Source organism: Cicer arietinum, chromosome 5 (genome assembly GCF_000331145.2).
Source record: "Cicer arietinum cultivar CDC Frontier isolate Library 1 chromosome 5, Cicar.CDCFrontier_v2.0, whole genome shotgun sequence".
NCBI classification, from domain to species: Eukaryota; Viridiplantae; Streptophyta; class Magnoliopsida; order Fabales; family Fabaceae; genus Cicer; species Cicer arietinum.
This window is the reverse complement of record NC_021164.2, coordinates 48,367,609-48,431,837: the sequence shown is the minus strand read 5'-3', so window position 1 is coordinate 48,431,837 and position 64,229 is coordinate 48,367,609. Positions and strand designations below refer to the sequence as shown.

The 64,229-nt window shown below is 28.3% G+C and overlaps 1 protein-coding gene and 2 non-coding genes across 3 annotated transcripts; 2 read left to right on the top strand and 1 right to left on the bottom strand.

Annotated features, from left to right (window-relative positions):
* Positions 1-5,781: 5,781 nt before the first annotated feature.
* On the top strand, positions 5,782-5,854 carry TRNAK-CUU (transfer RNA lysine (anticodon CUU)). The gene has a single exon. It is a non-coding gene; the product is annotated as a tRNA-Lys (tRNA).
* Positions 5,855-6,129: 275 nt separating this feature from the next.
* On the bottom strand, positions 6,130-12,436 carry MAPK16 (mitogen-activated protein kinase). The gene is made up of 10 exons (XM_004516403.4): positions 11,803-12,436; positions 10,259-10,667; positions 10,047-10,174; positions 9,874-9,933; positions 9,082-9,231; positions 8,828-8,983; positions 8,481-8,692; positions 8,285-8,383; positions 7,228-7,385; positions 6,130-6,971 (listed from the first exon to the last, which is right to left on the bottom strand). Exons 1-10 carry the CDS (start codon positions 11,824-11,826, stop codon positions 6,520-6,522), a joined length of 1,848 nt encoding a protein of 615 aa, XP_004516460.1. The 5' UTR covers positions 11,827-12,436; the 3' UTR covers positions 6,130-6,519.
* An 8,189-nt stretch (positions 12,437-20,625) lies between these two features.
* TRNAK-UUU (transfer RNA lysine (anticodon UUU)) lies at positions 20,626-20,697 on the top strand. Its single transcript has one exon. It is a non-coding gene; the product is annotated as a tRNA-Lys (tRNA).
* The last annotated feature ends 43,532 nt before the right edge of the window (positions 20,698-64,229 follow it).

The window sequence follows — 64,229 nt, the reverse complement described above, 5'->3', positions numbered from 1 at the left end:
ATATATATAATTTACATTTTAAGAATTTGTTTTACAAAATTCAAGTATTTCATTTTAAAGATTTGTTCAAATTTTTCTTTAAAGATTAAATCTTCTTAGTGTTATTTATAACAATCAACATATCATTCACATATAACAAGAGAATAGTATAATTACCATCAGAGAATTTTTTGACAAACATAAATGGTTAGAAGTAGTTTTACCTACCCATGTTTCACCACGAAAGAATCAAATTTCTTATATCATTGTTGAGGTGCGTGCTTGAGCCGATACAAACTTTTCATCAATTTACACACAAGTTTCTCTTTACCTTTGACTTCGAAACATTTTCGTTGCTCCATATAGATCTCTTCCTTCAAAACGCCATGAAGGAATGTAATTTTCACATCAAGTTGTTCAAATTCTATGTTCGAACTAGCTGCTAACTCAAACACAACTCGGATATAGGACATCTTCACCAATGGTAAAAAAAATTCTTCAAAGTCAATACCTTTTCTCTAATTAAAACATACCCTTAGACAACTTCTCCAAATCAAATGTGTGATTCTCATGCAAGGAATTCATCTCTTCTTGCATGGTCTTCAACCACTTTTCTTTATCATCATTTGTAATAGCCTCTTGGTAATACTCTGTCTCTCCACTATCAGTGATCATCACATACTCATGTCGAGGATATCTTTGAAAAGGTTGATGTTCTCTAGTAGATCTTCTCAACTCAAATTCAACTAGTGGCTCAGTTGGAACTTGCTCATCATGGTGAGGGATATGATCATCATTTACATTCTCATCATTGACTTGTATATCTCCCCCATCAACAAAAGTTTATGTAGGGGGCTTAAACACAACAATAATGTAAATTTTGGAATTTAATTTATGTTTTTCAACTTTATCAAAATCTTCAATAGTTTGGTCTTCAAGAAATATCATATCTCGACTTTTGGTAATTTCTTGTCAATTGGATCTCACAATCTATAGCCAAATTATTAACCACCATAACCGATGAACACACACTATTTAGATTTACTATCAAGCTTGGACCTCTCATCTCTTCGAACGTGAACAAAACATTTGCAGCCAAACACTCTCAAATGACAATAAGAAACATATTTCTATGTCCACACTCTATTTGGAACATCACCATCAAACGGATGGAGAAAGATTGATCAAATCCACTGTAGTTCTCATTCTTTACCCCAAAAGGATTTCGATAATTTTGCAAGAAAGAGCATACATCTGATTATGTCATTAATCATACAATTCATTCTCTTTACAACATTATTATCCTAAGGTGTCATTGGAACTGTTTTCTCAAGTCTGATCCATGTTCTTTACAATACTCTTCAAATTGAGCTCTGTATTCACCTTTGATATCTGATCGAACACATTTTAATTTTCTTTCATTTTCCCTTTCAACAATTGCATGAAAATGCTTGAAGACTTCAAGTACATGGTCTTTAGATTTAAAAGAAAAAGCCCACACTTTTCTAGCATGATCGTCAATAAAAGTAAAAAAATATGATGCATCACCAAGAGATTTACTATTAATCATATAAGCATCAGTATAAACTAAATCAATAATATTTTTCCTCCTACGAGAACTAGTATTATGAAAAGAACCTCTATGTTGTTTTCCAGCAAAACAATGAGTGCAGGTTTTTATAGACGTACTTTTCACAAGAATAAAACTTTTATTCGTAAGTATGTTGAGTCATTCCTCACTCAAGTCACCAAGGCATATATGCCATAAATCAGAGGAGGTATCTTCAATTGCATTCACCTCTTCCATGCATAGCTTCGTAAGCATCCTATAAAGAGAAATATAACTTTTCTCCTTTGCAACCACTAGAGACCCTTTGGTGTTTTTACATATACCACTGCCACCAAAGTAAGTGTGATAATCCTCAATATCCTAGGCTTTCACTAAAATCAAATTCAGACAAATATCAAGAACTTGTCTAAAATTCTTCAATTGAAGCTTGCAACTAATCTCAGTTTCAACCCAAACATCTCTCATACTGATGATTTTACATACTCCTTCATCTCTCATTTTTACCATGAGAAAATCATCAACACTATAAGATGAGAAGAAATCACACATAAGAGTAACATGATATTAGGCACTTGAATCAATAATCCAAGTTGAATCCTAACATACAAGGTTAATGGATTTATCATTACAAACAATGTAGATATCACTGATAGATGCAATTGCTATTGTATCTTCATCATTTTCCTTTCTTTGTCTTCATCTTTTTCCCTTGATTGATCTCTCTTAAGGAACCTACAATTTTTTTATGTGATCTGCTTTGCCATAATTGTAGCATATCACTTCTTATCTAGTCCTCGACTTGCTTTTTGACTTGCTACAACTTTCAGAGTTGTTGCGTCTATGGAAGTGTCTACATTGACTTCCCCCTCGTGACTCTATATCTAGTGCTTGTGACTTTGAGGAAGAACCAACCAAACCATTATCTTTTATTTGATCTTCTTCATTTAACATACTCTTTTGAACTATTGACATTTTCAACTTTCCACTTGGAGCCGAATTGGCCAACACAACAAGGACTTCCCAATTATCTGGTAAGGAACTCAACAATAACAAAGCTTGCAACTCATCATCTAATTTAATATATGTCATTGTCAACTAATTCACTACATTCTGAATAATATTTATATGTTCTACCATTGATTCTCCATCTTTGTATTTCATATTCACCAGCTTCCGAATCAATACTGCTTTATTTTGCACATTCTTTCGTTCATACAACTCTTTTAATTTCTCCCTCATCTTCTTAATATTTATTTCAGTTTCAACATATTGATATACACTCAAATCTAATCATTGTTTGATCAAAGCCACTACCTTTTTATTAATCTTCTTCCAATCAGCATTAGATTTATCTTTGTGTTTAGCAGTGTCACCCTCTATAGGATCATAAAAATATTTACTGTATAGCATGTCTTCTATGAGAGTCTTCCAAAGTGTACAATTAGAAGAGTTGAGCTTAATCATATTTGCACTTTTATTTTCCTCCTCCATTTAAATGCACAAACCAAACTAACCGAGCTCTAGATACCAATTTGTTGAGAAAACATAGATAACTATCTCAATAATACATAATATTTCCTCTTCACCTATGCAGATAAATGGTCAAATAGAAAATAAAAGTTTACATAGTAACAACAATTGCTAAAAAAATCAAATATCAAACACAACACGATTCTTAAAGTGGAAAAGTTCCCTCAAAATGATAGAATTAAAACAACGGGATCTAATTCAGTAAAATCTTCCACTATAATAATTAATGGGTACACAAAAGTATTCCTAGTAACACTAGGAAATATCAATCAATAATAGTCATCACCAAAAAAGATAGAAACTAAACAAATAACAAACAACCTTTTATGAAAGTGAGTATTCCAAACTAACTCTTAAAGAAGGTAAAACTACTATTGATATATATCAAAAGAACTAACTCAGTGGCAGAAATAACATACTAAAATTGTAGATCAAATAGAACAAATTTACTACACACCTATAAAAGAAATTTAAAGAAATTTAAGGTGAAAAAATAGTATATCAGTTCAATACTCTTATTCTAATCTTTCAATATTGTCCAAACCCCCCTAAATATTGCAAAATAATATTGTAAACGATGTGCGTTATAGTTAGGAGTATATTTAGAAGAATAAAAAAATATTATCTTGCTAAAAGAAGGTTTGAGAAAAAATATTTCACTGAAAACACCTGAAAGAATGTTTTATGTATTGATATACAAAATATGGACTTAATTAAAACAGACAAAAAGGCTTTGATATTGAAAGCAAAAGAAAACTGCAGAAAATTCTTTTTAAATGGGTAGTTTATGACTTACTGTGCTGATTTAAGACTTTACGTTTGTGATGCTCTTTCATTTGAATGTCGCAAATAGAATTTATTACAATTTGAATTGAGGTTATTGCAAATATATATATTGCACCATATTTAATGGAAAAATAAATAAAACCATGTAAATATGGGATGATATCCTCAAGGAAAATATGGAAAGATGTATCCGTATAATTTAAAATTATAATATGTTTGAATTGCCATGGAAGGTTGTCATTTATACTTTTTAAGGAATAAACTTTCCTTGGCTTAACCCTTTTGATATATGTCATAAAAATAAGTAATGGACTAACTCTTTCAATATTTTTTTCTTTTAAATTTATTTTAGTATATATACTCATGTGAGGCGTGTGATTACACTAAGTAATTGTGATGAGTAATAGTTGTTTATGAGTTTGGGTAATAATAAATTTGAAATTCTAAAGACATTATAAATTTATAAATTTATGTGGTTATTTGAATAGTAGTTTCTATACTTACCATTTGAAATCTAAAAAAGTGTGTTGAAATAATTAAATAGTGTAATTTTGATGCAGTGTAATAAAATATATAGTTAGGATAAATAAAATTTAAGATGTGAAGAGAACGTCTCAATACAAGATAGAGAATACTATGATCGGTCTAAGTGGAAAGCTATTACAAAAATTGCATTAACTTTAAAAATTCTTTACCAAATTGACATAAAAAAATGGAGCAATTCAAATATAATAAATTGTTCACGTTATAGTTACTGTATGTGTTTGGCTAGTGAAAAAAAAAAAAAGAATATTAGTTGTTTAGTTTATTGATATGTGAGTTTGTGTCGGGACATTGAAGGGTATATGAGTCCTTGAAGAGTGTACTCTAGTTCTAGACTGTGTGTCAGGGATCTAAAATCCAGCTACATGATCCAGTAATAAGCATGTCTTTATTAGCACATTGCCATCATGATCTAAAATCATATACTCCTTTGGTCCACAATTGTCCAAATATTTCATCATTTCACATATTTTAAAAAGAAATATATATATATATATATATATATATATATATTACTTCATAAAAAGACCTCCAAAATTATTTTTTTAACTGAATAAAAAGACTTCATTCTAATATTTTTTTAACTAAAATTAATAAAATCTTATTTGAAATTAATATTATTTCAACAAATACTAAATTGGATAACTATATTATCCATTAAAGAATAAATATTATACAAAACCGATTGTATTTCTTAATAAATAATTTTATATTCTAAAGCATAAAAAATAAATAAATAACTAATAATTTTACTAAAATATTTTTATAGACTTCATATTAAAGTTTGATTTAGACTTCTTTTTATATTAGATCAATCCCAGGGAATACTAACACTTAAGATATTTACATTTGTCACTTTCTAATGGCACTAGCAAAAGTCGAACTCACAATTAGTTGATAAATTTCATCATACTACAACCAACCACATGTGCAAACTCTTTTTACAAAGTTAGTAAAAATACAGTCGTCTTTGTCATACTTTAATTAACAAATATCGATATTGTTATGTTTTACGTCTCAAGTTTGCACCTTGTACCTCATAAATTAAGAGATTTACGTTTGTCACTTTCTAATGACACTAGCAAAAGTCAAACTCACAATTAATTGATAAATTTCATCATACTACAACCAACCACAGGTGCAAACTCTTTTTACAAAGTTAGTAAAAATACAGTAGTCCTTGTCAACCTTAACTAACAAATGTCGATATTATTATGTTTTACTTCTCAAGTTTGCACCTTGTACCTCATAAATTATGTGAGTCAATCATAGTAATATTTATGATATCTTCTAAGAGAACAAAAAAATTGCATTAAAGTAACCATTTAATCATGCATACATTATCTAGCTAATTAATCTTTTTTATCTCATCTGCCCGTCTAGCTCAGTTGGTTGAGCGCAAGGCTCTTAACCTTGTGGTCGTGGGTTCGAGCCCCACGGTGGGCGTTATTTTATATTTACTTTTTTGGTTTCTTTTATTTATCATAATTTTTCTTTCTTTTAATTATAATTTATTATCTTAGTTTTTTTATTATAACTTATTATCTTATTTTGTTTATTTTATGCAATTGTTTAGTTTTTTTTTTTAAATAATTGCATATAGATTTGCAACATACAGAAAATTGTTGTGAATCCCATGAAATGTGAACCTACGTTTAAAGATACTCGTTAATCAAATTAAAAGTATAAACATCCAAGAGATTGATTTCAAGGTAGTGATATCACTTCAAACAACTAAAAGGTTTATATATTGACATACAAGATTAAACTCAATTTCAATGTTACAATTTCATGATAGTTCGTTAACCAAAGTTCTTAGCTTTTTTACCAAAGAAAACTAGCCCTTAAAAAGGAAGTACTTGTCACAATGGTCCTCACACTCCCTCCTTTTGTACAAACAAATGACCCTCCCTACAAAGAGCCTTTTTCACTATAGGGATTGCTATGCTCTCCCTTGGCCAATATATTCACAAGAAAACCTTTCCCTAGAATATTCTTGCCATACAATACTGAACAGGCGCAATGTAAATCCTTTCTAAAGGATCTCGACTATTGATTTAGATCAGACGGTCCAGAATTGACGCAGTTACTGCAGGTAATCTGTTTCCATCCTAGAACATTCTTGTCATACCGTATTGAATAGGCCCGACTTTTCTATGAGCAGTGGCTCCAGTAGCAGCACCAACTCCACCATATTGAGCTTTTGGCTGCAACAAGTTTGTTTCTATTGCAATTTGATCATCTTTTTCTAACTTGTTTGCTCCTATCCTTGTCATGAAAAAGGGATTTGTATCAATATTAATGGCTATATCTGCTGCTATTTTCGCATTAACTCCACATTGTTGTCCGTGTTTAGTTTGCAAAAGAACACCTTTATCAGCTTCTATTGTTGCTTGTCTTTCTTGATTTGCAGTGCTACTAGGCCTTTGATAGTAATATGCTGGTGGAACAGGTTGAGGAGGAAGTACAGTACCTCTGATATATGCCCTTGCATCATAAGAATCCTTAACGACATTTCCATACTCGTAGGGAGCGACAGGTCCGACAACTTTACCAGGTTTTGCTGATAAGAAAAATGAAATTAATAATTGTCAACCCCGCATAACTTCTAAAGACTACATTGATAACAAACTATGTAGCACTGACGTTTTAAATCAAAGGCAAGTCTGATGTCTGGCACGACACTGACACGTGTGATTACATTACATTAAATAAATCTATTTTTTTTTCAAATTATTACCAATGTCGACGTGTCAGTGTCGTATTCAGTGTATGTGTCTATCTCAGTGCTTCATAGATAACAAACACATATGACATACCTAGTGGAATTCTTTGTGGCCCTTGCATGGGCCTTAGCATTGGAATTTCAGTATCTCTAGAGTTCTTATTATATTCCTCGGGTGTTTGCCGATTTTTGCTGGAAGCAATACTTGTTTGCTCTTTTTGGGGTATTGTATTTGAATGTACAATTGTTGACCTGTCAATTATTCAAAAACACATGGTCCTTATGAATGGAAATAATCATATAAGTAACATGGAAGCAAATGCAGCATGTAGTAGGTGGGGTTGATTTTAGTCTACCAACTTGTGAAATTGAATTCTCTTGTACATTATGATATGAAAATTGAGAGGGCAACTAAATAGGTTGGGAAATTACTTCAGAGAAAAGTGCCTCAAAGCTAAAGGCTACTTCCAACTCATGCCGACATTTTATGTAATTTAATCTTGGAAAGGGACCATGTCACATCTATGTACATTAAGACAATTGCCTAGTCTATAGGACATTTTTCTGCTATCAAACAAAACTCAATAAATTGAAGGCTTAAATTAAATGCATTTTATGTTCCCTTATTTTTACTCCATTCACCATTTTAATTCCCCATTTCTAAATCCACAATATCGGTCCCTTGAGCTTATAAATGTCCAAAAAAAACCCACTTGTAAATTTGAGGCTAAAATTGGGTGATGTGGCAAGTACTCATTTGGATAAAAACACATTCATGTACTATCCCTGCCATCAAATTATATTTTTTTTAAATGGACATAGATGGATTAATTTGACGACATGGATAATACATGGATAAGTTTTGATCCAACTACAAACTTTAAAAATACAGGGAGCAAAATAGACAAACCAAAAGTGTATTTGATGTGTTTGCTAAAGCAAGACCAGAATTTTATGCACTTCACAAATGTCATTTTGTATGTGTCTCAGTCAGTGATTTTTATTGTAGAACATTCAATCTTGTAATTACTATCATGATCTTGACATGAGCATAATGTAATAGAAAGTAACCATTAGTCAACAGTAAAATTACTATAGCAATGTAACAAAGGCCAAATGAAATCCAACAATACACTATCGATTGGAATTACCTTGGAAGAGAAACATGCTTTCGATCAAGCGGCATAACGGGACCATTTTTACCATTTTCCTCGAGATGAGCAAACTGCTTTCTGAATTGATCCACAGCACTGCCAAGAAATGGACCACAAATTTAGAATAAAATTATAAAGTTGAAAATCATTAAAAGTCAAAAGATATAATTAATGCCATTTAATAAATCAAAACCTTGGGTAGAGAAAATTAGTTCTCTCTGTTCCATTCATGTAGTCTTTCAAAAGTTGAGGATGGTACTCTAGAATCTCTCGGAAAATTAGCTCTCGAATTTCTTCCTTTGTGACTCTACGTCTTTCAAATTCAAACTCCATTTTGGTGATAGGCTGGCAGGAGGGTTCCCTCTCGACTTTTGCCAGTCCCTTGAAGTAAGGGTCAGCCAGTGCCTGAAAGCAATAAAACATTTAAAAATCTCGAACACGAAAATCAAGACACCATACTATTATACATTACTACACAATGTAATGAATGATTATATTTTAAATAGACATTAGAAAGCAATAGAGCACGCTGTAACAAACCTCTTCGGCCGTAGGGCGGTCTTTTGGGTCAAAAGCAAGTAGCCTTTCCAAAAGTCGTAGTGCTAAAGGATCTGCATTGGGAAATTTTTGTGCAAATGACACAGGCTGCTTCTTTCTCATGCTAGTTAGGTATCTCCTTGCCTTTTCATTGCGCACCTTCATTCGACACAAAATTGTTACAAGCTGGTAATTTTTGGTTCAGAATTATACTAAGCAACACAAGTGGTTTTTCCTTGATAGGTGAGTATACTTACTCGCGATATAGTATCCAGTGAGGGAGTGCCGAGAAGATCGGTCATTAGATCCAACTGATGAACTACATTTTTTCCAGGAAAAAGTGGCTTTCCTGTTAGTACTTCCGCAAAGATACAACCTATACTCCAAATATCAATCGCTGGTGTATACTGTATCAAAATTTACGAGAAAAAAAAAAAGTATTACTACTACGAAAAGTGAATCAAAAAACTGTTACCTATGTGATGTGCATATCAAATAGAGTAAAAAATTGAGTTATTAACACTTAATAACTCATTTAAATCTAAACAAACGCATTAATATTTGTTTGCGCTCCAAAAGGTACAAGATGTATAACATAAACCTTATGTTGCTAATAACTATAAATAAAATTGACAAAGTCAAAGACCAAAGATGCAGAAAACTACATAAAAGATGTATTGATTGGTCCATAGACATTAAATTCATATTGAATTCCTAACAACTTATTACCAAACACTAAAGTAATCAATATGTGACATTTTTTCTGCCGTACACTATGCTTGTGCAATTAATTTCAAAGTGTTAGTTCCATGGCAGATACGAAAAAGAACAGAAACTTATACAACAAAAAAATAAAGTTAATAAAAAACAATATATTGATCTTTCAATCTTAGGTCTTACTGTTAGCTAATTGATGAAAAAGAAGATAACAAAATATGTAATGGGCCGATATGAAAATTGAAAAAAGCAATGGTAAGTCGAGACTATTCATATTCATGTAGCCTCTCCCTCACTTTTCACACGTCCTAAGAAAACCGAAAAAGACATACCTTAGAGTAAAATGACCCACATAGCTCTGGAGCTCTATACCACCTTGTAGCAACATAATCCTACACACAAATGCATTAAACAGGCAATAAGAAAATAATGATAATAATAATAATAATAACAACATTAACAACAAACAAAGCTTATACGAAAAAATGGAAATGTTAAGAAATACCGTCCAAAATATAGTTGTTGGTGTGTCACTGAAAGCAACTCTAGCTAGTCCAAAATCACAAATTTTGAGTTTACAGTTTGCATTTGCCAGTATATTTTTTGGCTTCAAATCTCGATGATAGACATTCGCTGCATTATATAGCTAACAATTAGATGAGAAATATTGACATCAATGCTAGCAAACTCATATTAAGAAATAGATAATACAATTACCAGTGTGAATATACTTGAGTGCTCGAAGCAATTGATAAAGAAAAAACTGATAATGCTCTTTAGTTAAGTCATCATTTGCTTTAATGACTTGATGAAGATCCGATTCCATGAGCTCAAAAACAACATAAATATCTTTGAAGTCCTTCCTAGAAGGAGGCAGCATAATATGTTTTATTTCAACGATATCAGGATGTCGAAGCAGTCGTAGCAGCTTTATCTCACGGAGAATACGTGCAGCATCGGATATATGCTCAAAGATGTCATGAATTTTCTTAATAGCCACTTTTTCGCCGGTGTGAGTGTCGATGGCTGAACAAACAACACCGTAACTTCCTTTCCCGATGACTTCTTGAATCTTGTACCGGTTGGCATCGCCGTATTCGGAGAAAAAGTCCATCTCGGTCGAACTCTGTAGCAGAGATATAAAATTATTTCACAAAGAAAAACAGATCAATTCAAATTTAAAAGTCTGAAAACATTCACAAAATTACTCAAAGGAACAAAGTAGAAGCAAATTTTCAATATTTTAGATGAAAGTAAAGTTTTTGCTGTATTACTGAGAAATTCATTTATATTAAACATATTTCAGACATAAGAACTCACCAATAATATCAATAGATATTAGATATAATACAAATCTGTGTGTTTTCCTAGAATTCACATTATGGAATTAATGTAACATTAAAAAGTATAAAGTCAAAGAGGACTTCCATTATATTTACAGGAATAAGATCATTTTAACATCCATTGGAACAACACACGTAAACTAACAAATAATAAACATAATGACACATTTTTTCCAATTAAAATCAGTCTAATTCATTTATAAGCAAATTGACATTATTCTAAATTATAATATCTTTTTAACACAACAGAAATGTATATAATAATTTTGGAGGGAATACAATACACATTTTAATTCCACATAGAAGTGATCATACACAATTCACTATTAAAAATTAAATGAAGATCATTCATAAATCTGCAAAAGAAGGAATTACAAAATTTAGAATTAACAGAGGATTAAGGAATTTAGAAGGCATAATATTGTCAAATCATCAACAAAACAAATAGCTGACAAGATCTGATTTGATAGCATAAAACATGAAAGTATTTAAAACAGGAATATCATCAAGTATCTACACAAGGATTAGGATCAAAAGGTGAAAAAAGAGAAAAATCATAAGGATTGGATCAAAAAAACAATACCAACAAAACCATCTAATCAGTTGCAAAGAAGCAAGTGAATTTCATCAACACCTCAAAAAAAGGTTTGTGTTAAAAAAAAAGATCTAGCCAAACAGGCCTTTATCCTCCATATGTAACAGAAACATGACAGAGTGATAGAAACAATTGAAAATGGTACCAATTGAAAATTTTCACTATCCAAAATTCACAATCATAAGCATATGATCACAGCACTTCAAAATTTTCCTTGTCACAACCATAGTCATAATAATTAATACAACATTAAAAAGAAGAAAAAAAATGAATTTTCTCAATCACAATTACATAGATAATTAACAATAACAAAAAAAATCCACCTTTTTCCTATGATCTTGCTGCATTTTCTGCTGACACCCACAAATTTTCCAAAAAATCCCTATGAGTTAAAGATCAACAACAAACTCAACAAACCCCAAATCTCAACAACAACAAAAAAATCTCCCACAACAAAAAAAAACCCAAAAACTCAAAAAGAAATCACCTTTAACTCAACCACATTTACCCCATCTACACCTACACATTATCACAAAAGCACAACAATCCCACTTTATTCTTCCCTTCACAAAACATAGAACCCAAATAAGATCCCACATACACTTTCCCTTATAATCAAATAACACACCAAACTATAGAACAAAAACCACCCACAATCATATAGTGACTTTGCTCCAACCCCAGTAATTAAATTAAATTACCCTCATTTTCATTTTCATAATAACCCCACCAAAGATCCAACCTCAATACAAATACCCTTTAGCTACCTTCAACAGAAAAAGAAAAAACAAGGGGTACCCACGATTTGTTTCAGCTGAAAAAACCAAACTTTAAAAAGAATTAAAAGAAGTGGCAGAAAAATTAAGAGCGTGCAGTGCACAAGATCTGTGTACACCGACACAACGAGAGAGAGAGAGAGAGAAACGTGAAAATTTTAGAGAGATACAAGGCTTAAATCTAGTGGGTACCTTTATGTATCTTATCCGTAAGTTTGTTTAGATACATGTGCTCTATACGTTACGGATACTGTAATTTTATACGGAATTGGTGTGAGTGTTATTTCTTGAAATACGGAGGGTATTTTTGTCAAACCATTTATTTATACCTTTCTTCGTATTAAAATGAGCATGTCTAACATTTCATATCTATTAAAAAATATAATAAAGAAAATAAAGAAAAAAATTGTTTTACCAAATAAACTTAATTAATATTGGTATTTTTATTATTATAAATATAAAATAAAAATATATTTTAAAAATAATATATTATATAATGATAATTAATTGATACAATTGAAAAAAATAAATAAATATTATATAATTTAGAATTAACATTTATTGTAAAATGAATTTTATCCTGTAAAATAATACATTGATTGCAAAACAGAGGAAAACACTAAATCAAAAAATGATTTGTAATTTTTATATAATTTTTTTTATCTTATTAGATGTTTTTTCTTTCACATCAAAACGGACAGTACACATTTATGGATTTACTGTATTTATTTTTGTATGTATAAATAATTAAATTCTTGCTAGATATATTCTCTTTTTTCTTCGGGAATTATTATTACCTGTCCCCTCTGTGAGTTACATGTGTCAAGTTGGACAGGTACGTGATGACACGTGGTGACTTACTAGAGGTTGGAGAGATAGTTAGTGGGACCCACGTGGCAGTATATACAACATTGGAGCAATTGTTTTTTGGTATAATGCCACTATCATCATCTTGTTATTATTTTGGTTTTTGTGTGTATAATGCATTAAGATTGGAATGGATGATAGTATGTGGTGCCACTAGATATTTCATTATGTCCTCCTTTTAGTGTAAAAAGTTTGCAATTAAAGGCTTGTTGAATTATTTCAAAAATAACTATCGATATAAGAAAATAAAATATTATTAAAAAATTAATATATTATTCTTCTTAATTTTAACCGTTGAATTAATGATATGAAGGATAAAAAAGAAAATTTTATGTATTAAATAAAATGATCTTATATAGGTGATTCTTTTTAAAGGAAAATATGTGATTTTTAAAAGTTGAGAATTAATAAAATAAAATGAAATAACTTGTAGAAGTTAATAATTTTTCTTTAAAAAAAAGTAAAGAATTTTTTTATATGCAAAAGACATATTTGTTAAAGAAATTCAAGATAGATATTTATAACTATTCATGCGAAAATAGAATATAAATATTTTTAGATAAATAAATATGAAAAGTTAGTAATTTTTCATAAATTTTTTTCTTCTTCATATTTTATCTATGATTTCGTCATTTGAGTATGGCGTTGATTTGTTTCTTATCGTGATGTAGCATTTTTTGTTTTCTTGCCTTGGTATGGTATTCACAAAGACAAAGCACTCATTTTGCCGATATTGTATTTTAAGTAAGGGGCTTATAGAGACAATCATCAAATTTAACGTCATTTCAACCTTATATATGACTTGTTAACATATGATTGAATTGGTGATGTCAAATATTACATATAGTCGACTATAATGAACATCAGCAAATATCTTTTTCAAAGATGAATGAGATTAAATATTTTATATCTTACATTATTGTTGATCGTTGGACATATGTGGAATAAATTAGTTTGGTTGTTAGGATTGAGATTTTTGTTTTATTATTTTTCATTAGCTTCTGAAATGTTTGTGTATTAGTGTGTTTCTTTTTTCTCGATTATTAGGTTTCATTGCAAATATGTATTATTCTTATTTTAGCATTTGAATAAAGCTTATATATTATTTGTGTCCGAAAAAATTTGTTGGACACACAATATAAGATTTTTCTCTCAATTGAATTTTCTTCTTACACAAGATTGAACTATGACCACTCACTCGAATCTCGAACACAAATTATTATTGAAATTAATCCAAATATAAATCAAGTTAAACATATGTAAACCTTTTTACACCATTAATATATTTTTTTTATTAGAATTTAATATATAGTTATGTATCTTTAGTTTTAATCACATTTTCATTCTTATTAAAAAAAATAACATTAAAATTGATTCATCCATAAACGTAATTTCTTCTTTTTTGATACAACATAATTTTTTTATTATAACACTTAAAAGTAATTTCAAGTGTTTAAGTGCATGAACGTTTGTAAAATTAAAAAAAAATGAATGTTTTATTTTTTTATTAATTTAATTTAAATATACTGTTAATATAATAATTTATTATATTTGTAATTAATCAGTTAGATCGTTAATAATATCTAACTTGTCATAACTATTTATAAAGTTATTCTATTCACTAAGTCAATTTATCATTAAATTTTTTGACACTATTAGTGAATGGAAATTAAATTATTTTCTTGTTAGGTCAAAACAAGGTAATTATTTAATTTCATCAAAAAAGGTAAATTATTATTTTATCATTATTATACATAAAAGGAAAAATAGATTATTTCTTATAATATTTCACTTTCAATCCTTCACTAATGTATGATACGTTTGTGGGATTGAGTGCCCAGCTTTTGAGTCAATTTGTAGGCCTTCAAATTAATCGACTTTTGTATATGTACTCTTATATGTTGAAGAAAACTTTGGATGCATGTTGCTTGTTCACAAATATAAAATCCTTCTAGACATTTTGAACAGGGGAAAAGGACACCAAACTTTAAAGAGTTGGTTCATATAAAAAATCACTTCTTTTAAGTAGAGGATTACAAGTCACCAAACACATTTTTAAAGGTTTGAATGAAAAAGTGTTCATGAAGACAAAACAACTTTTTTGACATTGTCCGTCCTATTTTTTATTTTAGATTCCTTCATTAATTCTTGCCAATTTTTTTTTTTAATTCAATCATTTTCGGTAGTTAGTTCTAGTTTATCTATTATCAATTTAAAAAAAAAAAAAAAAAGCAAACATCCACAAAAATATATATTTGTGCAATAATTATGTAACTTCCATTTATATAATTAATTATCCTCTAATAAACTCAAAAAAAACTTTATTAATTAAAAATATATATTTTATTTTCAAAAGTATTCTATTGCATTTTATTTTTAAAAAGAAACAAAAAATATTTTATTTCAAAAAGTATTCTATTTTATGGAATCACAAGAAACATTAACGGTATTTGTTTTGTACAAAGGAACAAGTATTTTATTTATAAAAATGAAAACTCCATTTATCTTCTTGAGTAAGGAATAAATACTATTACAACATGAAAAATATTAAATATTAAGCTCTATTTAATTTAATTAAAGATTACATAAATTATTTACCACCAAAAAAATTTGAAAATTTCAATTTTAGTCCTTATAATTTTTTTTTTTTAATTTCTTATTTATTATTGATAGAAAAATATGAAACAAATATTAAAATAATACGGGATAGATATTTATAATTGATGATTAAAAAACATAAGACAAATATTTATTAGTGATAAATATAAAAAATCACAAATAAATATTTGTCATTGATATATAAAAAATCATGTGACAAATATCTGTCATTGATGAATATTTATAAATTATGCATAAAAAATACCAAACAAATATATACACACACATACACAAAATCACGGAATAAATATATTTTTGATACGTAAAGATATACACTAGATAAATATTTATCACCTATAAATATTAAAAAAACAAATAGACAAATATTTTCCACTAATATATAAAAAAATGAGATAAATATTTGTCATTAATTAAAAATTACATAAGTTATTTATTCCTATAAAAAATTTGTTTTTTGTCCTTATAAAAATCTTACATTTTTCATTTATTTGTTATCATTGTTATAAAAAATATGAGAATATTAACATAATGCGAAATAGATATTTATAATTGATGCTTTAAAAATATATAATAAATATTTATTAGTGATAAATATACAAAATCACGAGATAAAAATATGTCAGTGATATATAAAAAACCACGTGATAAATATTTGTTATTATGATTATTTATAAATCATACATAAAAAATACTAAACAAACATTTGCAAGTGATATATATATAAATAAAATGATTTTTTTTAGTCTAAACAAGACATATATAGCAAAGGTTTCTTGCTAGTTTCATTGAAAAATTATTTACTGTTTTTGAAAAGGGGTTAATGGACATACACTATTAGTGTAAAATTGTTTACAATGACAGGTAATCATACATTGTTGATTATGCAATTATTTTGTGATAATGGTTACAATTATATAGTCAGATAGTAAAATCAACCGTTTCAATTAATTGTCAGTGTAAAATTGGTTTACACTAACAATGTACGGTGTATTTTCTCTTTTAAAAAACAATCATATTTATAAATAATAATAATAATAATAATAATAATAATAATAATAATAATAATAATAATAATAGTGCATTGATAATGTAAAACAATTTTACACTATCATCCAATGATAACTCATCATGACATAAGATAGTTAAATAACTAATGTTGATTTAAAAAACTATACAATATGATATGGTGGATTGAATGATTAAGATTACATGGTAACGTAAAGTTATTTTACAGTGTCACAATATCTTAACTCTCTTTACAAAAATAGTTTTGTTTTTTAAATAAATAAAAAATAGGTACTAGATAAACTAACTTTTTTTGTAACTTCTATTTTTATTAAATTTTGAAACTAACTCACCATTTTGTATAACCTATTTATTGAATTAACATATCAAAATTTTATTTGTTAAATCTTGATTTGAAAATTTCTTTCCATGTTCACAATGAATGAGAACTATTCTTGCAAATTGATAATGGTTTTCCCTTGGATGTGAAACATTTCATTCTCATGTGTAAGTGTATTAATTCTAGTACCTTTAACTTCACTTATTACCTCATGTGTGGCTTCTATTGTATTCTGCATTTCTTGAGCAATTTTATAATGTGAAACTTTATAATATTCATTTTTGTTTTTCAATTGTATTGTAATTTTTCTTGTCTAAATCTATCCAATTCATTTCATTTCAAGTTTATCAATTGCAACATTGTCACAGATTATTGTCTGAACAAAACATATTTGTCTACCACATTACAAACATCCAAATCAGAAGAAATGATAAAGATTTTTACGTGTTTTTCCCAATACAAATAGTCATCACTTTTAAAAATGGATGCTCTATTATATACTTCTTTAGGTTATAGAATCACATTAGAAGTCATTTTAATAACTTTTAAGTCCTTAGACTTGTAATACTAAGATATTGGACTCTTAATGTAACTTGTTAGGCAAGATGACCTAAGGACTCTAGAAGGGGAGTTGAAATTTGTCTTAATTTTTCAGTGACTTTTTATCATGAGACAAATATTTATGAAAATATGTGATGGAATAGAGTTAATTCGTATTGAAACTTCACTTTAAAAATCTTTGGTATTGCAATTAATTGTTCCAAATTGAAAAGGAAATTTTACACAAGAAAGACACTTTGATTGAACCTAGTAAAGTTAAAATGATTGAGTCAAATTGAAGTAAACTAGAATTGGTTAATTGATTGCACAAATGATAGAGAATCAAAGTAAATGGAAAATTCATATATTGAACATAATTTACAATTGTTGATGTAATTTCAAAATAGTGTTCTAATTCAACAATTCAAATCATGAATGTGTCTAAAAATAGAATTTTCAATATCACTAATCTTTATATCATTCAAAAACTAGAAAAACTAATTTTCCGCTACCAATCACCAAAAAACACAAATTAAAATGAACATAAACACACGAATTGTAAAGAGTTAAGAGAATGGGAAAATCACACTAAGATTTTTGTATTGGTTCATCTACCTCGTCCTCGCTTATTAAGTACATCCAGATCTCATTCAAAAGAATGAGAGTTTCTTCCTTTATTATGATAGAACATTTACAAGATCCATAAAAAATTGTTACCAGACTTGTACACCAACCCCTTCTTCTTTAAAGGCTAAGAACTAGAATTATAGAAAAATCCTTCAAGATAAATTATGAACCACTATCTTCAATAAGAAGAAAACCCCTCTAATCTTGCAAGATAACAAGCTACAATAAATCACCCTCTAGACCTTGAAGAAAATCATACTTTAGACCTTCAACATGTTGTCAACCGATATCCCTCGATCGCTCACGTATGTAACAATAACTCCAATAAGAGATATCGCACTCTTGATGTTTCTCACTCAATGGTTCACTCACTAACAAGATTGAACCACACACACAAAAATGTTTAATCTAGATTATGATTTTGAATGCATGAAAGATGACGAATAGGTGAAAGTGTTCTTTTGAAATGAATGTTCATATCAATATATAAAGAGACATGAGTTAGTTGGTCAAAGTATAATGCATCATAACTCAAATAAGTGTCTTATAAATGTCAAAAATTGTTTATGCATGTTGTGTGAATCGATTTTCATGATTGTGAATCAATTCACAAGTTTCTTAAAAGTCCAAAATTTCATTCTAAAGTAGTGTAAGTTGATTCACAAGGTCTAAAATATTAGGAATGAGTTTGGAACCTCTGTAAATTGATTTACAAATATGTGAGTTGATTTGCAAAGTTAAAACCACTTAAGAAAGATATGTAATGCATTTCAAAGTGTGCCATCATGTTCCTATTATACAATAAATATTATGCATGATAAAATATTATTTTCATTTTATATTTTTTTGATCAAGTGCATTTATGAATATTGAGAATTAGACAAATGCTTATAAAATCATCAACTCATATAATTAAATAAACCTAATTTTGACATATATATCAAAATACTAAGCTTATCGTAAAGAAACTTACAATTACATTGACGTTATAGTTTATCTTTGTTTGTCCTTAATTATAAGAGTTTATTTTACTTTTGCTTTGTCCCTTAGTATGAGAACCATTTCAAAATTTCACTACATTAATGATTCTTCACAAAAATGGTCTTATTTAATTTACTATTTAAAAACATAAGTTTTCTCTCTCTTATGGTATCAATAATTATATGGATAAATATATACAAATAACACATTTTTGAACAAATTTATTAAAAAAACCACTTTTTTTAATATGTCTATACTTTTGTTGGAAGATATTATAATAAGGAACACAAAACAGTTATTCAATTACAACCACATGAAATAAGCCTAACTCGTTGACAAAAATAATTTTTATATTTCATGATTATTATAGTTGACCGTTAAAAAGTAACAAATTATATTCCCCTTTACTGAGGAGGAGAGATGTTAAATAACTCATATTTTCTAATATATTTAATTATACACTAGCCATTTTTATTTTTCAAAGAATTGCACACGCCCTTTTTATATTTTAAAGAATTGCACACGCCCTTTTTATATTGTATTTTAATATACGTATCGTTCTAATTTTCAATTAACGAGAAATGTGTAATCAAAGGAATTATAAAATACACTCTCCGAACTTAATTATAATCTAAAAGGTTTAAATAATTGGTATAATTTAGAAAAGATACATTCTTAATTGGGCATCAATACCAAATGGACCAATTAATTGAACTTGTTGATAACTCCTTTTGGTTTTGAAATTTTTTAGAATCAATCATGTTAGAATCCACAAGGACTAAATCAAAACATGTTGGATATATTACTCCATTCAACTTCAAATAATTGACTCATTTGCATCAAAGAAATCTCAAAATACTTTTTTTAATTTTTAATACACTTTCTTTTTTCTTTTCAATTATACAATTTAATTACTATTTACATAATTTACAATACACTAATTTTTACTATACAATTATGACATTGATTTATATTAATATTTAATAATAATAATAATTTAATAAAAGTAATATTTTATTTCATTCATTTAAACAATTTTTATAATATGGACGAAATGAATAAATTGATCAATTATTTTGGAACAGAGATAATAATAATATTGTGATGGAAGTGGATAATCCATATATAAACAAAGAAAGAAAGACAGTGAATTAGAAGCAAGGGTCTTAAATTTGAAAAACATAAATAAATTAGTCTATTGAGAAGTGCCGGAGACCTTATACATTAATTTAATTCATAAACGCAATCTCAAATTAAAACGTGATGAGAGACCTTTGTATTATTTATCATATTTATCACATCGGACTTATAAAAAATTAATAATAATTTGACTTCAAAGTGTTTCAAATAGAAGAACCTCAAATTAATATAAATTAAATAATTGAAACAAAGCCGTCTTAGCTCAGTGGTAGAGCGCGTGGCTTTTAACCACGTGGTCGTGGGTTCGATCCCCACAGACGGCGAATTTGATAATTTTTTTAATTAAATTCAATTTTATCTTTAATAATTAATTTTTAAAGGAGTTTTTTGTTGTTGAGATTTTTCAGAATTACTTGCTTCAAATATCTTTAAATATGTATTTTATTATTATTAAATAATTTTTCTATAACCACGTTTAATTTTAGAAGATTCATTTAAACATATATTTTAATAAAGTATGCCCACTAATTTTTCAAATCATGAAAATAAGGGCAAACAAAGTATGAAGTAAAACCAATCCTATGGACTGAACTTTTGCATTGATATATATAATAAACATAGTTGAAAAAAATAAACTTAGTTGGTTTTTATTTTACAAAAAATAGTATGTATTTATTTAAATCGGTAGAATTACATCAATCGATCATGAACAATACAATTCAAAGTTGCTAAAATAGAAAATGATATATCTGCGAACAAACTCACAATATTCAAGTCAAAAATATAAAAAAGCAAAATGCCTACACATGTAACAATCTACAAATATGTCATATTTGAAGTGCATTGAATACTCATGTCATGCTATAATGTTGAAGACGTCAAAGACATTGATTAAATATGTATTAGATCAAATAATTTAAGGAATGATTCCAGATAAAAAAAATTAGCCATCAATTACCCCTCTTGGGTTGAAGAAAGGGACCAAATGAAAACTAATGAAAATGAGACAATAATGAGATATAGATGTTATTTGTACTTTGCAAGTTGAAAACTAACCGATATACTATGTTTATAGTAGAAAAAGTGGTTAAGTAAAAAGGAAGTGTTCGATATAATTTTTCGTAAAGCTTAAAGTAAATTAATATAAAAGAAATAAATAAAAATCCGGGGGCAATGTTCAAACCTAGAAAGAAAAAAAAAAACAGGAAAAAGAAAAGAAGCAAAAACTACACTACGTACCTCAAATAGTGCTCTAAGAACCAATTGTAGAACTAAGTTTGTAAGAACCAATGTCATAACCTACTGAATATTTTTTTTGGTAGTTAACCCTGTAGCAGCCTATCCATTTTGTTAAATCTAGAATTTAATTAGGGAAACTATTAATTTAAAAATAAAATATGTAATTAATATTTGGATAAATGAAGGGCGAATAGGGAATTTCCACCATACTTCCCTACATATCATTACGAAACAAAACAAAAAATCTCTAATTTTATTTTACTTTTCTCAAAAATAGTTTCTATGCTTCTTCCTATGAGCAAAACCCCCCATTATCACTGTTCATTCTAATCTCTAAACCCTAATTTTCCTTGCTTTTCCAAATCCTTCAAACACAAAAGCTTTTTAAAGTTCTCTAAACCTTGCATGTCCAAATATGTCCCTACACTCTTAGAAATCAGACTCGATTAATGAAGTAGGGGAGAACGACCCAAAATTGAAGAACTTGGGCCAAAACTGCAATCCAACAAAAATGGGAGCTTAAAAGTCAATTTAATCAGAATCTCATCTTCTCCCTTAGCACAAACATTGAGTTCTTTATATTAAAGCTTTTGATATCAAGTGAGAGTGGTGATTTAATTTTATTACAAATTCTGAAGTTGTTTGGGAAAAAGGGGAATGGAAGAAATTTGTGGGAATGAGTGAGAAAAATGAATGAATAAGGATATAGGGAATTTTCAAAAATTGCATTTAAATGATATTTGATGGCATGCATGTTGTAAACTCTTATTGTATGTTATTTTAAAATGAATTTATGTGTTAAGACAATTTAATTAGATGCTCATACCTTGTTTCAAAGTTAGTATGCTTGTCGAACACAAATTATGCTCGTTACTGCTGCTGCCTCTGATATGTATGCAAATATGAGATTTTGTCTATGGTAAAACATCTTCAACATGTTGCCTTTGGTATAGTTTTTGCCTCTAAATCAAGGACTTAAAATTTATTTTATATGAGTTAAATTGGGTTTCCTTAAGCTATTAGGAACATAATGTATGCATGGCATAACATCTCATAATGCATCTCATTCATATAAATTCATGGCTCAAGTCATGATGAGACATTTGATGGAGTTGTTTCTGGCATAAAATAATAGGTAAAGGAAGAACAATCATGACCTGATTGGGGTTGTGACCAAGCTAGCTTTACCATTCAGGTCCAAATTTTTTTGGTGACCCACATTAAAACAATTGGACAACTTTGCCATACTCTAAGGAAAAGTTTTTCATGTATTTCAATGATTTATAAATCAGAACCAGGTGTCAATGACACAGTTTTATGAAAGTGTTTTATTGCATAAAGAGCATATCATTTCGTGTTTTATAAGCCTCTTTGAGATGGATATTTTTACTGTCCTTCCTCTTATTTTTTGAACTCACTCGGATTTGTTTCTCACCCCATTCATTTTAAAATTGAGTAGTTAGGGGTAATTATGAAGCAACTTGATGTTGGAGGAGTAATTTAGTTTTTAATTATTAGTCACAATGTAGTATGGCTAGATGTATTCAAAGTTTATGTAAAAGATAAATTCAGAGACTTGGTTAATCCATTATATCGTATGAATCAGTTTCAAACAATTGTAAACTATAATTCTATATGTAGTTCGATTGTCTAAATTTGATTCTTGTTACTTACCATTTCTCCAGTATAATCAACATCACAATAGCCACCTAATTTGTACTTAGTAGATGTCTTGTAGAGCAAGCTAGGATTGGTGGTACTTTTTAAGTATCTTAGGATCATTTTAACAGTAGTTAAATGAGATTCCATTAGACCAGTCTGAAATTTTGCACACGCACTAAACATAATATCAAGTCTGGAGGTAGTAAGCTAAAGTAGTGATCCCATCATTCTTCTATATGTTTTCTAGTCAACCTTCTGGCCTTATTCATCCTTTTCAATTGAACAGGTAAGGTGCATTGGTGTAGCCATAGGTTTACAATCATTCATTTTAAACTTCTTGATAAGCGCTTCTGTAGATTTGATTAATATATATGCCTTTTTGATAAAGATTGTCATTAATAGAGCAAAAAATAATGTCATCATTATAAATATAAATGATAAGAATGTCATATCCTATTGATTTTTCTAAACAAGGAGTTGTCTACTTTTCCTCTTTCAAAATTATTTTTAAGGAAGAAGTTACTAATCTATCATACCATGCCCTAGGTGTTGGTTTTAGATCATACAGTGATTTCCTAAGTTTAAATACAAGGTTTGGAAATTTATAACTTTTAAAACCTTGGGGTGGCTTAACATAGACTTCTTCACTTATATACCCATTTAGAAATGCACTTTTAATATCTATTTGAGATAATGTAATATTTTTATATGCAACAAAAGAGAGTAGGCTACAAATAGCTTATAACCTGGCCACTAGAGTGTTCTTGTTGATTGTAGCCTTGTGCAACAAGTCTTGCCTTGATTCTGACCACTTCTCCTTTTTCATTTAGCTTATTTTTGAAAATCCACATGGTTCCAATAATGTTTTTCTTTGGTCTAGGTACAAGATCTCAAATATTATTCTTTTTAAATTCATTTAACTCTACTTGCATTGTAAGTATTCAGCCATTAACTTCCAGTGTTTCATCAACATAGGTAGGTTCAATTGATGATAGTATACCAAACAAAGTTGTGTCTTTCAGTGATGATTTGGTCTTCAAAGGATCATTTGCATTTCCAATTATTAGAGTTTCAAGATGGGATGACCTGTACTTCCATCCAGAACTCTCTTTTGACTGTTGTTGACTTGGTCAGATTCATCCTATGATGATTTGTCATCTTTTTTCTGATTTACTTGTATTCTCTAGTTTTTTCAGGTTCTTCTAGTTTGTCTGTATTTTCTTCTTCTGGTTCCAATAAACACGTAGTATCATCAACTTGCTTTGACTTTTTAAGGTCAAGCTATTTGTCATCAAATTTAACATATATTGATTCTTCCACAATCTGAGTTTCCCTATTAAACACTGTATAAGCTTTAGATCTTTCAAAGTATCCAATGAAGATGCATTTTTGTGATTTGGAATCAAACTTGACAAGGTTTTTTTTAGTGTTTAACATATAACAAGTACAACCAAATTGTTTAAAGTAGCAGATGTTAGGCTTTTTACCCTTTCATAATTCATATGGTTCTTTATTCAATATTGACCTAATTAAGATTATATTTTGAATATAACATGTAATGTTAATTGCCTCTGTCTAAAAATGTTTTGCAATGTTCATCTCATTTAGCATGGATCTGACCATTTCTTGAAGGGATCTATTCTTGCTTTCTATAATTCCATTTTGTTGTGGTGATCTAGTGTATGATAAATTGTGAGAGATTCCATTCTCCTCCCAAAAACTTTCAAGGAACTTGTTTTCAAATTCTTCTCCATGATCACTTCTAATTGTTACAATCTTAAGATCCTTTTCATTCATTACTTCTTTGCAAAATGCGATCACTTGGTGGCATTCATCTTTATTTCTTAAATTTTTTAACCAAGTCCACCTAGTGTAATCATCTACTATCACAAAACCATACTTCTTTCCATATAGTGACGTTGTTTTCAATGGCCCACATAGATCTACATGTAAGAGCTCGTGGGGTTTTGAGGTAGAGACTAAGTTCTTTGGGATAAGTCATGAATTTTGAAGCCACAAGCATCAACCACAAATGAGAAAGGGAAAGTGGAATTTATTAATTTTTCCTTTAAAGATGAATGAAGAAATTACGAAATAATATGCCCTTTTATTTTATATTTTGAAGCATATGGATAAAGTCATGGATTATGAAACCTCAAGCATTGGTCGCATATGAGCAAGGGAAAGTGGAATTTATTAATTTTTCCTTTAAAGATGAATATAAAAATTTCGAAATAAAACTCCCTTGTAAACTTTGTGGTTTCAAAAAACTGCAAAATAGGAGTGTAATGTTTGGCCACTTAAAATGGTCACCATTTCCAAAGGGATACACAATTTGGCTACACCATAGGGAGTCATTAGGAGAAACTAGTAGTTTATCATCTAGTACTATTCCAAATATATTTCAAGACACTATAGTTGTTGAAGATCCTATTCAGAACATGATCAATGATGTGTTTGGAGTTGATAGAGTTCAAAGAAATGAAGTACACATTGCTTCAACTATAGAGATTGACTGAGATGAAGATGTAATGCAAAGTGAAACTCACGAAAGGAATGAAGCTAAAGAGTTGTATGACATAACTAAAGAAGGAGAATAACCCTTCTATGAAGGGTGTACAAGATATTCAATTTAGTATTTTTTGGTAAAGGTGTATCGTACCAAGTATTTGTGTGGATTGAGTGATAAGTCAATGACAATGATTTTAGAGCTATTAAAAGATGCATTTGAATAAGCTAATATTCCAAGTTTTCTCTATGAAGCCAAGAAAACAATTACAAAATTGGTTTGAAATGTGTAAAGATACTTGCATTTCCGAAAAATTGCATGCTTTATTGGGGGGTAAAGATGAAAAGAAGGAGACTTGAAATTTTTTGTAACACTTCCAAATGGAAATCAAGGGCAACAACTGGTGGTGGAAATAATCGAAAAAAGTTTTTGCATAAGTTCTTCGTTATTTTCCATTGAAACCTTGATTGCAGAGATTATTTTTTTCATCAAAGATAATCGAGGATATGATATAGCATGCAATAGATACTAATAATGATGGAATGACAAGGCATCCTCGAGATTCAAAAGCTTGGAAACAATTTGATTTGACACAAACTTGGTTTGCATCAGATCTACGAAAAGTGTATCTTGCATTGGCTAGTGATGGTTTTAATCCATTTGGCATGATGAATACAAATTATAGTATTTGGTCATTTATTTTCATCTCACACAACACTACTCCATGGGTGTGCAAAAAGCATAAATATTTTATAATGTCAATAATAATTCTAGTTAAAAAATGTCAAGCAATAATATTGATGTCTACTTACATCTTCTAGTCAAAGATGTGGATATATACAATTCTTTTAAGAAAGAGATGTTCCCATTACATTTAACTTTGATGTGGACGATTAATGACTTTATGAAATTGGGTACACTTTCTAGGTGGAACACATACATTGGAATTTCTTGCCTATTATGTAACTTTGGTTGTACATATTGTTGTCTTCCTCATAATGAAAAATGGTGTTTTATGGTTCATTGTTGTTTCATTGATCGAGGAAACCAATTTAGATTGAACAAGGCCCGATTTAATGGTCAACAAGATAGGGGTAGTCCACCGATAACATTATTTGGTCATCAATTTCTAGAACAGGTTAATGGTATTAAGGACGACTTTAGTAAAGCTACACAAGGGGACACTCAACAATGGGAAAATAATAACATATTTTTTGAACTTATTTGAAGGATAATAATATGCGTCATAATATTGACATGATGCATATCGAGAAACATGTGTGTGAAAATAGCCTATTTACTTTGCTAAATGATAGTTCAAAGAGTAAAGACCATATTAATGCTTTAAGAGACCTTCAAGTTATGGGCTTAAGACTTGATCTTTGGTACAAGGAAAATGAAAAAAAAAATTTATCCAACAGTCTTTACTTTGACTAATAAAGGTAAAAAGAGATTTTTAACAACTTTGAAGAATATCATTGTAACTGATGGTTATTCAAGCAACATTTTTAGATGTATTGACTTGGAAAATCTTAAAGTGAATGAAATTTGGAAGATTCATAATTGTCATATATTGATGGAACATTTCTACCATTAGCCATTTAGACAAAATTATTTGATGAGGTTTCAACAATATTGATTGAGTTATGCTCATTCTTTAGACAATTGTGTGGTAAAATATTTTAAGTTAAAGCTTTGGAAAAATTGCAAAACCAAATCGTCCTCGCTGACATCGACATGGAAATGCTATTTCCTACCTCATTTTTCACAATTATGTTTCTCTTAGTTTTTCACTTTGTTGAAGAGGTTAAACTTGGAGGTTCTGTTCATTATCGATGGATGTATCATGTTGAAAGATAAAATATGTGATTTGATTCCTTCAATAATTTAGTAGTTGATCATGTTGTTCGACATTTTGTTCAAGGATGTCTTGTACAAGAGATTTTTACATTTGGTTCAAGGTATCTAGAAGACATTGAGACTTGATGGAATCAACCTGGTGGCATGGATGATGAGGCTATTACTGTTGTACAAATTGACTACCCTGTAACCAAATTATTTACTTGAGTTGGAAACCTGTTGGTCGATCTTCATATTACACTCTATGCCAATGAAAAAGTTACAGACTCATAGACACATTTTAACAAATTGCCTTATAGTTGACTAGTATCCCTAGGATGCGGCCATATGTTAAAATGAAAAAAAAAAACTCCTTCACCAAGTCGCCTCCCCAGGTTGCGATGAGTAAGTTGGGCAAAAAAGTAGGACAATTTTGGATTTTTTATTTAAAAGTAGGGCATTTTGAGATTAAAAAAAAAAAGGGATATTCATATCAAAATCCCGAATTAAGAAAGTAGTAATGTTAAATTTATTAAGAATTGATATTATTTTTAGATAAGTTTTATGGTATTATAAAAAAAAAAAATAGTGTGTAGTGATACTATGAATATTTTGATCAATGGATCTTTTTAATTTGTTTACACGAACATTACAATAGTATCTATTAAAATTGTAGGTTGGACGGTATTGTTAGATTGAACGTCTTATTCCGTGTTCGAACCCGGGATCCCACATTTGTGTGAGTTAATTATGGTGAAATTTATCATATCTTCTAAGATATAAAAAAATTAAATAAATTAAAAGTTTTGATACATTTATTTATTCAATTTTGATCTAAATAATTAAATAAGTTATTTGCACAATTAAAATTAAAATTTAATTAAAATCATAACAAAAAATATCATTTCATAATTGTTACATTGGTGGTGTTAAATATAACATATGGTGAGTCTCGTTTTTAAATGATATGTCATTTAACTATTGATGATTTAATTTTATAGTACCAAAATATGTATCATAGAAATCTCTTTATGTTTATAAGTTTATTCCTAAGAGAGGCAATTAATTAATATTATAATTATAGTATTTATTGTTATCGCAGAAAAAATATAAATTAATTAGGTATGTAAGTAAAAAAGTAATTTGTAAAATTAAATATTCATAGAAATTCTTATAAAATGAGAGAAATAAAATTCTCAAGAGGGCTTGCATTTAGGGATGAAGATAGTATTGTTTAAGTTACATATATATTATTTAGTTAAAAAAAGTTACATATATTATCTCTATCCTGCAATGAAAGATTTATTTACAAAAATATTTTTCTGAAATGAATGATTCTTTTATTTTTAAAATGAAATATTAATTTTTATTTTATTTTACTCTATAACTAATACTATTTAAATTTCTTTTAATTTATTATATTTCATTTTACATTTATGAAAATAGTTAAAAGTACATCAATTTTTTTTTTTGTACAAAAATATGATATTCAATCATTTATATCGGTAAAATATAACCAATACTTAATAAGAGTAGTTTTATAAAAATATTATTCTTTTTATTTGATTTATTTATTACTTAATATATATATATATATAAAAGTCAAGATTGAGAAGTTTTAAAATGAGAGGGTGATAAATCAAATGTTGATCATAATTATATATGAATGATCATGATTAAAGTTATTTAAATGTCACATTACAACTAAAAAGTCACACGACTTTTTTTTCTTCTAATCTTAGCTATTTAAAATTTGATTAATGGATAAGATTCATTCATCTCATTTTATCATTAGAGTTGTTTGATATTTTTCTAAAGGCTAAATAGCACATGCGGTCCCTTAACTTGATTTTAGTTAACGTTTTAGTTCTTTATTTTATTTTTTCAATTTGTTCCTTTATTTTAATTTTAAGTGACAATTTGATCTTTTATGTTTTAAAATGTCAACAATGTTATCCTTTTTTTTGTGCAAAAATTCATCAAAAATTTCAAACAAAACCTATAAAATTAATTATCATCCTCAATATAATATAAATTTCATCAAATTCATAACTTAAATCTTTAAATAAACTCATATTTTCATCTCTAACAACATCAAATAAAGAATAAAAATGAGTTTATTTGAAGATTTGAGTTACAAATTTGATGAAATTTGTATTATATTGAAGAATATAATTAATTTTATGGGTTTTGTTTGAAAATTTTGATGAATTTTTTAAATTTTTATTAAAAAAAAAGATAACGTTGTTGACATTTTAAAACATAAAAGATCAAATTGTCACTTAAAATTAAAATAAATGAACAAATCGGGAAGAAAAAAAAGAAGATAAAAGACTAAAATGTTAACTTTAATTAAGTTAAGGGATCACATGTGCTATTTAGCCATTTCTATATTTAAAATATTTAAATCAAATCTGTTTTAAACATTTTGCAACCTATGAATGATCTAATATTAAAAATTGGTCCATACTATGAAGAAAGTGCAATTTAAATAATTTTAAAAAGGATAAAATAAATTTTAGTCATTCAAATACTTTTATTTTTAGTCCTTATAAAAAATTCTCAACTTTTTAGTTCTTAAATTTATTTTATTAACATTTAATCCCTATTTTGTTTGTTTTTTTTTTGTAAAACATTGATATTTTTAGTTCCTAAAAAAAGCTCATACACAATCAAAATAGAGGCTAAAATTGAATAATATTTTGTAGGACCAAACTTAAAATGTCATAATTTTATAAGAAATAAAAAAATATTTAATCCAAATTCTTTTTTTACCTACACTTTGTTATATTAAAAAAAAAAGTCGAACCCTCACTAATTAAAGGCCCTATGCTACTAGACTGGATGTACAATCCATTAGTCGACTCTGATTAAATTAGATCATTCATTGTAGAACAAACTGAATACGTTTAAAAGAAAGTACTAAATAATTAATTGTTATGACAAAATAATACAATTAGATAGATTGAGATATAATAAATAATAATACATTAATAAAAAAAGAAATCAATATTTTATTTATAATTTAAAATAACCAATAAATATTCATTTTAAATAGAATATTAAATAAAAAAAATCAAAATTCAAACATTAGCCAAAATAGTTATTATTGATCAAAATCTATTTATCTTTCTATCCAACTCATAATTATTAGTCTATTTATACAGGATCCAAATGACTGAATGAGACCTCTAGTTTTGTCATATACTAAATCAGCAAAGGTTTTGTATGCTGAATTGCTGATTTCCTACTGCCTACAATTTCCTCATGTGTTCGTTCACCTGCACGGATCCGTAACTCTTCAATTCACTTTCTTTTGGTCAATTACGACAATGCTCTGCAATGACTTTTTTACCCCTTTCGTACTGTATGTACTTTTAGTATACGAAATCCGCAAAATTTATATACAATTTGTGTGGTAGTGTATAAGAATACGTATGTGGAGTTCCAAAAGACAAGTTTTTTTTTTTTCGTAAACAATAAAATGGAGAGTTAGGGCTGTTATCAATTAAGATTTCAACGAATTTTAATAGATATTAATTTGGAAGGAAATTTTTTGGAGTTTTCAATCAAAATTTTAATGTATTTAAAATATATAAAATTATTATAAAGCTTCATACTTATAAACTATTATAAAATCAAATTAAGTAAATTATTTTACTAAATCAAAAAGAAAGTTATTAAATTTTGTAAAAATTAAAACACAGCTAGAACGTTCACAAATTACCATAAAATTTTATGAAGTCTGTGAGATAGATTATGCTTTAACTTAGGTGTTAAATAAAAGTTTTCGAATATATGGTGAATATATTCAATGTCCATTAACTAGATGACGTCCGTAATCATGAATTTATTGTTCAAACTCAAAAACGCGAATATGATACTTTATGACTATAACTACAGATATGTAGGTAAATGTTACTTAGGAATTACATGGAATTATAACTATTTTATTATTTAAAGATTTACAAAATATATCAATTTTATTTTTATATATCTAAATCATAATTTATTTATTATATTTTTCATTCAATAATACAAATCAATATAATATTTGGAAATCTTGAAAATCTTTGTGTTATAAATCCATTAAAATCTTAGTTATTAAGTATTGATTGTATATAATTTTTTAAAATCTTATAAAGAGTCTTTTAAAGTCTATACATTACTACAAAGTCTTTTAAAATCTTCAAGATTTGTTTTCTCTAGATTAGTATTTTAAAATCTCAATCCAATACACTTGTGTAAAATTAGGCAGCACTAACAACAATTTGTTGGTCTAGAAAAAATTTTTTTTATAAAATTAATCAAAATAAGAAAAATAAAATATAGAAAAAAAAGAGATAACAATGAAAGATAAAAAAAGAGAGAATAATATATTATTTCAGTTTTTCTTCAATTGTGTATTCCTTAAAGTGGAATTAAGTCCAATTTATAGGACATAGAATTTGTAGGTTACAAGCATGTGAATAATCACATTAACACTAAAAATAAATATCACTAACTAATGTTAAGGAGTAAATGAATGACTATAATATTAAATATCACTAGCACTTAATAAATCCACTTACTCACTAATGAAATAAAAGTTATAGGAATGTAGAAGACAAATGAAGTGGACATTGACTAACTAGTATATTCATAACACTCCCACTTGGATGTCCAAGAGAAAGTGTCTCAATAAAACCTTACTAGGAAAAAATTCTAGTGAAAGAAAAAAAATACAACATCACATAATCGTTTCATTAAAAAAATTACTAGAAAAAAATTTAATGGGACAAAACTTTGGTGAAGGAAAAAGACATGGAACATATATTTATTTCTTTCTCTCCATCATTTAAAAATAATCTCTAAGATGATGAAAACTAATCTTTTACTGAAAAATCTTTGATTCATAGTGACTTTGTAAAATGATTTTTTTCTTTCTCATCTTCAAAAAAGAAATGCATGCAATGTTATTTCCGTAGAATTGTTGCAATTCTTCTTTCTATAAGAAAAACTACAAATCTCTTGTATTTGATGAATCACATACTTCAACTAAAACGCATTATTTGACTTACTTCATGTAGTGCTAAAATTTCACCATTATTTGTTGAGGGTGTTGTTTTGGTTTGTTTCTTAAATCTCTATGAAATGGTTGTACTTCCTAGTCATTTAAACAAGTACTTTGTCTGTGATTATACCATTACGAGGATTAAACAAAGAATTTGCATCTCTAAGATACCAAAATATATATTTGACTATGTTCCAAAGAAGTACACATGTCTAATGAATTAACAAAAAATCATATTTCACATCAAATAATTATCAATATCTATTAATGAGAGTGTGTAACTGATTTGATATGTTCATATATTACCATTTAAGAACATTTGCTATATAAACTTCATATTTTACAAAAATATTCCTCAAATACTTATTTTGTAATCTCAAACAAATTGTTATATTTGTTTCATATTCATCTCAAATTATTTCTTTAAGCAAATATATTTCAAATGATGTCATTTCTATATCTTTATTTAGAAAATATTCACACAAGAATATTACAAAATGTGTTTTTAGATTGTTTGAGCAAATAAATAAACTTACTCATTTTAATTAAGTCATATTTTCAATAGTTTGAAGCATATATCTCACATATTTTTGTATAATTATAACTATCAAGTGAGCCATACAAATACGTTGTAACACCTCTTTCATGGCTACTAACTTTAATCAAGTATGAAAAGGTTATTGAATTCACTTTAGGTGAATATGTATTTCATCATTCTCATTCTTATTTTGGTTTTGCTCGAAAAAATCAATCATATCTAATTAGCTTAATATTTCGCTTTGCAAAGTGAGTTTAATTCCACTTCAATTGATTCTTTATATTCTCGAATTTTCATATCATCGCTTGAGTCATCTTTCTTTTTAACTGCTTTCATTTTTTAGGATTTTCATCTTTAGAACTAATAAATATACCATGCTTCATTCATGGGTAGTCATTTACAATGATATAATGTCCAAGAGCCATTTCAGTTATGGTTGGAGTATATATTAACAATTGATAATATTATTTTTCTTCAAATTTTGCAAATGAGTTATCTTTTGAACTTCTGATTCACACTAGTTTGTATGAGGATCAAGATGAGATAACATATTTCAATTATCATCTTCAGCCGTTTACTCTCTCTCCCTAATATTAGGAACATTAATTCACATTAAATGATAATCAACAAACTCATTTGAAAACAAGTCTTAAATTTGTTGGCTCAATATACTCTATTGCAAATAGAGATTTCATATTCAATATATATTCCCAATATTCATTTACGTCTCATCTAAAAGTATTACATCGGAGCAATTGATATAAACACAACATATTCAAACAAATATCTTAGATGAGAAACATTAAGTTATTAACGATAAGTTAATAATAAATTAAGCGAATGACTTACATATAGTAACTTGTTAACTTGATATGAATTAATATCTCGACATACATCGTATGTTCTCGAAGTAAAAATTGTAAGGTACAATCTCATAAATATTGATATTAAAATAAACATTATATGTCTAATGAATGACTATTCAACTCTATTTTTGTGTATGAAAATATGTTATATGATATGCAACATCAATTCCAATACAATACTTATGAGACAAATGACTCTTCATCAAATTAGTTGACACAACAATCTCACAAATTTATGATTGTGAGTTGACAACAAACATACTTCAGTAGATTGATCCATAAATACAAGCTCATATACATTCTTAAATCGAGACAGAAAGACTCATTTACTCAAATTGTCAACTTTCTTTTCACTACAAGAAAAACATTAATTTATGGCCAATTTTACAAATATTTTGTGACCGAAAAAAATTCTCACAAATTAGTGACCGAAAAAGCCCTCACAAATACAAAAATTGAAATTGGTCTTTATTTGTGGCTGAAAAAACCTCACAAAGGGTTAAAAATTTAGGTGAATTTTGTGGCTGCCTAAGCCCTCACAAAATCACAATGTTGTGATTTTGTTAGGGCTTTTTCAGCCACAAAATACAAATTTTGTGAGGGTAAAGACAGCCACAAATACTTGAAGTGACGTTGCAGTTTGTGACTGCAAAGGCCGCCACAAAAGCATGGCCAGTTGCATTTTGTGGCTGCAAAGGCCACCACACAAGAATAAAGAGACCGTTGCCAGTTGTGGCCGTCCAGGCCGCCACAAATCCATGCCTTTTTGACCGTTTTGGCCGCCACAAATGACACATAATCGTTGCTTATTGTGTCTGCTTTGGCCGCCACAAAGGATAAACTCAATCATATATATATATATTACTCCACTCCTCTTATCATTTTTCACTTCTAACTTCTCTCTAAACCCTCCTTCTAACTATTATCTCCACATTCTTTCTACAAAAAATATTCATCCAACCTTGATTCAATTTTGGTAAGTTTATATTATATTATATATGTATTTTTTTATTTTTATTTTTTTATTTGAAGTTATTTATGTAATTAATATTATTGAATTTTTATTTTCACAGTGGTTGTTAATTACTTCGAAGAGTTGTAAGTTCCGTACGTGAAAGCTTCAAGTCAGACACTACTCGGCATCAAGTTAGTATTTTATATATTTTAAATTTAGATTAGTAAATATATATGTGATATTATAGTTATATTTATATTATTTTTAAAATATAGATTAGTAATATATATATGTGTGTGTGTGTGTGTGTGTGTGTGTGTTATTATAGATTTATTTAAAAAAAAAATAGGAATGATGTTGTTTACATAATATATGATAAATAAAATTATATTGTTTGCAAATGCATGCTCCCCTAATTGACATATAACTTGTATGTCAAAATTTATATATAATGCTTTTGAAAAATAAAGCAAGTAATATATAAAACATCGAGATATATATACATATATATATATATATATATATATATATATATATGTATATATATGCACATAATTTATATATTTATTTAATTTTCAGAATAAACATATATATATATATATATACACACACATATATATATGGATATAGACCAGCTAGGGCTCCTAATTCGACTAGTGGTGGTGCAATTGAAGATGAAATTCAATTTCAAACCATGATGTCTCCTCCAACACAAATTAATAATACTTTTGAGGGATTTCTTTCGTCGGGTAACATTGCAAGAAATACTGATGGTGGGAGTGGAGCTGATCAGAGGAATTGTTATGAGGATTGATCGATGTCATTTGAATAATTTCATAATTTATTTTTGGGTTGTATGAACACATATTTATCTTGTCCTAGTTAATTATTGTGTGTTTAATTTTGGGTTTGTAAGACATTATTTATTAATTTTGGAATACATGTTTTATTTGGTTTGGTGGTAATATTACTTTAATTATTATTAATATTATATTTTTATATATAACATTTATTTTAATTTTATTTAAATTTTAATTTAATTTTAATTTAATTTTAATTTAATTTTAATTTATTTGTAATTTAAATTAATCTTTAATTATAATTTAAATATTTTATTTTAAATTTAATTTAAATTTTTAATTTATATTCAGATTAGTTTATTAGACATTAAATTTAATTTATATTGATATTATATTTTAAATTTAATTTAAATTTTAAATTTATATTAATATTAATTTATTATATATAATATTATAATACAATATTAATTTTGAATTTACAAAATTAATTTTTTAATATACGTAATATTTTGTGGCGGCCTAATCCCTCACAAAATATTTATTTTTTAATTTGGATGATACTTTGTGGCGGCCTAAACCCTCACAAAGGGGGAGATTTTGTGGCGGTCTGGCCCCTCACAAAGGCTAAACTTTTTAATATCAGCATGTCCTTTGTGGTGGCCTGTGCCCTCACAAAGTGAGGCATTTGTGGCGGTCTATGCCCTCACAAAAGGCAACGTACTTTTCAAACTTTGTGGCCGTTTTGGCCGCCACAAATATTTGTGACCAGCTTATTTGTGGCTGCCTAAGGCCGCCACAAATAGCCCCTTTGTGGCTGTTTTTTGTCCTTTGTGAGGGCTTTTGGCCCTCACAAAATACATGTTTTCTTGTTGTGTTTGGAACTAGTAAGTTATTTAATTGAAGAATCTTATGGTTCTTCAATATATATTCAGGTATATTTGTAATTACTTTTTACATCATAATAGAACTGGATGATCCAACCGGTCTTGCAAACAATACATCTAATAAGATATGTAAACTTTAGGTTAACAATAATTTGTGTTTCAATTGTTTTGATCCATTATGAACAATCATAATTTGTAAAAAAATTAATCTAAATAAAATCATATAATTGATATTTTAAAGATTTGATTAATTTTTTGTATTATCATATGCCTATGTTAAGACGACATTTTACATATAAGTAAATATAAGTAAATGGGAACACAAAATTCCCTTGAACAAATAAAACTCCATAAACCACACATATATATTTTATCTAAATAACTATAAAATAAATCAAATTGAGAAAAATTATTTATTTGCACAACATAAATTTCTCATATAAATAAAATAAAATGCGAGAATTTAAAGATAATAAAGCAACTCAAATTATCAATAAATCTTATCTCTAAATGCATAATGTTAACAATGTATATATAAGAACAAAATTACTTAAATAATTTTCATGATAAAAATTTGAATATTAAATCATATCCAACAACAATAGAATGATAGTTTAAAATAAGGGGACTTCTACATTACATTTGCAAATAAATATGTTTTTATATTGACCAATTGTTAAATGACATGACTTTAATAAATCAATATGATTAACTTATATATTTAACACCATCAAAACTTTTAAGTTTTGCACTTTGGATCTCTTTTTATTTGTTATGATTTTGAATTATATATAGAAATAATTTATGTAATTATTGGGAATTAAAATCAATATACAAATTTACTAGTATTATTGAATTAGTCAACCTTTCATACGGAATATATTAATGTTAATGCTTATATGGATGAATTAATGAAGAACCAATTTAATTATTGGTTAAAATTTTGATATATCGGTACACTCTTTTTTCATCATAGTACCTTAGAAGTTGTCTTAAAGTACTTAGATTAAGAAGATGAAATTGGTCATATATTACATCTTAGTTGTCACATATATAATTTATGTCACATATATAATTTATGACAAATATCTTGCTTATAATTATTAATAAATATTTGACATAAAACTAACAAGAATTACCAATATCATTTTGTACTTGGTTTAAGACAATAAGAACAAAAGAAAAGTTAAACTTCTCACTAATGTATATAAGTTACTACGTCGTTATATTCATAAAAGAGAAATTCTAGGGTAACACCCTCTGTAAGACACACCCACATGTAAGAATATGAAAGATTAATATCCAAATAATAATAATAATAAAAATAATAAAACCTAAGATAAATTGTTACTTAGAGGATGTGACCCTAGCATTTTTCTTCCTATATCATTATTATAATTATATATTCCCAGAAATGATGTTTCTAAATAAAATCTTATACATAAATAAAGAGATAAATTATACTTAATGAAATTAAATATCACCACAATGTATGAGTTAATATTATAGTATACTTATAACAATTTACTTCACCATTTTTAGGAATAACAAAGATCTTAACCACAAACCATTTCCATAGATTTTGTTTTTTTACCATATGTAATTCATAAATACCACATAAATGATAAGTTCTACTACATATTATCATAATCATTAACTTCTAGAAATGGAGTTCAATTTCTCAAAATTGATCTTTCACTAATTTAATAAATCACTGCTCTTTTATTCAATTGAAAATGTGACTAATCTTTCAAAATATACTATCAAATATAATATTGTAAACCTGAATCATAGTAAAATAATTTAGCTTTTCAAGAATTATAACAAAATTCCGAACTATAGCTAAGAAAAGACATATTTTGAGCAATATTACAAGGATGTTTCGATATTAGTTCTTCAAGAACTATAACAATTTTTTTAATGATAATAGAAAAAAAAACATATTTTGTGTAATTCTAGATTTTTTATTATTAGTTCTTCAGGAACTATATCACAAATAACTTTTAGAAACAACAATCAAGAACGACTCATTCTTTGAGCAATCCTTTAGGGACATTTGATTATTAAATTCTTAGTTATTCGGGAACTATATAACAAATCATCATATTTGATGATTCAAGAAAATCACTTTTTTGCAATCCTTCATGATTATGCTTTAATGTTAAATTTTTCTAGAATTTAACAAGAATAAAAAAAGGTATGATAATTATATAAGTCTTATAAATTGCTTAACAAAATTTATATGCTAAGATAAAATATTGATATTAAATAGAATAAATAAAAGTTTAAAGAAATATGATCATGAAAAGAAGATAATAAGTAAAATTATTTTTAGAATATAACCTCTAAATTGATTATGTTATCACTAATATGGTAGAGTTTTATGTTGATAACGTGTTATGAAATTAACTAAAACAAAAGAAGATAAAATATGTAATAAAAGAGATAACGGCGAAAGATAGAAAAGAGAAGAATATAATATGACATTATTCTCTTCATTTGTGTACTATTTACAATGAAATTGAGTCATATTTATAGGACATAAAATTTGTAGGGAGCTTTGTGTTAAAGTAGAAGTTTAAAAATATTAAGGAGTAAGTTAATGACCATAAGACTTTTTTTAATATTTATGCATTAATATTAAGGAGTAAGTTAATGACCATAAGACTTTTTTTAAGGAGGAGTGGAATAATTATTCAATGTTTGGTTAGGGAGCTTTGTGTTAAAGTAGAAGTTTAAAAATATTAAAAATCGCTTGCGGAGTTGGCATAACGAACATTGAACAAACCTTATTGACAAGATAAGGGTGGCTAAAGAAGAGTTAAATAAGTTAGATATTAAAGTTGAGTCATATGTTCTATCTGACGTGGAGATTGAAGTACATCGATAGTTGTCAGCTAATATTTTTCTTTTGTCTCGGTTGAATCGTTGTATGTTGTGGCAATGTTCACATGTGCAGTGGTTGAAAGAAGAAGATGCAAACATAAGTTTTTTCATGGTATGATATCCAACGGGAGACGTCTTAATTTAATTCTCAGTATTGTGGTTGGGAGTGTACGTGTCGAAAGGGTGAAGTTAGTGAGAATTGAGGTATTTAATCATTTGAAGGTCATTTTAAATCCACCAGATCCATTCACATGGGATTGAATAGCTTGCAGTTTAATTCAATCTCGCTAATGCAAGTTGAACCATTTTTAGTTGGATTTAGTGAAGAGGATGTCTAACGGACGGTGTGGGATTGTGACAACTACAAAAGTCTACTTTCGCGATTCACCTAAAATAGGGGGACCAAAAGTCCAATTAAACCTAAACTTTTTTATCGAAAATGTCAAATTTTTAGCATTGAGATACTAAACTAGTGACCTGGTAATATTTTAAGGTTTATTCTTTATTCTATTTATAGCTGTATATATACTTTATAATTAATCAATAATGTGGACCTCATTTTAGTTGTCTATAATAGTTTATTTTAAAAAACATAGACCTCATTTTAAAACGTTAAATTTTCAGATTTGATTATTCAAAGGGGTTTTAGAGTAAATAACTTAATTTGTTACAGTAATAATTAGTCGAGCATATTATGACAAATTTTTAGTATTTTGGATGTTGATAGTATCATTTCAACAAGGTCAAAACCATGTTATAGTTGAGTGATTTTTAAATAAATAAAAACCTAAATAATATTTGCGGTCCCTTATTTAATTTCAGTTAACGTTTTAGTCATTTATATTTTTTTATTTTTAATTTAGTGTTTTATTTTAATTTTAAGTGACAATTTAATCTTTTATATTTTAAAATATCAACAATGTTTTTATTTTTATTTTTTATAAATGATAAACCCTAAATAAAATGATAATGCAAGACTTATAAAAAATAAAAAAGAATTAAGTTTTTCTGCATCCGTGTTCGAATTTTTGAACCCTGATCTTAACAAAATCAGCTACGGGAAACATCTATATTAGATAATTTATTGTATTATATATATTTATAATTAAATTGAATTTTTTATCTAAGGTCTAAAACTCTTGCTTCGGGTGCATGGGGAGCCAACTTTGGTTTTAGAGTTTTAGTTGGATGCATGACGGAAAAAATTTAATATGTGATGGAAACAAGTGATAACGACATATTTAATTGTTCGTTTGATGGACAACGTATGAAACATTTTATGATATAATTGATTTATAGTATTTAATAAATCAATAAAATATAATAAATTATTTTTAAATATTATCATATCATATTTCTTTAATCAAACAAATTATTTTAAATATGAGTTAAAGTTAGAAACAAATAACATATATAGTAAAAACAATAATGTATTCAATTATTCTTATAAAATATAATTTAAAATACATAAAATTATAATATAATAAAATATAAATATAAATTAAAACAATAAAATTTGATATTAAGATTAAAAATAAAATATTAATACTTAATTTTTAAAAATATGGATGATTTTATGATAAAGATAATTTTGTCGTTTTACGTAATTCAATAAATTATTATTTAAAATTATAAAAATATGAATATCAATTTAAATTTTCAAAATAAATATAATTTTTTTAAATGACAGTTTTTTATTTACATATAATATATATTAAACTTATTTAGCCTAACTAACAAATAAAATAGATTTTTTGGTAACTCATAGTTTTTTAAGAAAATAAAACTATTTATTTAGTATTGTCAATTAACTTTTTAAATATTAAATTATTTAATTACTTATTATTTTGTGTGTGTGTATATTTATCATATTAATATTTAAAAGCACTGAAAGTTAATTTTGGAAAAAATAGTATGTATTTGTTTGACAATGGTAATTATGTCATAATTGATGATGTTTGTGTCAAATATATGATAAAATAAAATAATATTATTTTGTTTGTTATCATATATGATTCAAACACATGATAATAATTGATGATGTTTGTGTCAAATATATGATAAAATAAAATAATATTATTTTGTTTGTTATCATATATGATTCAAACACATGATAAGATAATTTTTATTATATCACTTATACTTGTTTAGGCCAAACAATATTCTAAATTATTAGCTGAAAAAATGACAGATGAGCCAAATAAAATATTAGTCAAATTAAGAACACTTGAGGTTCTCATAGAACAATTAAGAATTAGCCAAGGGTGAAAGAGTCTTGCTCAGTTATACGAAATATATTTGATTTTTATAGATCAAATATAGTCAAAATATTATTGTGAATTGATAGTTTGATCTAATAGCAACCAAATCCCCTATTTTACTAGAAAACATTACTTGAGTAGAAAGTAGTAGTTATGTTTTAGAACTTATGATCGAGAAAGAAAGAATAACGGATAGAAACATTTTTTAATAAGCAAACGCACACACGTGCACTAATGTGAGCCGTGTGAAAGTGAGAAGAGAAACCGAAGTAAAGACAATCTATAGTCTCACACACATCGGCATAAAGATAATAATCATATTTAGTTTTGAACAAAAGTGGTGGTTGATAATATTTAGATCTCAACTTTCAATTGTAAATACTCGTTTTAATCATCATTTAAATGAACCAATCAACTAAACATTTATCTTTTATTCGTAATTTATCTCTATATTTATAACACTTTGTTCCATATAAGTCTAAATTAGCTCTTAGTTAGTAAAGATTTCTCATCGTATGGTTTAATGCTATTGAAGTAGTTAGTGAATTCAAAGACGGAGGACATAATTTCTTGCTCCTAATAATCGTTTGAAGGATGAATCACTTGTTGAGAGTTTTTTTTAACTGATTTTATAATTAATTTTTGAGTTCACAAACAACATTATGCATTATCTCTATCCAGTCATATAAGAAAATCGAAGTTAGCTATAATTTTTTATATAAAAAGATCTGATTGAAAGAAAACATTCATTATGCATGCGTAACAATTTTGCTGATAGAAATTAGCTACCGACAAATAATACTCAATATTCCACATATAATATAACATATTTTTGGATGGAACCTTATAAATATTACTATTCGATAATTAATTAAACTTTTATTATAGTCTAGATTTTTTTGGAATAAATTTATAGTCTAGATTAAGCATATATATAATATAAATGATTAAAATTTTCTATAAGGATTAAAATTTATTAACTACTTTTCTCTTTAAAATCAATATTCATAAGAATAAATATGTAAAAATATTTTTAATATGAAAATATTGAAATGTAAGTATAATATTAAATATAAGTTAAATTATATATGTTGTCCTTTGATTTAATTTCAGCTAACGTTTTAGTCTTTTATCTTTTTTTTCTTCCCAATTTGGTCATTTATTTTAATTTTAAGTGACAATTTGATATTTTATATTTTAAAATGTCAACAATGTTATTCTTTTTATTGAAAAAATTCATCAAAAATTTCACACAAAATTCATAAAATTAATTATCATCCTCAATATAATGCAAATTTCATCAAATTCATTACTTAAATTTTTAAATAAACTTATATTTTCATCTCTAATAACATCAAATAAAGAATAAATAACTAAATCGAAATAAAAATAAAAATAAAAAACTAAAACGTTAACTGAAATTAAGTTAAAGTACCACAAATGCAATTTGGCCTTTAAATATATAATAAATTGAATATATACATGAAATTATTTTTTAATGATCAAAACAAATTTTGATATCATCAACTAAAATAAAAATAACACTTAAGTATCGGTAACCAATAGATTTACAGGACATCAAAGTTTTCACCTTTACAAAAATCAAATTGTTTAATTCACATACATACAAACGTACAATCAGATTTTATCCTTTAAATAATTAAATAATTAAATAATTAATTTTAAATGGTTAATTATTTTCAATAAAAATAAATTGTTCGACATGATATTTAAATTTAAATCTTGACAAAAGTAATTATCTATCCGTCTTTACTATGAATTATTAAAATCCTATTTCTCTTGACAAATTAAATTGTTAAAAATAAATTAAAATAGTCATTTAAATATATTATAATATTTTCTAAAATATATATGGATAAATATTTAAATTATTTCTTTTACAACACATATTTAAATGATTAAATATGGTTAAATATATATTTAAATTTATATGGTCAATAATATAACAAAAAAATCTACTCTTAAGTTGTTTGTTAAGAATTTTAAAAATAGAATTTTATTAAAAAATAATATATAAACTTTTAAAGAATTGAAATATACAAATCATTAATTAATTTTTTTGATTTGATACTTTAAAATATACTCTTAGAAACAAAAGGTTAACATTTCCGAAAAAAATAAAAATAAAAAGATTTAAAAATAAAATAATAGTATGACTAAAAGAGTTTGTTTTTTTTTAAGTAAACGACTAAAAAAATGTGAATACTAAAAGTCACGAGGGAAAAGTTTGTATTTGTGGTGGTAAATATGCTTAGCCACCATAAGCATGACACGGTAGTGGTAGCATCCCGGAATAAATGGGGTGGTGGTGTCCCCACAAACCACAAGGAGCCACGTGAAGTTTTCATTCCTGAGGTGATCTAGGAAGTATGTGGGGCCAACATAGGGGAGTTTGGGACCACCTTATATATTGTCGGTTGCACCTACCAGACAAATGGGAAGGGTCTTATGTTGCCGTTGTTCTCTCGCTTTTTGGAGGTGGACTTGTAAATCAATCGTGATGTGTCTTACAACCCACCATTCTTCCTTATTGCCTTCCTTTTCCTTACAATCAATCATCTACAATTTTTATTCACATCACGTTGTTGACCTTTATTTTATTAAAAATACTAAATGTTATGGTGAAAAACTGTAATGAAAAAACAACAAGTTATTTCTATTATTTTTTAATGATTTCACTATTTTAACTTATTACTTTTGTATTGGTTAATTTTCTTAATTTAAAATTTTTGTTTTCGTGATGTATTTGTAAAAAATCTATGATACTATGTAGTATTGTTGTTATTGTATACATTGATTAAGTTTTTATACATTATTTGAATTTTTGTCTTTTTAGTTTAAAAGTAACTTGATTTTAAAAATTAGGCTAAATTACATATGTAGTCGTTTAACTTAATTTTAGGTAACGTTTTAGTCCTTTATCTTTTTTTTCTTCCCGATTTAGTCCTTTATTCCTAACAATATCAAATAAAGTATGAAAATATGAGTTTATTTGAAGATTTGCGTTACGAATTTGATGAAATTTGTATTATATTGAAGAATATAATTAATTTTATGATTTTTGATTGAATTTTTTTTTGAATTTTTGTATAAAAAAGGATAACATTGTTGAAATTTTAAAACATAAAATATCAAATTGTCGCTTAAAATTAAAATAAACGACCAAGTCGGGAAAAAAAAAGATAAAGGACTAAAACGTTACCTGAAATTAAGTTAAAGGACCACAAATGTAATTTAGCCTAAAAATTAATGTTTGTGTGGACCACATTTGTATATGATTTTTAGAGTCTTTGCAATTGAGATAATTATTCGATTGAAGTCAATTTAGTAAATTAAATAAAAAATAAATGTACTTATCAAAACTCAACTCGTCGAATTGACACCAATCAAATTTATTTTTAGAGTCTTTATAATTGAGATAATAGTTTGATTGAAGTCAATTTAGTAAACTAAATAAAAAATAAATGTATTTATCAAAACTCAATTTGTCGAGTTTGACACCAATTAAATAGAAAAAGCTGTTTTAAAGAATGTCATCGATCATAGTTAGAATATTTTAATTTTAGCAAAGTGCAATGACCCCTTGCTTTTTTATATTAAAAGGTAGACCACCTACTTAGAATTTGCCAATTTTAAGTAGCTAAACTTAAGTTATTAATTAATTTAGGTTAAGGTTAAACTGGTATTTTTACTCAATTATGATTGAATCAATCAAAAGCAATCGAGTTTAATATGATCTAATTAAAATATTCTTTTGGTTAATGATTTTTATTTTTTAATTGAATTTTGAATTACCTTAGACCTATTTTTAGAAAATAGATGTTTAAATCTTAATATTTCTATCTATGTATACTAATTTTTAATGTGAATGAATCTACAATAGTTTTTGCGTATGCTATATTTTTGAATTGTTATTCAATTATAAAAGCTTTTGCAAATTATGAGATATACATACCAACATTTTTGTTGAAATGTCTAGACATAGTATGTAGTACACTGAAAATAAATGTCACAGTTGTTTTTCAAGCTCAATGGTTTTCACATGCATATGTTTCTATAAAATAGTTAAATGAAGATTAATAACATATAATTCATCATCGTTGTCGCCATCATCATCAATTGATAGACATCTATAGATAAAAACCTCTACTAGACTAGTTTTAGTTGCTTTTCTACATTTATTGAAGATTTTCTATTGATGGATTTTACTTTGCATAGTCGTAGATTCATGTGGACGAGGATTGATGGCTCAACCATGAGTCGATTGGACAAATTTTTACTATATCAGAGGAGTAGTGATTGTGGTGTAGAGTTTGACCTTAGTGTATTCAACAAGTTTTAGAAAAAGGATGTTACTCATTGTCCAAATTATTATTATACATGAGGTAGTAAATTGGACCCCCGTCCATTCCTTATGTTGAAATGTTGGTCTTATTTTCCTAGGTTTCATGATTTTGTTCGGGAAAACTGGTCGCAAATGGAGATCTTTGGTTGGGGGGATTTGTTTTAAACGAAAAGATTAAGTCTATATAAATGCCGATTTACGTTTGTGGAATCGTCGACATAGAGAAAATTTAGACGCTCAAGCGTGTGAGGCGAAGGAAAGGTTAAACTATTTAGATGTTAAAGGTGAATCAATAAACTTGAGAGAAAACGAGATCACATAACGTCAATTTTTATCGTCACATACACTCTTTATCATTCTTGAGTTGTAGTATTCAATGGTAGAAATCGCAATTTTTATGGTTAAATGAGGGTGATGTCAATACCAAATTCCTTCATAGTATGGTGGCATATAGAATAAGGCATAACATGATTTCATGTCATGTGGTGAATAAGAATTTGGTTGAAGGGATTATTTGTTAGAGAAAGGAAGATATTTCTAATAGAAAACTCTCAATTTGCTTGATGTTTAATGTCAAGTACAAGTAGGTATTTATATGTACAAATAGAAAACTCTAGACACATTTCTAGGAGCTTCCTAATTAATACCGACTTCTAGATACTTCTCACAATTTTCTATAATTAAAGTACTTCTAGATTCTTACATGAAAATTCTACATGGTTCTAAAATTAGCTAATTTCAAATTAGTAATAACATTACTCCCCCTTAATTTGCAATTTTCTTCTTCATTCCAAGTCTTGCTCTTAGCCTTTGAAAGTCTTCAAATTTTAACGGCTTTGTAAAAGTATTTGCAACTTGATCTTGAGTCTTCACATACTTAAGCTCAACTTCTTTCTTGACAATGTATTCTCTAATGAAATGGTACCTTGTGTCTATATGCTTGCTGCGATCCTAAAACACCGGATTCTTTGCAAGTGCTTATGTAGACTTGTTCTCTATATAAATATCAATAGCTTCCTTTTGTGGCATATGAAGTTCCTCCAATAATCTCCTTAGCCAAATGGCATGAAAAGTGCAAGATGTTGCAGCTACATACTCTGACTCACATATTGAAAGTGTGACAATAGGTTGATTCTTTGAGCTCCACGAAAAAGCACAGTCTCCCATGAAAAATATAAAGCCACTAGTACTCTTTCTATCATCAATATCTCCTGCAAAGTCGTGATCACAAAATCCAAAAAATTTAAAATCATTAGACAAAGAGTAAAATAGTCCATAATCAAGCGTACCTTTAAGGTAGCAGAGTATCCTCTTAGTGACTTTCATGTGTGTAGTAGTAGAAGCTTCCATGAAATGGCTCACTACTCCAACCGCATATAGAATGTCAGGTCTTGTACATGTTAAGTATCTTAGGCTTCCAACGAGGCTTTTGAAAAAAGAAGGGTTCTCCTTTTGTCCATCTTCAAACTTTGATAACTTCAATCCGCTCTCCATTGGTGTGCTCACCGGATTGCAATTGAACATTTTAAATTTCTTCAAAACTTCATTTGCATAGTTTTCTTGAGAAATAAATATATCTTCTTTCAATTGCTTTACTTCTAGGCCTAAGTAGTATGACATGAGCCCGATATCAGTCATCTCGAACTCAAGCGCCATGGCCTTTTTCAACTCTTCAAACAAAATTAGATTGTTCCCAGTGAATATAAGATCATCCACATAGAGACAAACAATCAAAATATCTCCATTATCACAAACTTTGACATAAAGAACATATTCATTGAGACAACGAGCAAACCCATTGTCTTGGAAGTATCTGTTGATGTGACTATTCCATGCTCTTAGTGTTCGCTTTAATCCATACAATGCTTTCCTCAATCTCAAAACTTTATCTTCATGTCCTTTAATCATGTACCCCATTGGCTGCTCAACTTAGACCTCTTCTTCAAGATAGCCATTTAGAAATGCCGATTTTACATCAAGTTGATAAAATTTCCACTTATTTTGAGCTGCTACAGAGATTAGCAAACGAATAGTGTCCGCGCGAGAAACTGGTGCAAAAACTTCTTCATAGTCAACACCATGTTTTTGTTTGTAGCCTTTGGGAACAAGTCTTGCTTTGTATTTTTCAATCTCTCTATTAGCATTCTTTTAGCCTTGTACACCCATTTGACTTCAATTGCTTCATGGCCTTTTGGAAGAGTTGCTAATTCCCAAGTGTTGTTCTTAACAATTGATTTGATCTCCTCATCCATGACTTGTCTCCACCTTTTATCTTTCACTGCTTCTCCATAATTTAATGGCTCATTATCCGCCAAGAGACAATGCAACTCTTCAAGGTCAAGAGTAATTTCAGTTGACCTTTCATAAATGTCCTCTATATCTTTTATCTTACTTGGTCTCTCGCTTGAACTTTCATCTAGAGAAGTAGGTGAAGGCGGAGGTGAAGAAGTTGGAGTTGCATCTTGAATTGGTGTTGTGGCCTCTTGATCTTCTTCAAAATATGGAAGGACATTATAGTTTGTTTCTTCTTGATCCTCCCAATTCCATGTAGCATCTTCATTAAATTCAACATCACAACTCACCATTACCTTATTGTTGCATGGGTTGTACAACTTGTAACCTTTATAATGCGGATCATAGCCAACAAAGACATGTTTGATGCTTCGATCATCAAGTTTGGATCTTTCTTGTTGTGTCGTATGTGCATATGTTATGCTCCCAAAGACACACAAGTGATTAACACTAGGCGTCCTTCTATTCCATGCTTCTAGAGTGGTTTGGTCTTTGACATTTGAAGTTGGAGAGCAATTTGCCAAATAGACCGCACAAGAAACTGCTTCAGCACAAAACTCATTTGACATCATTTTGGATTTTAGCATGCATCTTGCCATGTTCAAAATAGTTATGTTCTTTCTCTCGGTTACTCCATTCTATTGTTGAGATCTTGGAATTTTCGATGGACGACGAATTCCATGAGTTTCACATAATTCACTAAACTCATTCAAAGTGAACTCACCTCCTTGATCAGATCTCAAAGCTTTGATTTCATGACCGTTCTCCTTCTTTACAAGAGTGTTGAAGTTCTTGAAAGCAACAAAAGCTTTTGATTTTTGTTTTAAGAAATAAATCCAAGTTTTAATACTAAAATCATCAATAAAGAGAATGAAATATTTACTCTTACCAAATGAAGAAGGATTGATTGGTCCAATAAGTCAGTATGCACAAGTTGCAGTGACTTAGTTGCTATTGATGTGGCTTCTTTAGGGAAACTTTTTCTAGCTTTCTTGCCAAGAAGACAACCTTCACACAATTGATTTGGATGATTGATTGAGGGCATCCCTTTCACCATACTTTTTTCTCCCATAATTTTAAATGCAACAAAGTTCAAGTGGCCATACCTCATATGCCAAAGCCATGCTTCATCTTGGACACTCATCTTCAAACATTTGTTTCAATAGTTCTTAGGTTCAAGAAAAACATTCTATTTTTCGACATAAGAACTTTAGCAATTAAATTGCTATTTTGATCTCTAAGCCAAAGATGTTGATTTTTCATGAGAATTTCATATCCTTTTAAAAGAAGTTGGCCCAAACTCAAAATATTACCCTTTAATTTAGGCACATAGTATACATCACTAATCAACTTATGGCTCCCATATTTAGAAGAGATTAGAATCATACATTTCTCTTCAATTTTCACTTTTGATGAGTCTCCAAAGGAAACATTTTCATTCATCTTTTCAAGCTCCACAAATTTCTCTTTGCATCCACACATATAGTTACTTGCACCATTGTCCAATTACCATGAACTATTAGCATCTCTCTATTCTTTCTTGAGTGTTAGTAACAAAGTTGAATCTTCGTCTTCTTCAATAAGATTAGCCTTTTCTTCCTCTTGATTAGGAGCATTATGATATTCCCAAGAAAAATGGTCAAATTCATGAAAGTTATAACATTCAACTTTAGATTTGTCATACCTCCTTTCACTTCGATAATAACCATAACCTCTTCCTCTTCCACGAACTCTTGGTGATGAATGAGTTCTTTCTTCGTAGTTTGATTCACGATTGAAACCTCTTCCTCTTCCTTTTCTTCCTTGGCCACGACCACGTCCTCATCCTCTTCCTTGTTCACATCCATGTTCGTTTTGACTATTGAATCCTCCGTCATCCTTCAACGAAGCTTTGATCTTGAGAACTTGCTCTAATGGCTTCTCTTGCCTTTTCTTTATTCTTTCTTCTTGAGCTTGCAATGAACCTTCTAATTCCTCTATTGACATTGAGTCAAGATCTTTCGATTCCTCAATAACACATACCACATAATCGAACTTAGGAGTCAAGGAACGAAAAAATTTCTCCGCTAGACGAACATCTTCTCTCTTGTCTCCATATCTCTTCATTTAATTAACAATTGGCTTCACCCTTGAGCAATAATCTGAAATTGATTCGGAATCCTTCATCTTCAAAGCTTCAAAATCTCCCCTTAGAGATTGAAGTCTTATCTTCTTTACTTTGTCAATGCCTTGGAGTGATTTTTCCAAAATCTCCCAAGCTTTCATTGAATTTATAACATTAGCAACCTTCTCAAACATAGAATCATCCAAACATTGATGAATGAGAGTAAGAGCTTGTTGATCCTTATTCCTTATTTTTGCCAAAGCCTCATTCACAACTTGAGACAATCCTTCTTCATCTTGTGGGTCATCATAGTCTTTTTCAACAATCTCCCATACACCTTGAAGCCAAGCAATGCTTTAATGAGAATTATCTTTCTTTAGAAGAGGAAAGTGGAAAGTAGTGTAATCACGAGTCACCATTTCTCAACTCTCACAACTAAGCTCTGATACCACTTTGTTAGAGAAAGGGAGATATTTATAATAAAAAACTCTCAATTTATTCACTACAAGAAATTTAAATTATTGCGACAGATGGCCTACGGCAGTTGTGAAGAAACCGCCCTCATTCTTCCTTTGCGACGGGTGGTGCGACGGTTATGGACAACCGTCGTCGCGTTTTGTTGTAAAACGCGCGTTCCTTTTCACATCTTGTGTCATTCCTTCCATTTTCCTTAAAATCGCGCCTTCAACCATCATAATGCAAAAAAACCTAAAATTACTCATCTTGCGAAAAGCCCCAAATCCCTAAAATCCCCTGAAGCCTCGCATGCTCAAACTCGAAGCCCCAAATCTCTTGAAGCCTCACGTGCTCAAACTCGAAGCTCTGTGTACTCAAACTTGAACTTCAACTAAAATCCATGCGCATTGCTTTGCACCGCCGTTGCATTTTGTTCTAAACTTCATAGGTATGAATCTGTTTCTTATTTCCCTTTTATGCATCTCTCGAGTTTACTTTTGTTAATTCCTTTTTCTACATCTCTCAAATTCTCTGTTGTTGATTCCTTTTTCTACATGATATTACTGATTTACAAAACCTAATTTGGTGTTACTAGAATAATTTAATGTCAAAGTCTGATTTAGTGTTCACCAAATGTTTTTCTTTATTGCTGTAGGATTCTTTGTGCATCTCATAGGCTTCTAACAAGTATTAAATACTTTGTTCTCATGACAAATGTTTTTGTTGTTGTTGTTTATGTTGTTATTATCAATTATTAAATAATAAAATGTACTTTGTCTAAAGTATCTTTGCGACAGGTTTATGAATCCTCTTTATGACTCTTTTGCGATTGTTGTCAAGCATTAAAAGCAAAAGAAGGAACAATCTTGAAACCTTTATTCGACGCGCTGCAACGCTGCTTCCTTCCTCTCTCTCTGGTGACCGTTTATTGATGATTGGTTTATTGATTGAATTAGTTTCCAATGACAGTGCTTCTTCGTGCTCCTCTCCGGTGACGGCGCTGCTTTCAGCCTCTCTCTGGTGACGGTGCAGTGTAACACTTCTCCATCGACGTCACAACATAACACAATAGGTAAGATAATTTTATTAAGTAAAAGCTGATAGAGTTATATAGAAATATACATGTCGTATTTATTCTGCACGTGTTAAATGCGCAAGGCTATTTATGCTATGGTGGCAGCTTCTGTTATAGTCAGTTATGCCATGTCGGCACTGGTAGTTAAAGCTCTACCTTTATCATCTTGTATATATACTTACCTATTATTTATAATAAACATAATGGAGTATGTCCTGCAAATATACACGGTGTGGTTATAACTTTCACTGATTGCTACCCTTCTATTTTTTTGTAATGATCTGATGGGAAACATGAGTTAGTAATTGATACTTACTGTTTTCAAATGACTGGAATAGGAAAGGGCAAGATTACAGTACGGACGAGGAAGATATTCAGAAGGTACATTGGTTTTTTCTGCCTATCCTTAGTTATGATGCATCGATTGTCAAGCATTCATCTTATTTTTGATTCTGTTTCAATGCTCTTAAATCTATGTGCAGTTCATTGAAGGCGGGGTGGAGAGTGATACCAATTCTGACAGTGAAGATGATGACTTGGTGACAAACCTAAATGAAGCAGACAATTTAAATGTTGATTCTTTACATTTGTCGGAGCAGGTAATATATCCATTAGCCTTTGTTTGTCGTAAAAGATATATCAGGCTATGGAGTATGGTGTTCGTTATTTGTTCATTTGTTTAATTTTTGAGAAAATCAATCAGGAACAAAGTACTGGTAAAGAGAGATTAAAACATTGTAGCTCAACTTGACAAAACAAATAGACTCATCTGTAAGAGTATTGTCTTTTTAAAAACTGTTGATACCCTTGATTCTAATTTGACACATCACTAATTGAAGGTTTTTGGTATTTGCTTGGGATACCAGTGTGAAATTAGGAAGGATATATTAAACATGCTTTCTCCGCTTTATGAAGATGAATTTGAAATTTTCATTGCTCTGAACTGAATGTAACATCAATCCAGGATCTTCTGTAATATTCTAAGTGAACTGTGTGGGATGTAAATCTGAACGCCCAGTATTTCATATAATTTTTTTTTGTTCGCCAATTGACTGCTCAGAATATAGTCTACCTCATTTTTTCTCACTTGTAGTGCAATGCGTTTTTTACAATTTTGATTGAAGGATTGTTAATGTAACCATGTTTAGGATGATGGACATGAAAGTCATGGAATAGAGGAGAGCGGTGAAGCAGGTGAAAGCAGCGGATCTAAAAAGGAAGAGGCAACTGACCAGGTATGCTAATTTCTATTGTTTTTATTGGGTTATGATTATCTCAGTGTTTTGCTCTTCCTCTTCATTATGCTTATGTCTTCCTTATTAAAAAGTAATGCGAAATATTATTCAAGTTCAAATGAAAAGGCAATGGGAGTTGAGTTGATTTAATTTTTTTGTCAAGAATGAATGAATTTTTATTGAAAGTAAACTAATACTGTTCTAGTAGTTTATAGAGTCCTTGTTGTCTAGCCTTTACATGAAAAGCATAATGGTATTAATTTTGATTTACAGGAGGAAAACAATGAAATTGAAGCTGAACTCACAAAGAGCTTGTAAATCATAAAGCATAATAGAAGTGTTATGTAATTGTAACTATTTGTTATTGACCACCTTATAAATCAAAGATGCAACTGTTAGTTGTGGTAATAGTGAGTTGCAAAGCTATAAAATTACTTATTTGTTTGGTAATAGTGAGTTGCAAAGTTAGATATTTCTGTTACACAGAGGAATTTAGTTTGCTTTATCTGTTTGCGCAGGAACAATTGCAAGCTGAAATTGGGAAGATGCCTTCTCCAAATGAAGCATTTGTTAATGTGTTTGAAAAAGAACATCCTGGATATGTTCGTTGTATGGGACTTGGAATAACACCGTCACAAATTACTACATCTACTTCTCACTATATAAGATCAATGTCTTCCTTTGAAGCTAATGAAAAGATGGAGAAAATGCAAGCTGAAATTGATAGGCTTAAGAAAAGGGATTCTGAAGTTGATATGTTGAAGGAGCAAATTGCTTTCTTGATGAAAATGCAAAATTCTAGAGACAAACAGGTAAAATTATTTTCATAGCAAACATATTTAAAAATCTTGTGAGAGTTGTTTGTCTTTGATTAAAAATATTAATTGTGTAAAGGTTTCTTATAGCTATAAGAGAAATTTAGTTAATTAGTTTTGACAATATTTATCAATATTCATTGAGGTTAATATATACTTTTTTTTTTCAGGCAATGGACATAGAATCGCCAATAGATGGTAGACGTTCATCTGAGTCCAGCCACCAACCTGATGATCGTGGAACAACTTCATTAGGGACTAATTAGATATTTGGATGAACTTCTAAGTTTGATGGAGTTGTTTTGTATTGTTAGCTACTCCACTAATTAATGTTTTGAATATTTAAACTATTTTATTTGTTGTTTTAGTTAACTTCAATGTATGAATTGGTGTTATTTGTTTTGAAAAAATTATATAAATTGGATTTTAGGTACAATAGTTATTAATTATGTATTTAAATTATGTGGATGGTATTTATGAATATTTTTTATTTTAATTGATTAAAAATAGGAAAAAAATTGTATCATATTTTTTTTATTTTAAATTATTAGGTTTGCGACGGTTCAAACTGCCTCAAAATAAATATAGCGACGGTTGATAACTGTCGTAATTGTGCAGAAATAAATAAATTTGAGTTTGTTTTAGCGACGGTTCTAACTGTCGCAAAATGTATTTAGAGGCGGTTGGGAACCGTCGCAAACATTGGCGACGGTTGGAACGACGGTTTTGTGAACCGTCGCAAACTGGCATCGCGACGCACGAATCTGCGGCAGTTGCAGAACCGTCGCAAACATCAAACTGCAGCGGTTACAACCGCCGCAAACCCTATTTTTAACCGCCGCAAAACTTTTTTTTTTTCTTGTAGTGATTTGATGCTTAATGTCAAGTACAAGTAGGTATTTATAGGTACAAATAGAAAACTCTAGACACATTTCTAGGAGCTTCCTAATAAATACCGATTCTAGATACTTTCCACAATTTTCTATAATTAAAGCACTTCTAGATTCCTACATGGAAATTCTACATGGTTCTAGAATTGTCTAATTTCAAATTAGTAATAATATTAACGAGATTAAAGTGGTATTTTTTGATCATTTCGTCAATCAGTTCAAAAAAGTCGAGGTACATAGTCTAAGGATTGAGAACCTTTAGTTCCTCTCTATGGGAGAACATGTGGCATTTTTTCTTGAACAATAACTCACAAAAGAGGAGGTCAAAAAAGACGGTGTAGGATTGTAATAGCTCTCAAAGTCTTGGGGGAGTGGTAAATCTTGGGTTTGTGAAAGATTTTTGGGAAGTGATAAAAAGAGATTTCATGCAATTTATGATCGAATTTCGTGCATATGGTAAACTGGGTTGCATGTATAAGGTGTCACCAAAGGTTCTAGACCTATATTGTTGGTCAGTTGCATGTATAAGGTGTCACCAAAGGTTCTAGAAAATCGGTTAAAACAAATTACTAGTATTGTAGTTTTAGAGAAACAATCGACTTTTATGAAGAGTAGACAAATTTTGGATGATATTCTAATAGCAAATGGGGAGGTAGATGATGCAAAAATAAAAATAAAAATAAAAATTAGTTCCTTACGTTTAAAGTTGAATTTGAAAAGGTGCATGATTTGGTGGACAAAGACTATTTAGAGACGGTAATTGTGATAATGAATTTCCCAATAAAATGGAGGAATTGGATGATGCATTGTATTGCTTCGACTTTAGAGTCTGTGTTGGTTAATGGTTTTCAAACTGATGGATTTCAATTTAGGCGCAATCTCAGGCAAATAGATCGATCCTCTTTCGCCTTTTTCGTTTTTGCTAGATACAATAGGACTTAATTCTTTATTTGTGGCTTCAATTAATACTTCCCTTTTTAAAGGGTATTCAAGTGGTTCCAATAATGAGCTTACACTTTCTCATTTTTAATTTGCTGATGATACGTTAATTTTGATGAAAAAGACCTAATATAAGAGTCGAGACCAATTTTCTTTTATCTGATTTTATCTATGAGATGAAGGTCAATTTTAATGGAAGTATTCATAAGTGGGGGTAAATGTTAATTCTTCGTGGTTACCTAAAGATGCTTGAATGCCTTGCAAGGTTGGTCAATTGCCCTTTAAATACCAAGGTCTCCCAGTTAGTGGAAATTCAAGGCGGTTATCGTTATAGAACCCATTGATAAAAAATATTTAGAGGAGGTTGTTTGGCTAGAAGAGTCGTAATCTATATATGGGTGGTCGTCTTGTCCTCATCAAATATGTCATATAAGCGTTGTTGGTTTATTTGCACTCATTCTTTAAGAATCCATTAGGTACAATGTCTTGCACTATAATTTTTTTAAATTTTTTTTATGGAGGGGTAGTGAAGAATCTCGTGGTAAATTGGGAGAATGTGTCTTTTGCATGAGAAATGAGGGTTGAGGTTGTGTAGGTTGATGGACTTTAATTTTGCTTTAGTAGGCAAATGGGGTTGGAGATTAAAAATAGACTAGAAGAGTTTGTGGTTCAAAGTATTATCTAAGAAATATAAGTTTGAGGAGGAAGCTAGTGTAAGTAGATCTATTAGGTTGTCGAGCTGGTGGAGAGATATAAAAGGGGTATGTGGAAGAGTGGGTGACAAGGGGTATAGATTATTCTCTAGTAAATATAATTTATCTAGGCGTGACTTGCTTGATGCTCTATCCTATGTGTGTTGACGAATGTGAAAAAGAGGAATCATTACAACACTATTTTTTGAATGTCATATATTTGAATGGGTGTTGTAAGATGTTTTGGTGCGTTGGGTGTTTTAATATTTTTTTCAAAACGATGCTTATGTTCATGTTCAACAATTTGAATGATTGATTTCTTACTACAAAAAAGGTCGACAAAAACTACATGTTCTTTGGTTGTTGTGTTTGTGGTCCATTTGCAAAGCTAGGAATAAGTGTGTTTCAAAATTCAAGAGGTCTTTGCATGTCATTTAGTGGAACAAGATGGTGATGTTTAAAATCTAAAGTTAAAGAGTTTTATTGTGATCTCAATCGGTAGTTGCATAATCCTTTAGGTTGCCTTGTCCTTTTGTGTGGTTTGAATATTGGATGGTGTTCACTTGTGGAGGATTTGACTAACTCACTAGTGTTTGTTTTCCGTATTATTGTGTTGTAAACTTTTTTTGGATCTTTATTTGCACGTTTTGTCCTTGGATTGATTGTTAAATATATATTTTCTGCTTTTTTAAAGACAGTTAGAAAAAATAAAAGTTGAAAGTTAAAAATCTAGATAAAAACTTCCGAAAAAATTGTATATTTGAAGACCATGTATGTAATCTGATTAGGTGGTGAGAGAGAGGGAGCCCTCTACTTCTTTATTTTGTATTGCCACTGCATCCGTTGTCTCATGCAAAAGGGTAGAAAAAGAGGAAATAATTTGTTGTGGACGATGCATAATTAGATCATGTAGAACTTTAACATACAAATTATGATGATGTGTAGTTATTTAATTGGGTGTGTCCAAAATAATGTGTTATGATCATGATGTGTTGTGATACGTAGAATTATTTAGTTACTTGTAATATTTTTTAAAAGTAAAATTATTTATTTAGTGATATGATATCAATAAATATAAGATAAATTTATTATTTATTTAATTGTTTTTAGTAGTTTTTGTAAATTTATAAAATTTTAATATATATAATTGTTTTATAAAGATAATTTTGTTATCTAAATTTGATATATATTTTATCATATTTTCTAAGATGCGTACAAAATAAATAATATGTTAAAAGAGTGTTATCTTATTTGTTATCACGTGTGCATTAAATATACGACACGATACAATAAATATTTATTATCATTTCTATCATATATTATCGTTATCTAACTTTACATCATATATTATCTCTTTTGTATGATAACCATCAAATCAACTATGAGTAACTTTGGACTTTGTTATTGTGATTTTAGATTTACTTAAATACAAATTTAAAGATTATATAAAAACTTTGTGTGTTTAGACATGAATATAATAATAGAAAATTTTACCCCATATCAATCCAATATTACTCTTAACCCACATTTTAATAAATATCCAAGTTTACTTCTTTTTTTAAATTTTTTTTCAAATTTTATGTTTCTTTACACAGATTTATGTTTTGAAAAATTTGAAAAAACTTTTGTCAAAAGCTTTTTATAATACAAATTTTGAATTATTTAAAACACAATTTTGTTCCGAAAAACTTCTTTTAAATTTTCTGAAATATAAATATGTTCCACAAAACATTTAAAAAAAATTCCAAAACACAATAATCAAATTTTGGAAAACTTGAAAATTTGTTTTAGTATACAAAGTTTTAATTTTTTTTAAACACATTTGTATTCTGAAATATTTTTTTAAAGTTTTTGAAACCCAAGAATTTTTTTTTTTTTGAAAAAAATCAAAGAATAAAATAGATAATTTATATAAAATATAGAGGTAGAGTATAAATATGGTAGTATATGATAAAATTTTGATAATACCTAGCAAAATAATCATGCACTTGTCGTTGCATGCAAATTGAATAATCTGACATCATATAAACAAATATTAACTTTAAGAAATAATTTTAATGGTGAAATAAGTATAATAATGGAAGCTTTAGATAAAATGAATATAAAAAATTTGAAGTCACATATATGTCAACCAAGATTGGTCTCTTAATCTATTGAACTTGAGTATGTTATAATTACCGTCATCATCAATCAAACTATTTCTTCTTGTTGTTGATCGAAGTAGTTGCCTATAAAATTTGAAGGTAGTTCCAAAAAACAGTGAAGAAAATATTTATTTTAAAAAGATAGTTTTATATGAATTTTTGTTGTTGTTGTTAATGTTGTTAGATATTAATAAATTCCCTATCATGATATATAAGTTATTTTGTTTATCTGAGCTAGATTTCATTCAAATACAAAATCAACATGTTAGTCAATAAGAACAACTAAACTATAACAATAAAATATAAGTTTTTTCATTCAAATGGAAGCTAAAATAAAAAAAAAAAAATCACTTATTGAAATATAAATTGAAAGAGATTAATTATACATACGTGAGATTTATTAGTCTAATACAATTAAAACATAAAACAAAGTTAAAGTACTTAAAATGAAGCTTTGAACATGGGTATGTGAGTATATATTTGACATTTTATCTTTAAATAATTATCATGTGAATGATAATCTTTTAACTAATTAATTAGTGATAAATATGTGTCATGTGTATGGTTCTATAGTAAATTACAACTATTGTATTATAACATCTTGCACATTTTGTATGCACACCAACAAACATTTTGTCATGCGTGCGATTTGTACAATAAATTATAATTAATGTAATATAATTTTATAAGAAGTTTTGCTTATAAGATATTCAAAATACACGTTATATTTAGATACATATTTCTTTTTCAATTAACTCATGAAGGATAATCTTTTAACTAACTAACCCATGACAAAAAAAATTATTGGAGATATTTTTTGCTTAACTAATTGATTCATGAATGACCACTTTAGAACTAATTGATTAGTGACATGAGTAACATTTGTCCCCTGAATGATTCGTATAGTAAATTATAATTAGTTGCTATAATTTTCTACACACTTTTTTCACTCAACTTCCAAACAATGTTTTACGTTATATGCAACAATGACAAATATGTCTCTTTAGAATTGACCAATAATTATAGTTGATTCATGAAATAACATATTTTAACTAACATACATGTAATGAAAGACACATTTCTCCTTTAATTAATCCATTCATGAAATACATGATTCTCTTTTAATTAATCAATTTGTGAAAGATTAATTTTTTAATTATTGACATACATTTGTTCCATGTATGATTTATCCAAAAATTTGGTTTTGTTTAGATTTATGAGAAGATATTGCAAACTCATTGGTTAATTTTTTTTTTTTTATCAACATTTGTTGAATATAACAAAGTATAATGTGTGAAAACAAATTTATCTTTTATAAGAAAATTTTTAATTTTTTAAAAATGACAATCACATGAACTGAAGAAAACTAACTTGTTATTCATCATTTGGGTTTGCACTACAAGAAAAATAAGAATTTGTGGGGGTCAAATGCCTTCACAAAGAGAGAAAAGCAGCCACAACAGGTATATTTGTGACTGCTTTTGACAGCCACAAATAAGGCGGTCACAAAGGTCTGTGGCGGCTAAAACGGTCACAAAATTGAGTTTTTTTTGTTACCATTTGTGAGGGCTTATACCGCCACAAATTGTGAGGGTCACGATCGCCACAAAAGCTGTCATTTGTGAGGACTTAGACAACCACAAATAACAAAAAAGAAACAATTTGTGAGGGCTTAGGCCGCCACAAATGACAAAAAAGAAACAGTTTGTTGGGGCTTAAGCCGCCACAAATGTGTGACTTTATTAAAAAAAAAAATTTATAAAATTCGAAATTAATATTAAAAAAACAATATTATATATAAAAAATTAATATTTATATAATTAAAAAAATTAAATTTAAAATAAATATTGTATATTAAAATAAAAATATAATCTTAATATTAATTAAATTATTACTACCAAACAAAATAAAACATTTCAAAATTAATAAATTATGTCATACAAGCCAAAACTTAAACATACCATAATTAAATAATAATGTATAATAAGCTCATACAAACCAAAAATAAAAATAGCAAATATTATTCAAATACATAAATCATCAAAGTAATTCCTCTGATCATTAGCTTCACTCCCTCCATCATTATTTGATGGAATATTACCCGACGACAAAAGTCCCTCAAAACTATTATTAATTGGTATTGGAGACAACATAGTTTGAAATTGCAATTCATCTTCAAGTACACCACCACTAGTCGACAGAGCCATAGCTGATTGAGGTATATTTAAATCTTCTCTGATCAAGCCAATTGTTGGCATAGTTGGTCGGTATGGAGTTTTATCTGCTTGAGGTTGAGGAAGTTGTTGTGAAAATGACAGAACATACTGATAATTATTAAAATATTATTGTTGCTGAAACATTGGTTGATGTTGTTGCTGGAAGGCGGAGTTTGGATGATCCTGTTGTTGCTGCTGAAAATTTGGAGGCGGTTGCTGCTGTTGGTACAGTGGTTGTTGCTGCAAGTATTGATGCCTTGATTGTTGTTGTTGGTGAGGCGGGAACTGATGATGAAAAGCATGAGGAAATGAAAACTGTTGATGTTGAAACTGCTGCTGCTCTTGAAACTTTTGTTTCCATTATTGATTTACTTTATCAATTGATGCATGTATCAGCTGTTGTGTCTTTTCTTCTTGCTCACTTATCCATTGTTCCTTTAATTGGTCAATATTGTCTGTCGAAGAACGATGAGATCGATCCGTACTAGCATAAGAAGAAGACGTCTCAGTCTTAATATATCCTGTTGGACCTTTTACAAATGTTGACGATAAACTACCAGCACCCAACACACGCACTTTGTACTTGCCACCACTAATGTTCATAAAGCTTGCGGTCTCACATTGTTTCCGCTGCACTGGACCAGCTCGCTAAGTAGGAGGAAGAACAGCTTGTTAATCATCTCATTCTTTTATGGTTTGTTGAAGTTTTTCCTGTATAAAAAATAATAAAATAATTAAAAAAGTTAATTAATATATAATAATTTAAAAAGCTAATTCATTAATATAATTATAATGTATATAGTTAAAGAAATATATATATATATATATATATATATATTAATTAAATATATATTAACTTGAGTCATTTGTGATAATCCATCAGTATACTCATTTATTTCACCAGAAAATATTGTAAAAACTAAATCAAACTAGACGACATATTTATTTAATATATTTAATTAATTAACCAAATTGATTTTAATTTTTTATCACTCCCTAAAATCGAACTAAGGTATCTATTAGAATTGTTGAATAATTTTTAAAACTTTACCCAATTAATTTTAGTTAATTAATTAAATATATTATAGATTCAACTCAACTTATTTGAATTTACCTAATGTAAGATGTAAATGATATTAATTGGATTTCATATCTAAGTAATTGTATAATGGAACTCTAAATATAGTAACGAAACAACCAAACCTGTTTCTACTAAGTGGGTACAGGAATGGTGGTTGTTGAAGTCTAAAAGTTTTATAGTGTTGTTGCGTAAGTTAATTAGCATATAAATGAGCTAATCTATAAAAATCATATAGATTAGCTCAATTGCACAAACAACCACCAAATTTGAATAATAAAAGAATATAAGAATAGTGTGAATAAGGGGGAAATTCTTTAAATCAAAATGATCACTTAATTAAACTTAAATTCAATGTTCTTAGAGAGGTCATATACAACTCATAAATTATTATCTCAAACTAAAGTGATAACAACTTATGTAAAATAAGAACACTAAACAGAGAAAAAGAAAGAGATAATACGTAATAAGGCTTGTACAAGACATCGCCAAACACCAGTGCAAGTTAGAATAACAGATGAAAAGACATCATCAAATAAGTAATAATAACACTAAACACAGACAACGCCAAACAAGTAATAGGATGAAGAGACAATACCAGAACAACAAATAAAAGGAAACTCACAATATGTGGAATTGGGGCATCAAGAAATTCAATCATTTTTTATGACAAAACCTGAAAAGCATCGCCGACATATTGTTAGACTTATCTGATAAAGCAGCAAGGAAAAATATAAAACCGGGGATTTTTGAATCCACTGACTCACTGGGAGCAGTAAACTCTGCCACTGAAACGGACGAATCATGGGTATAAGAGAAAGCATTACTGCAGATAGAACACCCTGCATTGTGTCAAAAATTTCCAAAATGAAAGGCATGTAACACCTAAATGTAACAATCCAAATTAATCCACATCAACAAATAATGACCATTGATAAGTATTATTTTTTAAAAAACTTACCAGATTTGGATACACTATTACAACCTGTTTTTCCCCGACTTGTGTGAATTGTGTGACTTGTTAAAATTGTAAAACTTGTGAGAATTAGAATTCTAACTTTTTCAACTTATCTACTATGTATAAATTGTGTGAAACTCTAAAAAAACTATAATTTTTAAGAATTTTAATTATAATATTTTAGTTAATACTTGTCGTTCCCCGACTCCCCCGATGTTTTGTGCAAGATCTGTCACTGGTTATAGATATGTAATAGATACAATAAGAATCAGAATAACAATGATTTATATTTGAAATGGTGAAACACAATATTTATAATAAACAAAGTGACTCAACTAAAAGTTACTCAAGAAGTAAATTTATCTCCACACCCATAGATTCAAAAATGAGTCCAGCTGAGTTGAATTTGAGTTCAACTCGATTTAATTCGATAAACATTGGTTCAATTTTAAATTTAACTCGAATTTGTCACAAAGTTATTTTTCAGCTTGTATTCGACTCGATTCAAGTTCACAAGCAACTCAGTTAATTTTGATAGTTCGAATCAAATGAACCAAAATACACAATACTTAAAGACACAAATGTGTTTCTTCTTTTAAGTTAAAACATTAATAAAAAAAGTAAAACTCATATAATTTAAAGAGTTAATTGTGCTTTTAGTCCTTGTAAAATGAGGACAATATAATTTTACTTACTATAAAATAATTTTTTGATTAGATCCTTATCATTTAATATTTCATTACTTTTAGTCTTTCGGGAATATGACTAAGATCAATCTTCATTTAATAGGCTTTGGTCATGCGTTGAGAATACTCCTTATATAGGAGAATATGAGAGTGTAAGGGAATATATTTTCAATGTGAAAATTTAATAGTGAAAGCATATCAAATGAAAGGAGTTTTATCAAATGAAAGGAGTTTCATAATGAGATGATTGAATCAAATGAGATTAAAAGAAAAAGTCATGTGACTTTTTTAAGTGATCATGTGCCACTTAAATAACTTTTAATCTTGATCATCCAAGTACGATTGTATGGTCAGTATTTAATCATCTCACACTCTCATTATAAAACTCATCTCATTTTAGATGCTCTTATATATATA

Excerpts from the sequence above, each read along its gene's own strand:
- MAPK16 (XM_004516403.4), bottom strand. The coding sequence starts at position 11,826 with ATGCAGCAAGATCATAGGAAAAAG. Across the intron at positions 9,232-9,873 it reads GTGGGTCATTTTACTCTAAG|TATACACCAGCGATTGATAT; the intron begins GTATGTCTTTTT and ends ATTTTGATACAG. Across the intron at positions 8,693-8,827 it reads ACCGCCCTACGGCCGAAGAG|GCACTGGCTGACCCTTACTT; the intron begins GTTTGTTACAGC and ends TATTGCTTTCAG.